We start from the raw sequence: 56590 nt of genomic DNA, 5'->3' as shown, positions 1-56590 counted from the left end.
ACGAGAGTTTTGCCTGAGTCAGAAACAAGGAACCTCTTCTGGGTTTGGTCCTTTTATCTGTAGTTTTGTTGGAAATATCACTCTCTGGCATAATCCCTCCCTGAGCTCGCTGGAAAGGACGCACATTCATGAAACAAGAAGGCAAAAAATAATCATAAAGGAAGTTTTATGATGTTTATTTTTGAGGCTTAGACACTTCATGCGAGGCTGACCCCGGCCCAATAAGACTCCTGTGTTTCAGGGTGGGAAGTATATTGTATTGCGATTGCATCTGCACAGACAGTCAAGCCAAGCGCGCTAGTCTGAGTGCCTAAACCACTCAGCAGTTGAGGGACGGGCATTGTGCAAGTCTATGAGAGAGCCAGGCAGCCCATGCCAGTGGGTGGAGCCTGCAGGGTGTTGGGTAGCAAAGGGTCCTGCTACAACATCCCAACAGGGTGAGCCAACTCCTGTTTGGGGAATAAATCCAGGCAGGAGAAATTCCCTCTACTACAGGATTTCCTGGGTGACTTCTTATGGCCTGTGCTATGTAGAAGGTCAGAGCAGACATGGACAGTGCCCCCTTCTGCCTTAAAATCAATGTGTAATGATCATAATACCTAATTCTCCTATAGGGCTATTCATCAGCGGATCCCAAACCTTTCAATCACACACCAGAGAAAAAATGGTTCCCAGATAATTAGAGGAGGTAAAAATGAAAATATTTGCAATGACTATTGTTCCAATGGTCTCCAGCCCTCACTCTTTGGGATCATGAGTAAGTAGTTTTACAGTGACAGAGGTTCACTTCCGGATGCAGTTTGGATGAGGATGAGGAGATGACCCTGGGATTTCTTGGGAAGGATTTTCTCTAATTTTAGAACCAGCTGGAAAGATCCCAAAACTGAAGAAACGTGCAGGGAGGTGGATACGCTGTGTATGTCAGCAGGTCAGTCAGGTATCATCTCTCTCACATCTTGAGGCAATTGAGGTACAGATTTCCTGGTCTCCTCTTCCAGAATGAGTGATATCAATGTTTCCATGGACACAGAGCTGAAAGAACCGTTCCAGTCTATGTTTCTGGGTCTACAACCTCAGTAGGAGAGAAAGGCACCAACGTGGACATCTGAGAGAAAAAATCGTTAGATAGCCGTTAGATAACCCGTACTCACCCCTGAGCACTGAGTGTAAGATATGGCCATCATCAGAACACTTTTGATTTTTATTTAGGGGATTAGGATTTTGTAGGGACTGAAATGGGGATATTGTTGGTTTGAAGATTGGCTTCTTTTACGGGGAGAATGGTTGCCAATTTCCTGCTAGTATTTGAGTTCATGTTGGACTGTGCATGATGAATTATTATGGGAAGGGAGCCTAGGATTGGAACATCCTTCTGTCTTTTCTATGCCAAATGGAAATAAATAAAGAGGTCTGGCTGGTGGGTCTTGCCCACGTGCTTAGGGTCTAACTGATCGCCATATTGGGGGTCGGGAAGGAATTTTCCCTGAGGTCAGATTGGCAGAGACCCGCGGGGTGGGGAGGGTAGGGATTCACCTTCCTCTGCAGCATGGGTCATGGGTCACTTGCAGGTTTAAACTGGTATAAATGGCAGATTTTCAGTAACTTGAAGTCTTTAAATCATGATTTGAGGACGTCAGTCACTCAGACAGAGGTTAGGGGTCTACTGCAGGAGTGGGTGGGCCAGGTTTGGTGGCCTGCGATGTGCAGGAGGTCAGACTAGTTGATCATGATGGTCCCTTCTGGCCTTAAGATCTATGAGTCTAATTAATAAAAACTGGGTTTACCCCACACTTTCCCTCATGTTCTTTGTTAACATCAACTCCTTTTCGAGAGAGAGAGAGAAATTAGTGAAAACCACTGATTACTATAGGAGATCAGTTCACTTCAATATATTGTACAGAAACTACCAACACATTTAATCAAAAATCCCTGTAGATTTAATAGGGAAGGTATTTATCTGGTAGGGAAAATTTGCCGCCAGCTACCCACTGGTACCAGCATCACTGAGCTATTAGAATTGGGCAAGTAGTGGTCACTCCCCCACATTAAAGCTGCCTCGTCTGTCTGAACTGGACCCGCTGGGGTGTGCAGTCTGGCTCTTTTTGGAGAGTGCTCCCCTGTGCATTGAAGTGTTGTGAGGGGCCCTGGAAGGGTGTTGAGGGATGTGGGAGGAGCGCACAGGACAGTGAGAGGCTGGGATTCTAAGCAAAACTAGCCCATTATTCTCCTTCTTTGAGGAAAATGCTTCCAGCAAAGGATATTCGCAGCTCAGCCGTGAGGAGGGAGGTGTAGGTACTTACGAGATTAGCCTACAGATCTTGCATTCATGCCAGTAGGTGACACCATCTGTGCCGCAGACAAAGCTAACCACTTCTGGGCATAGTAACTCGCCATCGTACACAAACGGTTCTTGGTCGTACTGGGTGCAATCAAGCTGCAGAAGCAATCAAATAAAATGAGTGTAGCCTTTATTGTATGGAGTAATTGTCCTGCCCCTACGTTCCTCATCTGGACTCTTCTCTCTGTGATCAAGGAGAAGTCACTTGGGGCCTCCATCTGCAATCCTTTGCTGCAGTCCGAATGGGGAGGTGGTCAGCAGGCGTCTTTTCCCGTTCTCTGGGGCTGATGGGAAAGGACATTGCAGCAATAGTCAGGCATGGGAGACTCCCTTACAACTATTCCTTGCTGTGGTCAGCCTCATGTCTTCAAGACGTCCCCTCCAGATTCCTGACCATCAATTCAGGTCGCCTGAAGGAGAGAGCCAGTGCTGAGAGAAGCCATCCCCGGTGTTACGCGGAGGCCAGTGTGTGCTGGGAGCTGTGTCTGTGCTGTGCGAATTCTCACGCAGCGAGAGGTGGCTGCTCCGCAGTTATGTGGCTCGCTGTTAGAGCTGGTGGAAAATGGGCAGCGCTTTTGAAAAATACGTCCTTTTTTAGCATTCCTCTTTTGTATGGCGAGAGTGGAACACGGAAAGCAACGGTGTGGCTGCAGTTGCCTCTTAAGGTCTCTTGTCCAGTCCAGAGCATGTAAATGGCTGTTGGTCATCGTCCGTGATGTGTCCGGCAGTTAGCACTACGTCACGGGCGCAGTTCAGCAGTTCCCTCACTTTCCATCTGTGGAGTGAGTATGGACATCTTCCATGTCGGGTGTCAATGCGGTTTAGCGCTGCCCATATGCGCCATGGGGAGGAGAAGCCCAGGACTTGCACAGTTGGGTCATTGCATTGAAAAATGTCAACATTTTTCATCCTAGCTCTATTCCCTCCATGTGCCCTGCACTCCGCTCCCCAATCCCGCACCTGGGGCTCGGGTCTCAGCCTCCGGCCCCACGCCCCGGCCACAGGCCCTGTGCCCGAGGGCCACGCCTAGGGCCCCCCTCCCGGCCCCATGCCTGGGGCTCTGCTCCTGGGGCCATGGCCGCTGGCCCTGTGCCCGGGGCCCCGAGCCTGGCCCCACCCCCCGCTCCCAGGCCTCTGCTCCCACGGCACATGGGGTCCCGGCTGATGGTCCCTGCCCAGGGCTCCACTCCTGGCCCCACGCCCACCCCCAGCTGTGGCCACAGCCTCTGCGGGGGGTGGACATGGGAAAGGGGACTGGCTTTCAAGCCCCCCACTACTAATGTTCCAGCCCACTGCAAGTAGCACCAAGTAATCTGGGACACAGCAGTCGTCAGGACAGAGATCTCCCATACTGAGAGCTACTGAGTATTAGAACTGCATCCTGAAGCGCTCAGAGCTCAACATCATGACGTGGCCATTTCCGTCGGGTTAAGTAGAGATGTGAGGTAGATACAGGGAGAGCCATCCCAGCCACTTCTGAATACTAGGGTGTCTGCATTTTTGGTACCATTTTCATTCCAACCCCCCATTTTCAGAGGTGTATACATTTCTAAATAAAATACCTTTGGCAACAGACATGTTCATGGCCAGTCTCACAGCAGAAAGGAATTGTTTAATTTTGGAACGTTTCATAGAAACCTGTACTGCTAATCTGAGTTCTCAGAAGGTTAAAATAAGCATTTTTCAGACACTTTATTTGCTCTTGGAAAATTCAACCCTCCTCATTTTAAAATTTCACAGTTGCAAGAGACTCTCCCCCCTCTGATGAACATCTGATGAAGTGAGCTGTAGCTCACGAAAGCTCATGCTCAAATAAATTGGTTAGTCTCTAAGGTGCCACAAGTACTCCTTTTCTTTTTGCGAATACAGACTAACACGGCTGTTCCTCTGAAACCTCCCCCCTCAGAGAGGACATATACTTTTGGGATGTCTGGAAATAAAGGCAGGTTTGAAATAATGGCGATGATTGTATGGCAGTACGTCACGAGCCTGCAATAGTCCAATGCCAATATTCCCGATGGTGCATCTAGACAATATGATCCCAATGCACAGTCAGCAAGTGTTTTAAAAAGTGCTCCACGCCAGTCTACAAAATCATTGAATGAAATGTGCCCTGGACACACGCACTAGGCGGCAGGGCTACACTTGTCTTGGGAAACTTGACTAAGAACCTGTTAGTCTCTAAGCTGCCCCAAGTGCTCCTGTTCTTTTTAAGAACACAGAGCAGGTCAAAGCCCCGGCTGGGATGATTTAGTTGGGGATTGGTCCTGCTTTGAGCAGGGGGTTGGACTAGAGGACCTCCTGAGTTCCCTTCCAATCCTGATATTCTACGATTCTATGATTCAAAGCTCTTTTAATGCTGCCCAAGCACACGGTTGCACAATGTTTGTTCAGTGCACTTTAGCTGCCCCGCTGCTCTCTATATCTTTCACAATCTAACCACACATTATGCCATATCATGCAGCGATGTCTGGCGTTCACTAGTCTGACTGTCTGGAAACCATGGGCCAGAACCTCAGCCAGTATAATTAGCATGACTCAGTCTGAATCGCTGGGGTTTACTCTCTCTGTGCTGTATTACTGAGGTGGCTCTGTTTTTTGATATGCCTAACTCTTAACCATAAGGACTTTGGGCAATTTTCCTTTTGCTATTGATTTCACTGATTTTTCCAACACCTAGATCTTGGGAACAGTGTGGTTAGGAACCATTTATCCATAATAAAGCATCAGAATAAAGTGATAAGAAATGAACAGAAAGAACTGGACTAACCTGATTCCTGTTTTGGCTAGCAATATCTGGAACCAAAACAGAAGCAGAAATATAAAAGGATGCAGAAGGACTGAGATAATTACATATCATGTGCTAACTGGTTTGCAGAATAACTGAATGGAGTTTTCTAACCTGGGAAATATTAGGGAATGACAGACAAGCTACTGTTGTGATGAGTGTGGCATAAAACGCCCAGACAGACCGAACGTTTCCTGTACTAGTGGCCCTGGAGGGAGCTAGATTAGTGAATAGCAAGAGAACTTTTGATGATTTAGCATAGCAGATTTTTCTGGGTCCTACTGATCAGCAAACAAAATGCATTTCAAACAAGACGTTTCAAAATAGTGTTGGCACGTCTGAAATCTGAGGAGCCGCTCACCCTTCCCATGGGAGAAACCTCCAGAGAGCCAGACTCTGCTCTCATTGACAGCTGGGTAATGGCACAGACCACGGGACCGAAGAGCAGAATCCGGCCCCAGGAGTTTCCACTCACAGACTTTCATTGGAATTGCCCCATGCTTTGCCCTGCTCAGTGGAAATGACATGGGGCACCTGAGGTCTGTGCTGATCTTTGGAAACTTGCAGAGTCCCAGCACCTCTGTCCTGCTTCCCAGGCCCTTCAGCTCCCCTGCCAGCATGGCTTCTTCAAGTGTCCTCCTCCCAGGCTTGCTCATCTTCCTCGCCCTGAAACACCCCCCCCCCCCCCAGGGAGGTTTGGATCGTGGAGAGGACCCCTGAGCAGTGTAAGCTAACTGGGATGGCATTCCTTTACTCTGCTTACTCCTTGGGGGGGGGGGGGGGCAGGAGGAATTCTGTGCAGAGTGGCTGTCGGAACAGCCAGACCCACCGCTGCTCCACAATGCACCTGGGAGGCTACAGAGCCAGCACCATCCCCACTTCCTCCCATTGGGGTAGCCCGCTGTCCCCTCCAATCATGGAAAACTGCTTATGCTGCTGGAATTTCCTTTCAAACTACAAGTACCAGAGTCCCCCCTCCACTAGGTCAATTGGGACAACTCAGGGACGTTACAGTGCAGGGAGTCCTCTGTCCAGGGTCAGCAGTAATATCTCTTAGGAAGAAATCAGCTCCCATTAGACTGAGCCACTTCTCCAATTCTACTAACTTCCCAATCCTTATAAAGGGAGCAGGGCCCATTAAGATTGGTACATACTTGGTTCCGGGACTGTGCCTTGCACACTGCTGCCAGGATGTCAGTGATTGCTAATGAACAATATAATTGAATACCGTGGTGACACTGAGCCTTTCCTGTTATCAGTCGTGATTTCCAGTGTTCAGAGCGTCACACGGGACTTTCTACCAGCTACAGTGAAAGCGACTCGCCTGAGAAGCAGCAGAGAAGGGCCAGAGTGAGGAGGACAAAGACACCTGCGATTTTCATGGTGGAGGTGGCTGGTTAGCCCCGCGTTCAGTCTGTTAGAGCTGCGTGTGCCGTAACAATGCACGCCAACGGAGCTCACGCACACACATAGACACTGGCCACTGTGATTGTGAAAACACCCTCTGATGTTGTTTTTGGAGCCGGGGAGCAGCGGTGGCTGGGGGTGGGGCTGCCCCAAGCACTAAGGAATGCATCCTGCTCAGTGACGGACAAGGAAATGTTTATCTGAAAACTACTCTAGGCTCTAACTTCTATCTGCTAAGGACAGTGGGCTAGGTGTGCAAATTGTTCCCTGGGGCTCGTGAGGAAAGGGGGTGCAGGGCTTCATGGCCTGGCAGAGAGGAGGGATAGAATGAATATTTCTCTGGGCCCTGGTTTGAAAAGTTGACTAATGAGGAAGGAGGGTCTTGCAGTGAAAGTGCAGGACTGGGCCTCAGGAGATTTAGGATGTTCTATAAACAGAACTGACCAAGTTATGGGCACACAGCATACGCCCTACTTTTTTCCCGCGGGAGAGCAAGGGATGCTGCGCAGGGAGGAAGGACCATTCCCTCAGACTGGTATTCTGTCTGAGACACCCAGACACTGTTGAAAGTTACTAGATTGAAACCACAACTCAAAATCTGATGAGTTTTCCATTATTCTTCACTCTCCAGAGGGTTAAATGAGGCTGTGACAGGTTGGGTCACAGAGACCCCCTTGGGATTGCCACCTGATATGCTGAGACTACTACCTCTGAGCCTATTTTCCCTGCCAGCTTGGGACTCCAGAACCCTGCCTTGTTAAACCAGACACACTAGCCTGCTGTAGACACAGACCCAGGTTCGAACCCTGTCCCCCAAAGCTGCAGACTAAAGTGAAAACAGCTTAAGAAGTGCTCCTGTCTCCAGCACCCAGATACCCAGTTCCTGTCAGGGTGGTTAAGCACTGGAATAAATTGCCTAGACAGGTTGTGGAATCTCCATCATTGTTTAATTTTCTCTTTAAAATTTCCAATCACCTGTCAGGGATGGTCTAGATAATACTTAGTCCTGCCAGGAGTGCAGGGGACTGGACTAGATGACCTTTCAAGGTCCCTTCCACTCCTATGACTCTATGATTGTGCCCACAACTAATTATGGGTGTGGAACTGCACCTGCAGTTATTTGAACCCACAAAACTGTGGGTGCAAAAATAATAGCCCATTTAAGTCTGTGCTGAAATTAAGAACATAAGAATGGCCCTACTGAGTCAGACCAAGGGTCCATCTAGCACAGTATCCTGTCTTCCACCTTGATTATCATACACATTGTGAAGAGAGTGGTCACTTTGGATGGGCTATTACCAGCAGGAGAGTGAGTTTGTGTGTGGGGGGGGGCGGAGGGTGAGAAAACCTGGATTTTGTGCTGGAAATGGCCCAACTTGATGATCACTTTAGATAAGCTATTACCAGCAGGAGAGTGAGTTTGTGTGTGTATGGGGGTGGGGGGGTGAGAAAACCTGGATTTGTGCTGGAAATGGCCCACCTTGATTATCATGCACATTGTAGGGAGAGTGGTCACTTTGGATAAGCTATTACCAGCAGGAGAGTGAGTTTGTGTGTGTGGTTTTTGGGAGGGGGGTGAGGAAGTGAGAGAACCTGGATTTGTGCAGGAAATGGCCCACCTTGATTATCATACACATTGTGAAGAGAGTGGTCACTTTGGATGGGCTATTACCAGCAGGAGAGTGAGTTTGTGTGTGGTGGGGCGGAGGGTGAGAAAACCTGGATTTGTGCTGGAAATGGCCCAACTTGATGATCACTTTAGATAAGCTATTACCAGCAGGACAGTGGAGTGGGAGGAGGTATTGTTTCATGGTCTCTGTGTGTATATAATGTCTTCTGCAGTTTCCACAGTATGCATCCGATCAAGTGAGCTGTAGCTCACGAAAGCTCATGCTCAAATAAATTGGTTAGTCTCTAAGGTGCCACAAGTACTCCTTTTCTTTTTGTCTTCCAACAGTGACCTGTGCCAGGTGCCCCAGAGGGAATGAACAAAACAGGAAATAATCAAGTGATCCAGCCCCTGTCACTCATTCCCAGCTTCTGGCAAACAGAGACTAGGGACACCATCCCTGCCCATCCTGGCTAATAGCCATTGATGGACCTATCCTCCCTGAATTTATCTAGTTCTTTTTTGCACCCTTCTTATGGTCTTGGCCTTCACAACATCCTCTGGCAAGGAGTTCCACAGGTTAACTGTGCATTGTGTGAAAAAATACTTCCTTTTATTTGTTTTAAACCTGCTGCCTATTAATTTCATTTGGTGACCCCTCGTTCTTGTGTTATGAGAAATAGTAAACGACACTTCCTTATCTACTTTCTCTACACCAGTCATGATTTTATAGACCTCAAACATATCTCCCCTTAACCGTCTCTTTTCCAAGCTGAAAAGTCTCCGTCTTATTATTCTCTCCTCATATGGAAGCCGTTCCATATGCGGAATAATATTTGTTGCCCTTTTCTGAACCTTTTCCAATTTCAGTATATCTTTTTTGGGATGGGGCGACCACATCTGCACGCAGTATTCAAGATGTGGGCATACCATGGATTTATATAGAGGCAATATGATATTTTCTGACCTATTATTTATCCCTTTCTTAATTACCCCCAGCATTCTGTTCACTTTTTTGACTGCCGCTGCATCCGATGAAGTGAGCTGTAGCTCACGAAAGCTTATGCTCAAATAAATTGGTTAGTCTCTAAGATGCCACAAGTACTCCTTTTCTTTTTGGTTTCAGAGTAACAGCCGTGTTAGTCTGTCTTCGCAAAAAGAACAGGAGGACTTGTGGCACCTTAGAGACTAACAAATTTATTTCAGCATAAGCTTTCATGAGCTACAGCTCACTTCATTGGATGCATTCAGTGGAAAATACAGTGGGGAGATTTATATACATAGAGAGCATGAAACAATGGGTGTTACCATGCTGTAGCTCACGAAAGCTCATGCTCAAATAAATTGGTTAGTCTCTAAGGTGCCACAAGTACTCCTTTTCTTTTTGCGAATACAGACTAACACGGCTGTTCCTCTGAAAACTGTAACCAGAGTGATCACTTAAGGTGAGCTATTACCAGCAGGAGAGCAGGGGGGACCTTTTGTAGTGATAATCCAGGTGGGCCATTTCCAGCAGTTGACAAGAACGTCTGAGGAACATTGTGGGGTGGGAGGGGGCTCTGAGAGGACCTTCCTTCTTATCCCATGGCAGCTTACTTTGCATAAGAGCCTTTGCTGAGGGACCTTGTCAAAGGCTTTCTGGATGTCAAGTCTTGTCAGTGCCATCTTTCTGAGACAAAATAGCTCTTCACAGGGAGAGATGTTCCTCCGCTTTGAGAACACTGTAATGTTTCTGAAGAGACCCAGGGCCCAGCCCAAATCATCCAGAGGCAGAGAATGTCAGACCCAGGGCTGTGCAATACTGCAGGACTTATTCACCTGAGAAGCAGGAAAGTGCCAGAGTGAAAAGCACAAAGACACCTTGTTGCGTTCACAGTGGAGGTGGTGGTTTGGTCTGTGGTGAGTCTGGTAGTGCTCAGCTCGGGAGTTAATCTTTTTGTGTTTCTCCACAGGTGCAACTCACACACACACACACACACACATATATATATATACACACACATGCAGGTGTGCAGATCATCCAACCATATTATTGTATTGCTCTGTACCTTGGGTGAACACCCTACACCCCCACCTTCATCTTTATAAAATGATTGTGTGGTATCCAATGCAAAGTTTGTCATGTTGGATGTCTTCGGAAGGCTCATAATGCACTGAGCATGGTTGTTATAGGGAGGTTATAGTAATTGTTACAGGAATGTTATAGTAAGGTTATAGGTTATAATTTCATGTATATAGCTATGAGGCTGAACACAAAGAAGATGTCAGATGTCTGCATGAGCTCACTACAGTATTGTGATCCTGTTACCTTTGTAGCTTGAGGTTAAATTCCATGTAAAATCATGAGACAATGTATTTGATGTGGCTACATTTTCCGGCTATCCCGTATGACACTGATGGAAGGAAGTAGCTGCCTCTCTGGAAGTTACATCCTAGAGGGAGTAGAACGTCAAACAAACAATCCATTTCTAGCACAGATTCACACTTTCTGTTCTCTCTGGCATCGTCACTCAACAACCCGGAAAGAAACGTGGTATGTGACACGGTGATAAAACAGGACAAAGAAATGCTGGTGAGTTTTGTTTTATTGAACAAGAAACTCAGGAGAAATCAAGAGCCCCCAGGATGCCGGCTGTGCTGAGGATGGGTCTTTATGAAGGCTCTGCCAATGGGAAGTGAAGCAAAGGAGGGCTCTCTCTCAGGGCTCAGCACCTCTGAGGATTCAACATTCTCCAAAATGGCTCAAGGTGAGAGTCCCATTGCTTTCCCTGGAGGGGAAGAGAGAGAAAACTGGATCAGAGATGGAGCACGCAGGATGCTAATATAGGTCTCTTCATTCGAGTAGCGCTGGAAGTCTCTGATAGGGACTTAGCACAGCATGGCAGACCATTCAAAGTAATAGAATCTCAACAGCTATTTCCATCCATGCTTAGCATTCAAAGAAAAGTGAAAGATTTCGCTCCTTCATCAGGAACAAGAAGCGTTTGTGAAATATTTTTCATGACATACTGAAACTCTAGGCCAAACAGGTAAAACTCATTGCAGATCTGCAGTTCGTGACATCTGGAGATCCGCTTCTGTCAAAATCAACATGACCACATACATAAGGAAACAGGCAAATGTGAAGTATGGGAACTTTACTTATGCCTCTTACAGATAGATAGATTGATTAATCACTTTAATTATTTAGAAGAAGAGATTTAGTTCTGTACGTACGCAACTGCACTGCAGAATAGACATTTGTTGCCGTAGGTTTTGTCATCAGAGCCGCAATGGGGTATGTACTCCTGCGTGCAGCTGGAGCTGGGTGTAACGTAATCACTGCAGTCAACCTGCACGCAGAAGAGGAACAGCATGTTTGTAAAGCACGTAGCAACAAATGGGGCTTTGGGTGCTACAGCAATAATAATCTATTGCTGCACTAAAAAAATTCACTTTGCCATCTAAGAATCTGATAACTGACTTATCCACTCGCCTCTCCCTGCTGGGAGGAGTTACTATAAAAATAAAGCTTGTTCTCCCACTTTGACCTAAGCAACATCTGCTGACCACATGTACGAGGGTAACAGCAGGCGTTTAGAATGCCCTCTACACAGGGTGCCCTGCTTGTGATCAGAACATATGGGACTTTCCAACTTGCCCAGTGTATTGTCTTGGAAAATCCCAGTATCCAAAGAGGTCACTGTGTTGATATATACAGGGGTCCTGTGTCTCCCCTTCCCATGGTCCTAAATCAGGCTGCTCGGAGCTTAGCCTGATACTGTGAGAAGAGATGCTATGGGGAAGTTCACATTTCTGCAGCACTGGGGCATTGCTGCTGCTGAGCTCATATCCCATTCCTCTCCTCTCTCCCCTCCTTTCCCCTGATCTCAGTGCGGTTTATGGATAATGGCCATTTGGTGTAGCTAGCTGAAATTCATCCCTGGGAAGAAGACCCACACGAGGGCAATGTGGATAGTGCCTGAACCATCTCTCACTGAAGTCAAGGGGAGCCTTTCCAATGCCATCCACAGAAGTAGGATCTGGTCCTTCTTTTGCATCTGGTGTCACCTACCATTGCAGTTTCCTGTTTGCATTTCCCATGGTGTTTCTTGGTAACACTGGTTCCATGTTCCCTGGAAGAGGGAGAGACTGAAGTTAGGAGCTTAGGCTCATCCTGTTACACCATAGCTGCTGATAAAAATGACACAAACTCACATATACTGTCTGGAATTCAGAAACTATCTCAGTCAGATGCCTTATCACCTGTGACAAGGCAGGATAAGCATCTCTTAACAGTATATTCTTATCTGTTACTAGACATGTGATGTCTCCTTACAGTGTATCATTTGAATAACATGCCGGCCCATTCTTTCCTCTGCTCAATCACCACTCAGCCCCCCGTTGAACTCTGGGGGTGGTAGTCTGTCCCCTCCATGATAGCCCAACTGAGCACATGCAAGGGGCGGGGGAGGAAACTCAGAATAGACTGGAGAGGCAAAGAAGAGGACCAGGGGCTAAGAGATCGGCAGAAAGAGGTCTATGAAGAAGTTCTGGTTTTTATTAAGGCTGGTATCTGGAGCTCCGCCCACTGTGAGTAACTCAGAAGGAATGGTCTCTGCACAGTACTTACGAGTTATGGGCACACAGCCTGCATTCGTTGGGGTAAGTGATGCCATCTGTGCCACAGACCTCAGCCAGGAGGAGTGGGCAGGCTGTCAGAACTTTGCCATCCTCAGTAGTTCCTCGGGGGTACTTACTACAATCCACCTGTAACAGCAATGTCAAGCAATCACCGTGGTGCCCACGAGTCACCTCCCCACTCTGAGCCTCCAACTGTTGTAGCTTCTGCAGACAAGGGTTATACTTTAAACTTCTTCTTCCATTGAATGTGGTGTGAGTAGTTCTCTCCCCTTCTCTCATGCTGGAGAGTAAGGAATGCCCAGGTGGGAGAAAGGATCATTCACTCAGTCTAGGCCCTGTTGAACTTAAATAGGAATCAGAAGTGCAGCTTTAAACCAAAGCCTCAAAAGTCTAATAAGTTTTCATTTATGATCCATTTTCCAGGGGGTTAAATGAGGCTAAGAAATTGGTTCAGCCCATTAAAACAGGGAGAGAGAAATATGCTACCCGATCTTGTTTCATTCTGTAAAATATGAAAAACCCTCAGGCGAGAGCCTCAGCTAGTGTAAATTGATGGAGCTCTGTGCACTTCAGTGGGAGTCAGTTTAGCCCTTTGTTGTAATATTTTCATAGTTTCTCCGACAAGGTGCCTGCCTGTTGCTCTGTGTATCTCATACCATCTAAGCACAGATTGTACCAGGGAAAAAAAATGCCATCCATCTGACTGTATCGAAATGGCATATCTAAATCCCAGGGTTTTGCTCCTTCAAATATAAAGCACTGGGGTTGTTTTGTTTCTTGATGGCCAAACTATTGCTGTGTTTAGAGCTGGTCAGCCTATACAAAATAAATCAATCCAATCTTTTTTTTATTATTAGTGGTCATGTTCATCCAATGATTTCTGTATTTGTTCATTCCCCCTGCATGTAGGATGCCCTGACAATGATCAGAACACAGGGGCTTTTTCACCTGCCCAGTTTATTTTCTTGGAAATCCCAGTATCGAAGGAGAGGAATGCACTAATCTATACAGGGGACTTGTGTCTCCCCTTCCTGTAGTCCTAAAACTGGCCGCTCAGTGCTTCGCCTGGTACTGTGAGAAGACTGCTATGGGAATGGGATATCTGTTCATATTTCCAGAGCACAGGATCATCTCAAAGCCCATTCCTCTTGTATCCCTCTTTCTTTCTTCTGACAGTACGCTGATGTATATAGATAATGGCCATTTCATGTAGTTAGGGTGAATTCACCCCCTTGCAGAAGATCCCTACAAACTCTAGGCACCACTTGAATCCGTGAGTATTGTGTCTGAGCCATCTCTCGCTGAGGTTAGGAGGTGTCTTTCCACTGACATTACTGGGAGTCGGGTTTGGCCCTTGTTTTGCATCAGGTTACACTTACCGGCACAACTTCCTGTTTGCATTTCCCATCGTGCTTTTTGCTAACATTGGTCCCATGTTCTCTGGAAGAGAAGAGACTGGAATTAGGGAGCTCAGTGGGTAACTCTCCCTGCTACACTCAGGGCAGTGGTAGAATGAACCAAATGCCCATATACTGGGGGGGGGGGGGAACAGGTGGCATCTGATTGAATTAGTTTATCTCCTTCTACAAGGCAGTACCAGCAACACTGAGTCCAGTATAATCCTATTCTTTACCAGATATGTGACGTCTCTTTCTATTGTATCATTTGGAGTAACATTCTGGCCCTTTCTTTTCTTTGTTCAATCATCACTTAGCCCCCTGCTGCATTCGGGGGTAAGGGGGGGCGTCATTTGGCCGTTCCATGTTTCCCCAGTGAGCCAATGCAGGGTCAGGAGAGAAAACTCAAGGCAGATTAAATGGATAAAGAAGTAGGGTCAAGAGCTAAGAGACCTCCAGAAACAGGCTATGAAAGATATTTATAAAGGCTGTTTTCAGGAGCTTGGCTCTTTGTTAATCACTCAGAAGAAATGCTCTCTGTACAGTACTTACAGGTTATGGGCACACATCTCGCATTCATTGGCATAAGTGACCCCATCTGTGGCACACACTGGGTCCAGGATCCTGGGACAGACGAGCAGTACTTTGCCATCGTCAGTAGTAGCCCTGCGGTGTGAAGTGCACTCAGGCTGGGAAAGTAACACAGCAATAGAATTGTTGCATCCTTCGATCTATGAAATGGTGCCCCATGAGTCACCCCCCGTGTCTCCAGCCTTTCTGGTGTTTATCACAGGAGAGATTAGGGTTATGTTTAAAACTTATTGTTCCGCAGGAAAGAGGGCTACTCAGTGCTACTGTAGTTTTCTCTCATGCTGGAGGGGAAGGAATGCACAATTGGGAGGAAGGCTTCTTCACTCAGACCTGTATTCTGTGGGACACACCCATAGGTATTCCAAGTGGTGCATTTACTCAAAGCCTCAGAACTCAAAATCTAGTGAGATTTCAGTTATGATCCAGTGTCCAGAGAGAGAAATGATAAGAATTTGTTTCAGTTCATGCAGAACATCCAGAAAGAAATATGCTGATAGATTTGTTGTATTTGTATGATATAAGAAAACCTGGGGCAGATTCTCAGCTGCTGTAAATTGACCTAGCTCTGTTGATGGCAGTGATAGTTGATTTAGATAGTTGATTTACAACAGATGAGTATATGGCTCTTTGGTGGTAATTTTCATGCTTTCTCCGGTGTGGTGTCTGCACGTTACTCTATGTACCTCATATGGTCTAAGCACAGATAGTAACAAAAAAAGAGAAAAGACAGAAATTCCTTCATTCTGACTGTATGGAAATGGAGTGTCTGAATCCCAGGGTTTTACTCTTTCAATTATCTAGAACTGTGGTTGGTTTTGCTTCTTGATGGCCCAAACAATTCCCTCAGGTTTAGAGCTTGTCAAATAGGTAAAAAAATAATGATTTGTTCTGATTATTGCTCAAAAACAAGAGTGGATGTTTTGAATCCTCCTGCACTCAGACTGCCCTGCCTGGTGTCACAACACAGGGGTTTTTACTACCTGCCCAACTCATTAGCTCAGAAAATCCCAGTATCCACCAAGGTGAATATAAACCAGGGGTCTTGTGTGTCCTCTCCTCAGTCCCAAAGCCGGCTGTTAACGCGTCGCCTGACACTGGGAGAAGAGATTGTTGCGTGAATAGGGTTTGTTTCACAGTTCTGCAGCACTAGGGCCTTTATGCTCCTTATCTCAGATCCGGTTCACCTTCGGTCTCCCTTTTTATATTGCAGGATATGGATAATGGCCATTTGGCGTTGTTAGGGTGAAACTGATCCCTAGATACTAAGGCAGCACGTGGTCTATGCATCGCCTAAATCCATGCATATAGTATGTGACCCTTCCCTCACTGAAGTAAATAGGTTGGAGTCGCTCCATTGGTGTGAATAGAAGGAGGTTCGGCCACTTACTGTGCAACAGGTTTCACTTACTGCAGCTGTTTTCTCTTTGCACCTGCCGTCGTGCTTTTTGCCAACACTGGTCCGGTGTTCCCTGGAAGAGGGAAAGACTGGCGTGAGGGAGCTCAGTGAAGTACTCTTCCTGTCACCCCCCAGGCACTGGTAAAATGAACCAAACTCCCATAGATTGGATGGGATCCAGGAAGCGTCTGAGTTAGATTATCACCAGCTACAGGGCAGTAGCTACATCTCTGACTAGTGTAATGCTATTGGTTAGCAGATATGTGACGCCTCCTTACAGTGTATCATTTGGAATAATATTCTGGCCCATTCTTTCCTGAATGGCCAAGCACCAGTCATCCCACTACTGAATTCTGGGGGTTGTGCTCTGGCTCTTCCATGATAGCCCCACTGAGCACAGACAGGACAAGGGGAGGAAACTCAGAGTACCCTGGATGGGCAGAGAGGAGGGTCCCTGTATAAGGGAATTATAGAAACACGTCTATGGAGAAATGAGGATATTTATACAGGCCACAATCAGGAGCTCTGCCCATTGTTAATTACTCAGAAAGAATGGGTGATGTACAGTACTTACAAGTTATGGGCACAGAGCATACAATCATTGGGGTAAGTGATGCCATCTGTGCCACAGACCTCAGCCAGGATCCTTGGGCAGGATATCAGGACTGTGCCGCGGTGGTACTCACTACAATTAAGCTGTAAAAATAATACATCAATAGTACCAGTGTGGCCTTTGTTATAAGAAATAGTGCCCATGAGTAATCTCCCCACTCTGGGCCTCCAGGCCTCAGAGCATCTCCCACAATACAAACTAGGGTTAAATGTTAAATTTATTCTTCTATTGAAAACCGGGTGAGTGGGTTCTAGGTGTTTTCTCTCATGCTGGAGAGCAAGGATCATTCCCTCAGACTCATATTTTCTGGGAGGCACTCACGGTATATTGAACGTAACTAGGTATTAGAAGTGGATCCTTAAACCAATATCCCAATATTCAAAATCTAGGGAGTTGTCATTTATGATCCAGTCTCCAGAGGGTTAAATGGGGCTAAGAATTTGTGTCAATGCCAGCCAAACATGCAGAGACAAAAAGGTTTCGAGATCTTGCTGTTCCAATCTGCACCATATAGAAACCCTCAGGCCAGCTCCTCTGCGTGTGTAAATCGATTCACCCCAGCTGTCCCCTCTGTGTTATTTGTTCATGTTTTCTCCAACAAAGAGTCTGGCTGTTGCTCTGTGAACCACACACGGTCTAAGCACAGACTGTGTAGGGTAACAGAAAAAATGAAATTCCATCCCTCTGACTAGGAAATTGGAAGAGCTGAATCCCAGGGTTTTACTCTTTCAGATTGATGGCATGGGGGTCATTTAACTTCTTGATGGCCCTGACTAATCCCTTTGGTTTAGAGATGGACAAATACATAAAAGATACTTGAATCCAATGATTTGGAATGATTATTGCTGCTATTCATCAAATTATTTTTATGGTTATGGACAACAGCCGGGGTGTTTGGAATCCCGCTGCACACAGGGTGCCCTGCCTGGGAGCAGAAATCGGGGTGTTTTCCAACCTTCTCAGTGTACGATCTTGGAAAACCCTAGTATCCAAAGAGGTCAAAGCATTGATATATACAGAGGTCTTGTGTCTCCCCTTCCCATGGTCCTAAATCAGGCTGCTCAGTGCTTAGCCTGCTATTATGAGAAGAGACTTCTATGGGAACAGGTGTTAAGTGCACAATTCTGCAGCACTGGGATATTTCTGCTACTTGTCTCATATGTTGCTCCTCTTCTATCTCCTTTTGTTATGAGGTAATACTGTAGTATATGGAGAATGGCCATTTTGTGTATTTAGGATGAAATCCAGCCCTGTGTATAAGGCAAGACACACCCCATGAGTCCATTCATACAATGCCTGAACCAGCTCTCATTGAAGTCAACAGGATTCTGTCCATTGACATCAATGGGAGTAGGATCTGGCTGTAATTTTGCTTCAGGTTACACTTACCAGGCCGATTTCATGTTTGCATTCTCCATCATGCTTTTTGTTAATGTTTTCCCCGTGTTCTCTGGAAGAGGGAGAAACTGGAGTTAGGGAGCTCGGTGAGTAACTGTACCTGTTACACTCAAGAGCCGGTAAAATGGTGCAATCTCACATATATTGTATGGGATACAGGCAGTGTCTTACTGAGTTAATTTATCACCTTCTATGAGGCAGTATGAGTGTCAACAACTTGTATCTTCCCATAAGTTACCAGACATGTGACTTCTCCTTATAGTGTATGATACAGTCTTCACTAAAAGGGTTAATTGTGACCAGATGCTTCACAATCAATATGAACAAAAAGAGGGAAAGAACACAAGACAGAATAGGGACAGCCCAGAATATTTAGATAAGTTAGATGTATTCATGTTGGCAGGGCTGATGAAATTTAGTAAGGAACTAACTGAAGGAGTCTCTGAACCATTACTGATTACTGTCAAGAACTCATGGTGGAGGGCCAAGGTCCCAGAGGACTGAGAAGAGGAAACAGAGTGCCTATCTTTACAAATGGAAAGAAAGAGGACCTGGGGAATTATAGACCAGTTAGTCTAGCTTTGTAGCCTGCCTCTTTAATGATATCCTGGTGGGATATATGGTGGGAGTGGGGGTTAGTGGGAGTAGTGGGAAGCAGAGGAGAAAAGTCAGAGTACATTGGAGGGGCAAAGAATGGGGCCGGGGCTAAAAGGCCTACAGAAATAGGCCTATGAAGAAATGATGGTGTCTATAAAGGCTGTTCTCAGGAGCTCTGCCCAGGAAGTACTCCGAAGGAATGTTCTGTGTAAAGTACTCACAGGTTATGGGCACACAGCATACATTCATTCGGGTAAGTGACGCCATCTGTGCCACAGACCTCAGCCAGGATCCTTGGGCAGCCTATCAGAACTTTGCCATCCTCAGCTTTAATCCTGGGGTACTGACCACAGTCAAGCTGTAAAAGCAACACAGAAATCGCGCCGGTGCGGCTGCTGTTGTATGAAATAGTGCTTCAGAGCGATTCCCCCACCCGGGGCCTTCAGCCTCTGTCCCTTCAGCCACCAGATGCACAAGGGCCCTATTTTGAACATATTCTTCCCTTGGCAATGGGGGGAGTCGTTCTGCAGGAATTTACTCGTGTTCTCTCGTGCTGGAGGGGAAGGAAGTCGTGGATGGGAGGAAGAATCAGTTCCTCAGACTTGCAGGGCTGCGCAGAGGTTTTTGTAGGCCAGGGGCAAAATGTGAAACTGAGGCCCCCACCCTTCCAAAAAATGACCACAGGGGGGAAGATCATGGAGAGTGAGTCCACCCACGCTCACTCCGCAGGAGTGGCTCCAGTCCTGTGGCTCTGGGCCTGGCTCAGGGGTCTCAGCACTGCTTTGGTCTGGCCCAGCCATCACTCCAGCATGATAGAGGGGCAGCTGGGCCAAACCTGGGCAGCACCGTAAGACCTTGAGCCATGTGGCAAAGCCACACAGTTTGGGACCTTCTCAAATGGGGGACTCAAGGCAAAGTGCTCCTTTGGCCTCCCCCTTTCAGCAGTCCTGCAGATGTGTATTCTTTGTGAGGCATCCATGCCCTGTTGAAACTAACTAGGTATTGCAAAGGGAACATTAACCAATGCCTCAGAATCAAAATCTTTTCATTTCTGATCCAGTCTCCGGAGAGTTAAATGATGCTAAGAATTTGTTTCAGCCCATGCCCAACGTGTAGAAAGAAATATTCTTCCAGATCTTGTTGTTTTATTTTATAAATTATATAAAAAACCCCTCAGGCTAGATCCTCAGCAGCTCTAATTAGATGTATTTCTATTAACTGCAGTTGAATGGGTGCTGTGCCTAGGATCAGAACATGAGGTGGTTGCAACCTGCCCAGTGTATTATCAAGGAAAATCCCAGTATCCATGAGACGAATGCACTGAAATATACAGGGGTCTTGTGTGTTTCCTTCCCATAGTCCTGAAACTGGCCACTCAGCACTTAGCCTGATACTCTGAGAAGAGGCTGCTATGGGAAAGGAATTTATGTGGACGTTCCCAGAGAACAGGGGCATTTTTGCTCCTTGTCGCAAACCCTACTCCTTTTCTAGCCCTCTTTCTTTCTTCTGACACTGTAGCATAGAGTATAGATAATGGCCATTTCGTGTCATTGGACTGAAATTCAGTCCTTTGCAGAAGGCCAGTGCAAAGTCTATGCTCCATTTAGTCTAGGCATGTGGTGTCTGACCCATCTCTCACTGACATCAAGAGGAGTCTTTCTGTTGACATCAGTGGGATTAGAATTTGGCCCTTCTTGTGCATCAGGTTTCACTTACCGGCACAATTTCCTGTTTGCATTTCCCATCGTGCTTTTTGCTAACATTGGTCCCATGTTCTCTGGAAGAGAAGAGACTGGAATTAGGGAGCTCAGTGGGTAACTCTCCCTGCTACACTCAGGGCAGTGGTAGAATGAACCAATCTCCCATATACTGTGGGGGGGGGGGGAACAGGTGGCATCTGATTGAATTAGTTTATCTCCTTCTACAAGGCAGTACCAGCAACACTGAGTCCAGTATAATCCTATTCTTTACCAGATATGTGACGTCTCTTTCTATTGTATCATTTGGAGTAACATTCTGGCCCTTTCTTTTCTTTGTTCAATCATCACTTAGCCCCCTGCTGCATTCGGGGGGTAAGGGGGGGCGTCATTTGGCCGTTCCATGTTTCCCCAGTGAGCCAATGCAGGGTCAGGAGAGAAAACTCAAGGCAGATTAAATGGATAAAGAAGTAGGGTCAAGAGCTAAGAGACCTCCAGAAACAGGCTATGAAAGATATTTATAAAGGCTGTTTTCAGGAGCTTGGCAATTTCCTGTTCACATTTTCCATCATGTTTTTTTATAACGTTTTTCTGATGTTCGCTGGAAGAGGGAGAGATGGGAGTTAAGGAGATCAGTGAGTTACTCTCCCTGTAACCCTGAAGATGCTGGTAAAATTAACCAAACTCACACATACTGTGTGGGATACAGGAGGTGCCTGACTGAGTCAGCTGATCACATTTTAGCATCACTGATTAGCGTAATCCTATTGGTTATCAGACAAGTGATGTCTCCTTATGGTGTATCATCTGGAAAAACACTCTGGTCCATTCTTTCCTCTGTTCAGTCACCACTGAGCCCCCTGCTACAATTGGGGACGGTAGTCTGGCTCTTCTAGGATAGCTCAGCTAAGCACATATAGGGGCCTGGAGAGGAAAATCAGGGTGGACTATAGGGGCAAAGAGGAGGGCAAGGGGTTTAGTGACCTACAGAAATAGGCCTAAGAGGAAATGATGGTATTTTAAAGGCTGTTCTCAGTGGCTCTGCCTATTGTTAAATGCTCGGAAGGAATGTTGTCTGAGAGAAGTGACGCCATCTGTGCGGCAGACCTCAGCCAGGATCCTAGGGCAGCGCGTCAGGACTTTGCCATCCTCATCAACAGCCCTGGGGTGCTGACTGCGATCAAACTGTAACAGCAACACAGTGACAGTACCGGTGCAGCCTTTGTTACCCAAACAGTGCTTCTGGCCAGCCGCCCGCCCTGCGCTTCCAGCCTTGGTACGAGGGTTCTCGTGTACCCTTATGCTTCCCTTGGAAATGGGGAGAGGCAGGTCTGCCGGAGCTTTCTCTCGTGTTGGAGAGGCAGAAATGCACACGTGGGAGGAAGGATCAATCACTCACTCAGACTCCTGTTCTGTGTGAGGTTCCCAAGCCCTGTTAAGTCTAACATGGTACTAGGAGTGGATCCTTAAAACAAAGCCTCAATATCAAAATCTAGTAAGTTATTTATTATGGCTCACAGTTAAATGAGGCTCCAGATGGTTAAATGAGGCTGAGAATTTGTTGTGGCCCATGCAAAATGTTTAGAACCTGGCTTCCGGATCTCGTTGTTTCTTTCTGTGTGTAAAATATAAAAAACCTGACCCTCTAGTCTCAGCTGCTGTAATTACATAGGCCTCTACGATATCGATAGAGGTCAATTTACACTGGCTGAAGATATGCCCCCCTCAGTTATTGTTGCATAGTTTCTCCAGGGTTGCGCCTTCTGTATCCCACCCAGGCTAGGCACGGAGTATATCAGGGAAACTGAAGATGGAATTTGATTAGGCTGGCTGGGTAGAAATGAAGCATCTGGATCCCAGGGCTTTACCTTCTCCAGCATATGGCCCTGGGGTAGTTTTGTTTCTTGATGCCCAAACTATTCGCATTGGTTTAGAGCTAGTCAAATACGCAAAAAAATAAAGTCACCAAATAACATGTCTGCTTATGGCTCATATTCATGAAATTATTTCTGAGTTTGGGGAGACAAGTAAGGGTATTTTGAATGCCCTGCCTGTGATCAGAAAATGGGGTGTTTTCCAGCCTTCCCAATGTATGATCTTGGAAAATCCCAGGATCCAAAGAAGTCAATGTACTGATATATACAGGAGTCTTGTGTCTCCTCTTCCTATAGCCCTAAATCAGGCTGCTTGGTGCTTCTCCTGTTACTGTGAGAAGAGACAGCTATGGGAACAGGAATTGTGTGCACAATTCTGCAGCACTGGGATATTTCTGCTTCTTGTCTCAGGCCCTATTCCTCTTCTCTTGCCCTTTCTTATGACGTTAGAGTGTAATAGATGGAAAATGGCCATTTTGTTTATTTAGGTTGAAGATCACCCCTATGAAAAAGGACAGTACATGGTCTAGGTACCACTTAGGGCCATCTATTTAGCGCCCAAACCATCTCTCACTGACTGAGGGCAAAAGGAGTCTTTCTGTTGACATTACTGGGAGCAGGATCTAGCCTCTACTGTACATCAGATTACACTTACCGGCACAATTTTCTGTTGACATTTTCCATCATACTTTTTGCTAACATTGGTCCCATGCTCTTTGGAAGAGGGAGATTGGGGTTAAGGAGCTCAGTAAGTAACTCTCCACATTACAGTCAAGGTGCTGGTAAAACAAACCGGATTCACACGTACTGTGTGGGATACAGGAGGGGTCTATTGGAGTTAATTTATCACCTTCCATGGGGCAGTATCAGCATCACTGGCTAGCATAGTTCTAGAGACAAGGCGGGGGGGGGGAATATCTTTTATTGGAACAACGTCTGTTGGTGAGAGAGGCAAGCTTTCGCGCGACACTGAGCTGCTCTTCAGGTCTGCAGAAGAAGAAGCTCTCTGTGTAAGCTCAAAAGCTCGTCTCTCTCACCAGCGAAGTTGGTCCAGTAGACAATATGACCTCACGCACCTTGTCTCTCTAATGTCCTGGGACCGACACGGTTACAACAACACCACACCGTATCATTCTTTTAGTTACCAGACATGTGACATCTCCTTATAGTGTATCATTTAGCAGAATACCATGGCCCATTCTTTCCTCTGCTCCGTCAGCACACAGCTCCCTTGGGATGCTGTAGTCTGGCTCTTCCATGATCCCTCAGCTAAGCACATATAGGGGAAAGGAGAGGAAACTCAGGGTACTCTAACAGGGCAAAAAAAATAGGGACAGGGCCTAAGAGACTTACAGGAACAGGCCTGAAGAAATGATGGTATTTCCAAAGGCTGTCATCAGATGCTCTGTTCATTGTTAGGTTTCAGAGTAGCAGCCATGTTAGTCTGTATCCGCAAAAAGAAAAGGAGGACTTGTGGCATCTTAGAGACTAACAAATTTATTTGAGCATAAGCTTTCGTGAGCCACAGCTCACTTCATCGGATGCATTCAGTGGAAAATCTCCCCGCTATATTTTCCATTGAATGCATCCGATGAAGAGAGCTGTAGCTCACAAAAGCTTATGCTCAAATAAATTTGTTAGTCTCTAAGATGCCACAAGTCCTCCTGTTCTTTTTGTTCATTGTTAGTTACTTGGAAGGAATGTTCTCTGTACAGTACTTACGAATTGTGTGCGCACAGTGCACATTCGCTGGGGTAAGTGACGCCATCCGTGCCACAGACTTCAGCCAGGATAAATGGGCAGGCTGTCAATACTTTGCCATCCTCAGCAGTACCCCGGGGGTACTTACTACAGTCTACCTGTAATAGCAATGTCAAGCAATAGAAGTGGTGCAGCCATTTAAATATGAAATAGTGCCCATGAGTAATCTCCCCACTCTGTGCCTCCAGCCTTTTTAGCTTCTGCCATAAGGCAAAGTAGGGCTATATTTTAACCTTATTCTTCCATCCATGAGTCTGTTCTGCAGTAGCTTTCTCTCATGCTGGAGGAAGGAATGCACAGCTGGACAAAGAGTCATTCACTCAGACCTGTATTCTGTGGGAAGCAACCATGCCCTACTGAAACTAAGGAGTTATTACAAATGGAGCCTTAAACTGAAGCTGCAAAATCTAATGAATTTTTGAAACATGCTTTCCAGAGGGTTAAATGAGGCTAGAAATTTGTTTCAGCATGCAACATGTGCAGAGAGAGATGCTACCAAATCTTATTGTTCCAATGTGTGCAATATCAAAAATCAAACAAACCCTTAGGCCGGATTCCCTGCAGGTGTAAATTGATGTGGCTGTACTAACATCAAGAGACATCAATTTACTAAAGATCTAGTCCCTCCTTGTGATTTTTTTCATAGTTTCTCCAATGCTGTGGCTACATGTTGTTTTAAGTACCTCACAAGGTCTAAGCAGAGGTTGTATTAGGTAAAATAATAAATATAATAATGAAATTCCATCAGTCTGACTGTTTGGAAACAGAATACCTGAATCTCAAGGTTTTACTCTTCCAGATATAAAACACTGGGGTAACTATGCAGCTTGACGAACCACCCAACTATTCTCACTGTCACAGAGCTGGTCAAATATATATCGCACTTCCACTAAATTATATGTCTATTGTTTATATTCATCACATTGTTTATTTAATGTATCATTCAGTTCTAGAATTATCTGGGTTTAAATATTTGAAATAATTATATTTGAATTATTTCAAATATTTGTTGAAATTATCTGATAAAAAGACAATAATCCCCCAATAATGTCTTTGGTGACCATTATACAAACAGCCGCAGGTTGCAGTGTTTTTCATTCACTCGGCCACAGTGTGGTCACCAACCATTTATCTTAGGTCAGAGATCTGGAGAAAGTGACAGAGAATAAATAGAAAGATCTGCCACTCACCTCACTGCCCAGGGCAACAGCTGAAAGAAAATCACAGAGAGAATCATAAAACAAAGCCAGCTAATTGACAGGAACAGGTTTTAAGTGTGCGAATCTCTTTTATGGAATAATTCCATGCGGTTTCTAACCGAGTGACTGTCAGTGAACAGATGCTTAAACTAAACAAACCATGTGTGAAATTTGGTACCATGCTGGTAATTGAGGATAAGGTGTCTTATTTTTAATGTAACACGGTGTTTTGTTGGGGTTTTCTTTTCTTTTTTACAGGCTGTGTTTCGTGATCCAAATGGAGATCTACAGGATGTCACTGAAAATATACTTCAGTATAAATAGTTGATGTCTTAACAGCTGATTGTGCCCTTGTATCAGGCCCTAATACATTTAATGTCCTTCACTGTGCCCACAACTTAATTACGGGTGTGAAACTGAACCTGCAGTTACTTCTACCCACAAAACTGAGGGTGCAGAAATAAGACTGTATGGATATTAGGCCCTGGAGATCAAGTCTTTTCAGTGCCATCTTTTGAAGAGAAAAAGCTCTTCTAAGAATGAGACTATGTTCCACTTTGAAGACACCTTAATATTTTTGAAGCTGGCTAGGACTCTCAGTACAGCAAGAATTACTCACCTGAAAAGCACCATGTTGCTAGAGAAAGAAGCACAAAAACCCCCTTCATTTTCCTGGTGGAGAGGAGGTGGTGGTTTAATGTGTGTCGAATCTGTTAGTGCTCAGCTGAGGTGATGCTCTCTTAGTGCTCCCCACCGATGATGATCATGTACCATGTGTATGTTTATATCTACATGTATATACACTCGTGCAAGAGACCAGCCTATCCAACTTGATTACGAAACAGCCCAATTCTGTCACTGGCACAGTAGGCCTGCCAATATTTACTGAGGTCTTGACTTCGAGCTAATGATTCACTTTTACTAGCTAATTGATTTTGGCTGGTCCTTTGATTAGTCGCTTGAGACAGGTTTTCCTGTATCAGGAAAAAAAAAGAAAAGAAAATAGAAAGTTAGAGGTGTCAGTGAGTAGCCTTGAACATTAAGAGAAAGCTGCAATTATTCCACAGAGAAGAATGAAGTCTTTGTTTGTGGTGCAAACTCTGGTTGTGGTGACCCGATGGGCTGGTGTCTGGGGGGAAAGCATGGGGAAGGGGGACTGGTTGTGGCTATTTGTTCTCACATCTTTTCTGAGATAAGACCCCAGCTCTGCATGTTAGACATCATCAAAGTCCAGACCCGAAGAAGAGCTCGAAAGCATGTCTCTCTCACCAGCATAAGTGGGTCCAGTAAGGTCCAGCATAAGTGGGTCCAGTGGGTCCCCCACCTTGTACTCAACTGCTCAGCTTTGGAGAACCAATGCGCAAACTGAGACTCTCATGGCACGTAGTGCAGATAGTCACAGAATTTAGGCTGGAAGGGACCACCGGATCGCTTGTTTGACTCCTGTACAGCACAGGCCACCCACAACACCCAGCCCCTACACCCTAAACCCAACAGCTGACATGAGCCCAAAGCGTTACGGCCAACAGGAGATTCGACTCTTATGTACCACAGGAAGAGAACAGGAGGGACTGAGGTGCCCCAGTGCCCGAGGCCCCCGCAATGGCCATGAAATGTTGAAGGGAGAAATAGCAGATAACCCTGGGAGTCATAACCCCTCGGAGGATGGTGAAACACTGGAATGGGTTACCTAGGGAGGTGGTGGAATCTCCTTCCTTAGAGGTTTTTAAGGCCTGGCTTGACAAAGCCCTGGCTGGGATGATTTAGTTGGGGACTGGTCCTACTTCGAGCAGGGGGTTGGACTAGATGACCTCCTGAGGTCCCTTCCAACCCTGATATTCTATAATTCTACTGTCATATGGTACTAGCCCTGAATAGGTAGATTTATTACAAATCTTTGCTACTGGACTAGCAATTTCATGTGCCAGTTCTTTCAGCATTCTGGGATGGACGTTATCTGGTTCCTGTGATTTGAGCGCATTAAGCTCTTTTCGTTTTCTTCCACCTCAGATGTGGTAATTTCCATTTCTAGACACTCCTTTCCATCAGCCGTCCTGCCTTCATGGACATTTTCCATATTATCATCCTCATTGAAAACCAAGGCAAAATATTCATTTCGGTTTTGGGCCAGACCCAGATTATCTTTGATCTCCTTTCCATCCACACTGCAGAGCAGCCCAACCTCATTCTTCATCACTCTCTTTTTATTTATAAAACTAAAAAAAACCCTTATTATTTATTTTAATTTCCCCGGCAAGGGCTAATTCAGCTTGACTTTTAGCACTTCTCACCTTATTCCTACATTTGCTAACCTCCATGATGTCTCTTTCTTAGCTGATCAACCCCTTTTTCCCATTCCCTACATGCTCTCTGCTTACTCCTTCTATAAATTTGTTAGTCTCTAAGGTGCCACAGGTACTCCTTTTCTTTTAACCTTTTTGGGGCAGTGATTCATCCAGCTGGGGCTGCAGTCTTTCCCTACATGTTTTTTCTCCCTTGCCTGGGTTGCAAATTTCAAATCGTTTTTGGATTGTTGATCTGCTAGAAGAAAGGGGCTCTTGAAAACTTTATTGATGTGGTCTATAGAAACCAACGAGAGACGCTGGGTTCAAGTGAAACTTAGCCAAAGGCTACAGAAATGTCCCCATCTCCATATCAGTCAGGAGAGATTATTTACAGATCAAGCCAGAGTTAAAATATAGCAAGTCAGCATATTCTGCCAAGATAGCTCGACTATAAATTGCAATGAAGTTGTATAAACAAAGGGAATATTTGTATTAGGAGGCAGCTATACAGGAAAGTCCCTCAGGCACCTGGTTGGTACAGATAACCCAGAACATGGCTCACCAGCCACAGACATAAGTTATCAAGGTCTTATTTCTTGATCCCTACCATGCCTAGAGGCCTGGCCCATGTAACACTCCCCGTGCTAAAGGAGCCTGAGAAATTGGAACAGACATGGTACTAAACTACCCCGAGTGACTTGAGTCACTCTCTAATAAACCTCACTGCGGCGGGCAGAAGGGGAGGGAATAGCCGTGTTCTCTGAGAAATCCCTTCAGCCCTAAACAGGTCAGTTGCACCCTAGAGCTTGTTGAGAAGAGGTAGCTCTTTTCTTCCAGTGGGTTGATGGACGGGCTCCCTCCTCCAGTTTCCCCTCAGGCCATCCCTCCACACAATGACTACCGCCTTGCTGAGAGCTTCAAGGTGTCACAGGGTAGCTGGCTCTTTCAGGGGAGCTGGGCTCAGCGACCTCCCAGCTGAGACTGAGCAGCTAGGGATCGGGAGTGATAAAATCCAGCAAGTGGCCTGGATGCGGGGGGGACGGCTACAGGAAGCAGGCTGGCTCCTTTGGCAGGCGAACTCCCAGGCAAGTGTCTGGAGCAGGCCTGGGAGAAGAGCTGCCAGGAGCAGCTGCTCTGCCAGGAAGGCCCCGGGTCAGCAGGTGAGTGGGGATCAGTGATCACTCAGTGCTTAAGGTGCATGCAATGGCTGCACTTCGTTCTCTGTCCACTTCCTGCTGATGGCGATAACACCACCATGAGCCACAGAGCCCCACCAAGATGCTGTGCGGGGAAGCTCAGCCCTTAAAGGCACAGCGCCACATACCACCACGGGCAAAGAGCCCAGTTTGTGGCTGACTCTTAGGCAAGTGACCTGTACAGAGGAAACCTTCAGGGAATGGTTGGCCCCTGCTGAACACCCTGGCTTATGGGGAAGGGACGATTGTTGTGCTGAATTTGTATTATTTGGAGGAAATAAAGCTGAAGCCCTGAGAAACAAGACCTGTACCACACTCTGGGCATGGTACCAATCGCTCCTGGGATTGGGAGACAGATGCATGAAGTATGCACCTAGCAATATGTGTTCGTCTCTCTTTCTCTCCAGGTAGCAGGGACTTGACTTCTTTTTTTCTTTTAATGTGCTGTGACTGGGGGAGGGTTGGTGGAAGTAGAAGTGGGTTATTCCCTTTGTTCTAAAGGCCAAAGGACTTGAGGGTCGGCATTTTTTATTGGGCACAATCAACACTGTACTGATTTCAAACGAAAATGGAATCCCTGCCTGAAGGAACTTGCAGCCTAGAGCAAGGGAGAAGGTTTGCCAGAGAAATAGTGAGTGGTGTTAATCATTCAGTATTTCTTGGGCTGTTATCGCTGCTGTGTGGGTGTTTTGTGTGCTCACATTTCGTCTATGGAAAATAGATGGCACAGTAAGTTACAAAAATAATGCAACTCATTCACCTTGGATAGATTGAGGTCATTTTACCTTTCAAGCAGCTGCATATGTTCTTTGCATGTCTCTCTACCTGCAATCCCCCAGGAACCACATGGAAAGAAGTCATGGCATCCCTTGAATTTATTTCATTGAGCAGAATTATCATAACTACACCCACCCCGTGCATGGTACTGGCATTACACGCTCTGCTCTCTAGAACCAAGGTGCAATCATTCTTCTCAATGAACTGCAAAGAGCCCAGTGAGCCACCGGAGATTGTTATCTCTTCCTTGGAGCTATAACTCAAGACAAGGAATTCTGCTGAATTTAATGAATTGTCAAAGCAAAGAGTCACCAAAGCAATTAAGGGCCTTTGGAGCACAAGATGAGAGGAGAATGTGTACCTACCTGAGGATCTACACAGCAACTTCTACAAAGGAAATTGCTAATGGAAAATGAGCACAAAGACTGGTTTTCCACATTCACTATGATAATGAGCAATTTCCTCTTGTATTGGCTCAAATACATAAATGAATCTGCTCCAGCCATACTTGCCTCCTTTTGTGTGTGCATCCCAGGTGAAAGAGCTAAGTGGGGTAGGTTTCAGAGTAGCAGCCGTGTTAGTCTGTATTCACAAAAAGAGCAGGAGGACTTGTGGCACCTTAGAGACTAACCAATTTATTTGAGCATAAGCTTTCGTGAGCTACAGCTCACTACATGCATCCGATGAAGTGAGCTGTAGCTCACGAAAGTTTATACTCAAATAAATTTGTTAGTCTCTAAGGTGCCACGAGTCCTCCTGTTCTTCTTTCTAAGTAGGGTAGATACATAGTCCTTCTGCTGGCCTCTGGGGTGGCTTTCACCATGCATGACCATGGGGGGCAATCAAGATAGTGAATTTTTTAAGTCAGAAGTGGGAGTCTTTGCTCCCTTCACAAGTAGCAGGATGCAGTGCTAGCCATTACTGTGCCAGGGACCATGGTGATAGTACAAAATTACAGTGCAGTAAATGACACGCACTTGATAATAATATTTTACTTGTGGTTTACCCCTCGCCCCCCACCCTCCCAATGGCCCAACCTAGACTCCACTGGCATTTAGGGCAGATGTGCTAGAAGAAAGGGGCTCCTGAAACTTGATTGCTAAGGTCTGTAAAAGGCAATGGAGCAACCTGAAGGAATTGGGGTCAGACAAAATTATGAAATTCAGTCAAGGTCTACAGCAACGTCACATGAACCTTATCTGAGGGGAGAGGTTATTTACCAAGGCCCTGTAAAAGTGGATCAAATGCTGTTCTGCCAGGTGTTTTGGAGATGAATTGCAATGAAGTTCTATAAACAAAGGGGGACACCGCTATCAGGGAAAGCACAATGGGTGCGCGCACCCGACAAAGCGTCCAGAGGGGCACACAGGGTGGAGTTCCCAAGGTGACTGCCTGCAGGCCTGGGGCCTTTAAGACACACCAAGTTAAATGAGCACAGGAGACTGAGTTGCTCTCTGACACAGTGTCATATCCTAACATAATCTGGAAGGCCATCTCCTAGAGGCCCATTATCCTAGAATCATAGTCTGTTTCCTGCCATATCCCTACCTGGGTAATTCTAAGACAGAACATCAACTAAGGGCAGACCTTAGCCTCTAGTGTGCAAATTTCCTGGATGCAACCCACACCCAGCAGGGTCCTGGGCCATGAATGGGGCTCACGGGTGCTACTGCAATACAAATAATTGTAATAACATGGCTCTGTTTTCAAAGAATTCATTTGGAGACCAGGGTCTAATCCTACATCCTCAGTTACGTCTCTGCAACCTCGTTGAAGTCTGATATTTCTAAGGGCAGACAGCCTCTAGTGTGTGCTGATTAAACAGACTTTGTGTCCTTCTGACAGCATGACTTTCACTGTGGCTTAGCTAAGGTTATAATCATTCACTATGTGACTTTAAAAAATCAGAGAGAAGGAAAACACCTACAGTGTCAGACCTCATTTCCCATCCCCGATCAATGCAGGATTTATCTCTATGGTCTGTGAGCCTGTACTTTGTCCAATTCAAGCTTCATTGACTCAAGCAATGGGTCTGTGACCTCCTCCCATTATTCCGTGCACCCAGATTTGGCCCAACAGACAGCCTGAGTGTCCACTGGCCAGGAGTTGGAGGGCTATTCATTTGCATTAAGCAGATGGAATGAATTTTGGCTACCTCATCTTTAAATATGGAGGGCGCAGGCTACTGAGACTATATGTCCCAGCATGAAGAGATCCAGCTGGAGCTGAGTGGCTTGAGAGCTTGGATCGAGATATAATATTGCATGCTGGGACTTGTAGTCTCTGTGGGCTGCGTCTCCATGTTAAAGGTGAGGGCAGCCCAGAGGATGAACCATTGAATTCTGTAAGCAGCACTTATTTTTCAAAAGTTATTCCCCCAGCCACAGAACTATGTCCTGGGATGAAACTTGGGTATGTGCCGTGCACTACTTTCCATCCCTACTCACGCTGTGTACGCGATCGGCGTTTGCAGCATTGGTGTAGCCAGGCCGGTCACAGGATATGAGAGGGACAAGGTACGGTATAAAAGAAATTACCTCCCCTAGCATATCTCTTACACAATGGAGGTCATTGCTTTGACTGTTGAAGATGTTTAGAGAACCCTTTGGGCATGTTGGGGCTACAGAAGGAATCCCAGTGGCTTGGGTTCTGTTAGACCCCCCGCATGCCATTGAAATGGGAGCTTGGCGTGTAGCTCCCTTGCGAATCATGGCCCATGGCCCACAGAGGGAGCACCCAGAATGCCCCACTGCACTAAACTGGGACGTTTGCTTTCACAATGACAAGAGCTTATGTGGCAGCAGGAGACGCACACAGGCCAGTGTCTCGAATGAGGAGAGTGCAGACCCACGCCCTGGCTTTGTGCTGTGACTCCTCTTGGACTTTGCTGTGACCGCCGCATCGTGCCGTTTGGGGCTCCATGCCCCAGGAACAATTTAGCATCAAGTTTTAATAGCGCTGAGGGCCTGATCCTGCTAGGGACTGAGCAATCCATGTGCAGTACAGAGCACCCTTCAGTTCGGCAAGGAATTATGATTATTTGTTGTACCATAGCCCCTAGCAGCCCATGACATATGCCAGGACCCCATTGTGCTAGGCACATTACACCCTACACAGCTGACACCCCCGGAAAACCATTCATTTAAACGTACCCCTGCTCTTTTATCCTGTTTTTCTCTCACACACCCATATGTATGAAAGCAGGACCAGCAGGAAAATGTCCAGTCGCTCTATAACCCAAAAGCCCAGGGAAATGCAGCTCACCGGACAATCACAGTAAGAAACAGCTTTCCCGATGCTCGCTGGCATGCACTGTGCACTCTCATGGGAGCACCAGCACAGCCAGAGTTTCCACCCGTCCTGCAGCTGGCCGCCTGCCCCGTGTGCTTACCTGCAACGTGAAAGCTAGAGCATGCGAAAGGGACAAACGATGGAACGGTCAAGTGGGGGAGGAAAGGGAAAGAATGTGAAAGAGAACAAGGAGGAGACACTGAGAGAAGAAGGAACAGGATGGAGAAAGGAAACCAGCGGAGGGTGAAATGATAGAGAACCTCTCTTCTGAAGGAGAGGAATTGTGTGTATTTATCTATGTTGCCAGTGATAAGAGAGAGAGGGCTGAGCTCTACTCGAGCTGATTGAGAAACGCCAATTCTTTTAAAAAATATATATTTCCTTCACATTTTTCTCAGGTTTTCGATGTAAAACCAAAGCGGAAACCCCCCCTTCTGCCAAAGCTTTTAGGTTTTAGTAAAAATGTTCAGTTCCAGATTTTTGGTCTTTGCTGAAAAACTGGAAAGTTACAATGAAACCAGTGTCTTTGAAACTGTTTCATTTTGCTCAAAGAGCCATTTTTCATTGGACCCAAAAAAAAAAAAAAATCCAGCCGGCTCTAATCCCTATTTTCTGGTCCTTTCCCTGGTCTTTATTCTGCAAGTTTCCCCTTCCTCTCAGCTTTTATTTCTGTCCTTTTCTGCTTTGAGGAGCTGGGACCCTTCACTCCCAAACCAATGCATGTGGGACTTTTCCAGCAGCCCTCTCACTGCAAAGAAAGCAGGGGGATTATGCAGTGGAAAAATGTCTTTAAATAATCTGAGCAGTTCAGTACATTCCAACCTGACCTAGAATTGACCTTAATTCAGATAACGAAACTCTCCAGTAGTTTCTTCTCTTAGGGCTAGGAACTGGATGCCTTGGTCTTGTACAGCTCTTGCAAATGGGGCACTAAGTGAGTCAATTCCCCAGCCTTGCAGCTGGAGACTTCAATGTGAATCCTGATTTCGGGCCAGTGTGATAGGATCTTGGTCTCGGGGGGTCCCTGGTGGAGATGTGGCCCCATCAGAAGGTCTGGAGGAATGAAATGCAATGTCAGTGTTGTCTTCAGTCAGGGCTGAGGCTAGAATAGCTGGGAGTCCCTCAGGACATGGGCAGAGTTGTAGCGGGAGGAGGGCCTAGGACTGGGGAGTTATTTATATGTATTATTCCCTGTCCTGGCTGCTCCAACAAGGTTGGAGCCAATTAAAAGTGTCTCACCTTCTATCTAAAAACTGGCCAGCGGCTGGAGTCCACCAACCCCACAGACCTCATCTCTTCCTGCTGTCCCATCTCCTCCCATCATTCTAGCACCAGGCCTCTCACTGTCCAGTCACCTTCCACCCATCTTAGCACTGCTGATACGGGAGCTCTTTTCCCCAACAGCTTCTGCCCTATGGAGCAGCCTGCTTGTATCTGTCCAAGTCTCTTCAAATGTCAGTTCAAGGCCTCCCCTCCCCTTCCCCTGCCCCTCTTCATTTCTCAATTATTGGTCTTAGGACGGAGTGCTTGAAGTCATTCCCCATGTGCCTTCACATCACTTCTGCCCTTTACACCTTGCACTGTCTGCTGTCCAGCAGTATCTGCCATTGTGAGAACGGTTGGGGTAGAGTTTGCCAGGACGATGCAAAAAGGAAGCTGTATTTTTCATATTCCAATCAGCTCTTAGATGATGAATCCCCAGTGAGACGGGCTCTGATTCAGCACGCATTGACCACAGCTAGAAATGTCAGATGGTTGCAATGCCCCTACCTAGCCTGGCTTCCCCAGAGGAGGAGATCCAAAGGCACCCTGGGCCAGCCTGCAACACTGCAGCGAAGCCAGCAGCTGTCCGCTTGCTAGTACTCTTCATGTTTCTGAATTCCATCCAAAATCAGGGCCTCTCAAACCCATGGCTGGACAAGAAAATAAGCTCCCCCAATGGCCAGAGGAGAGACTGCCGGGAGGAGTGGGGGAGCAGTCTGGATTGATTCTGACAAAAGAGTGCTACGGCAACAGTAAAAGAATCATCCTCATAAGATTAACACACACTGCATTTTATAGTGGCCAGTCACCTGCAGATCTCAAAGTGTTTTACAGTCACAAGCCAGGGAAGCCTCACAACAGCCCTGTGAGGTAGGGAAGTATTTTATTAATCTCCTTTTTGCAGATGTGGGAAACAGAGTCACGGAGGGGTAAAGTCACTTACCAAAGGCCATGCAACAACTCTGTGCAGAGCCCGGAGCCCCTGACTCCCAATCCCCTGCTGTAACCATTACACCATGCATCCTCCCTTTTGGCGTGGCATCATCACAGGTTACTTACAGTAACTGGGAGTCCCATGTGTCTATTTATTCTCACCTGGACTCTTCATGTGAACCACTAGAGTAACATCTAGGGGCAAAGTGAGGTCCAACTACCCATCCAGAGAGAGGTCTATCCACTAACCTAATCTGCTACTTCTATGGAGGGTGCAGATCAAGTGCTGATTAAACAAGTCCCTCAAAGGAGGCATGGTGGAGAAAAGTAACAGGTTTCTGCTGAATTCACTTTATTGAAGCAGCACAACGATATATCGTGATGTGAGGAGAGCGGAGAATGGGACTCCCTGGAGGGACCACAGAACCATAGGAGCTAGAGTTGGGAAAAGACTGACTGGGCCATGTAATGCCATCTCCCTACACCTGAGCCAGTGCAGGACTGTCCCCTAGAGAGTGCAGGAGAAGGACGAAGGCAGGCTTTGCTGCACTGAGGATTAGAGCAACTTTCTTGATGCTTAATATCAATTCTTCCATGACTTGTCCTGGAGAGAGAGGGAGACAGAGAGCTTAGTGTCATCGTCCTGGAGGGCAAAACCTCTCTAAAGAGCACTTGAAAAACCAAACAGTGCCCAACTCGCTGCACCCCACAGGCTCAGCCCTACATTGCGAGGGGCCAGGAGGGGCCAGGGAGCAACACACGCTCTGCAAAGAAGGCAGCCTGCACCTCCCTTCCCCAGGACAGCTCGGCCTGAGAAGGCTTGCACTGCTTCTGCAGGTGCTGGGATGGTTCGCCGGGCGGGTTTCTCCTGGGCACCGTCACAGGCCCAGCCGCAAGCCGCCCTGGTTACCTGTACTGGGGAGGGATTCCCTCCGTCCCCATTTAAATCCCATCACCACCCCCAAAGAAACAACATGGCAGGGCCCCTCTCTTTGGGTGCAGAGGGGTGGGTAAGGCTCCCTGCAGAGCCTATCAGCCAAACTCCAGAGACCATTCAGGATTTGGGCTGCAAATCCTTGTTCTGGTGTTGTGCTCTGACCATAATGAAAAGCAAAGGTCTGGGCTTTCTGCAGAATCCCTGGGTGAAATTCAGTGGTTTGTGTTTTGCAGGAGCCTAGGTCATTTTCAAGGTCCCTTCTGGCTTAAAAATGTACGAGCCTATGAATCTGGACATATCTATCTAGGTGCTTTTATGGCCTCTTGTCACAGCAGCAGGAGATGAGCATCTTTGTCTGTACCTTTGTCACACTTCTGCTTTGATACTTGCTGGTGGTCTGAACTCCTTTACTTCTTGGAAGAGAGAAAGAGAGCAAGAGGTGAGCCTCTCTGACCATCTGAGAGCCTGAGCATTGTTATGTTAGATAGGCATGTGGTCTTATTATTTATGCATTCATTTGTTGTGTGATAACAACGTGCACTCTGTGTTGTACATTCAAACAACATTGTGGGTCACAAAAACAGGGTCAAGAAACCTGGGAACCTGCCAGCTAGAGGAAGTACCCACAACCTCAGCCTGAAGCTAGCAACAATTGTTACTCACTCACACCTGGAGCCCCGACTCTTTTTTTCACTTCTTTTGTCTTCTCTTTCTTCCTACACTGTCTGTTTGTCTTTGGTTGGGAAAATTGACTTGACAAAGCTAATGTCTTTGTAAGAGAGCTGGGAATGTCTGGGTGCAGCCCTGCAAACATTTCCATCATGTAAGAAAAGGGTTAAGAAAGAAAAACTGGGTTTGCAAGTTTTTTTCTGATGTGTTGTATAAAATAAAGAGAGAACATGGAGCACCATGAGTGTGGTTTTTAAGCAGTGAATGCCTTACGACAAGAGAGAGAATCCTGGAGCTTTCAGTACTAGGAGTGAGATGCACTGTAACAATGTGTTAATCCACGTGGGATTACAGCACCATTGACTCCAAAGACAAACTACTCACTGGTTTGGCATCAGGCCCAAACTGAGAACCCAGAGATGCGCTCGTCTGGGACAAGGCAGAGCACAAAACCCATTCTCCTTCAGTGTATCTGGCTGTGCAACAATCTTCAGAAGAGATCAGGTGAATCCAGGGTCTGGCCATTTAGAAATGTTGCAAAGCCTTGCTCTCTCAGAAAGCCTTTCCTCCATAAGTGACTCTCGCAATCTGAACCCCCTTTTATTTCCAAATCCCAGCGGACCCCCTGGCCCTCAAAACACCCTACTTCAAGCAGAGTTTTGACATTGAAAAGGGAGATGTTCCAGAGATTCCTTGAAGTCCACTAGGGTCTTCGCCATCGTTATTGATTTTACATGGAAAGCACCCAGATATTATGGTGATGAGTGGTAGTATAAAACCCTAAAACAGTCTGAACCACAGCCTAAATTTAATCCAGATCTAAACCCCATCTCCTTGCTCTGTCTCTAATTCTTTCCTGTCTCTTTCCCCATAGTTTTAGGGCCATAGCAGCAGGTAGACACCACAGTTGCCAATTTTCACGTGGTAAATAAGCACCCTGACTTTCACAATAAGCCAAAAATCAAGCTAATCCCTTTTCAAAACAAGCCAATCCCAAAGAACCCCAATACTCTGTGACTAGATCCCCGCGGCGTGCAGTCTGGGACTGTGATGGGTCTGCTGTGCACCCCTGGCTCTCTTACCCCCCTTGCCCCTGTTTGCCAGGAGCCGATCAAAAAAAAACAAGCTAATTAAGCTACCAGCTACAAGCCAAAAACTAGCCAACAAGCAACTCACAAGCCAATTAAGCCAAAAACAAACCCAATTTCTGTGTTTTTTCTGCAGGTTTGGCATGTCTGGTAGACACGTGCCTTATTGTTATGTTACCAATGTGAATTATTTGCACAGCGGTAGTGCCTACAGGCCCTAGTCAAGCACTAGGTCGGTATCGTGCCAGGCGCTGTACAAACGCAGAACAAAACGATGGCACTTGATCCAGAGAACCTGCACTGTTCTTGCATCTGGTGTCACTTTAATTAATAAGTAAAAGAGATGGACAAACCTGAACGCATGCTCCTATATTCTTTATACCAATCTCAGATCTCGTTTTCCTGGGGAAATAAAAGTCAGAGGAAGAGATTAGACAAGATGACTGCTCACTTTCCTCTAGAGAGTCACATCGCTCCAGAAGTCACCACCACATTCACTAATTTCAGAGCAGCAGCCATGTTAGTCTGTATCCGCAAAAAGAAAAGGAGGACTTGTGGCACCTTAGAGACTAACCAATTTATTTGAGCATAAGCTTTCGTGAGCTACAGCTCACTACATGCATCCAATGAAGTGAGCTGTAGCTCACAAAAGCTTATGCTCAAATAAATTGGTTAGTCTCTAAGGTGCCACAAGTCCTCCTGTTCTTTTTACTAATTTCAGACAACAACGGATAGAATTTTTTACAATTTCCTTGGGACAATGTCTGATCTCTCCCCAACCTGAGTAGGATTCATTCTCTCTCTCTGTGTGTCTCTGTATTTCCATTGGGCCCTTCACCGTGGCTTCTGACACCTCCTCTGATACTGGAAGGTACCATTAGCAACTTTCCCCTACCTTTTAATAGCAATTGTTGAATCCCTATTTTCGCTTCAAAAGAAGGAAGGGTTCCTTACCCTGCAAGCTATGATCAATTGCAGTAGCTGTCATGCACTGCTGAGACCCTGACCCAAATCATTCTTATTTGTTGGCTCTCAATTAGGAAATAAGAGAGGCCATAAGAGGGTTTTCCAAGAAGTTGAGGTTCTATAAAAGTGCTAGTCATGTGTCAGAGCACAGCGAGTAGCACCAAGGTGAGCAAAGAGAACCAAGCGCTCACTCTGTCAACTTTTCCTGTGGTTGTAAGAGCTAATGGACTTTTCCCGTGGGTTCATTTTAACTCTCCTAGGTATCCACAAAAAGAAAAGGAGGACTTGTGGCACCTTAGAGACTAACAAATTTATTTGAGCCATAAGCTTTCGTGAGCTACAGCTCACTTCATCGGATGCATGCAGTGGAAAATACAGTGGGGAGATTTATATACACAGAGAACATGAAACAATGGGTGTGACCATACACACTGTAACCAGAGTGATCAGGAAAGGTGAGCTATTACCAGCAGGAGAGCGGGGGGTGATGGGGGGACTTTTGTAGAGATAATCAAGGTGGGCCATTTCCAGCAGTTGACAAGAACATCTGAGGAACAGTGGGGGTGTGGGGGAGGGGGGAATAAACAGGGGGAAATAGTTTTACTTTGTGTAATGACCCATCCACTCCCAGTCTCTATTCAAGCCTAAGTTAATTGTATCCAGTTTGCAAATGAATTCCAATTCAGCAGTCTCTCATTGGAGTCTGTTTTTGAAGTTTTTTTGTTGAAGAATTGCAACTTTTAGGTTTGTAATCGAGTGACCAAAGAGATTGAAGTGTTCTCCAACTGGTTTTTGAATGTTATAATTCTTGACGTCTGATTTGTGTCCATTTATTCTTTTACGTAGAGACTGTCCAGTTTGACCAATGTTCATGGCAGAGGGGCATTGCTGGCACATGATGGCATATATCACATTGGTAGATGTGCTGGTGAACAAGCCTCTGATAGTGTGGCTGATGTGATTGGGCCCTATGATGGTGTCCCCAGAATAGATATGTGGACACAGTTGGCAATGGGCTTTGTTGCAAGGATAGGTTCCTGGGTTAGTGGTTCTGTTGTGTGATGTAGCTCCTAGGTGTGTTTGTAACAAGACAAGGTCATAGGAGGCTGATCTGATTTTCAATACATGGGAGACTCCTCTATTTGGGGACATTTGTTTGCTGAGACAGGTCAGTTAAAATAAAACAAGCCCACCACAATGCACTAAGGGCTCTGCTCTCTTCCCTTCAGCTGCTCCTGGTCAATCTAATCTCACTTCTGGTCTCTCCTGCCCTTAAGACTCTAAGCATACAAATGAGAGGAGATTTTAAGACTTCCCTCTTTTCCGTATACAGGTGTTACACCCCTTGGCATAACTGCTCCTGATTCTGCTGAGTCCATAGCTCTTTGCTCCTGAGAAAAGCTCATCAGAACATTCCACTTTCAAGGAATTAAAAAGAAAGGGAAGCTAGTCGTGTGATTAAAACACAAGACTGGTCCCTGGATCCTCAAAGGTATTTAGGTGCCTAACTCCCATTAACATGTGGAGTCTATTCCCAGCTCAGCTGCAGTCCCCCTGTGTGACTGTGGCCAAGTTGCTGCTCTCTCTGTGCAAACAGAGGGATAATTGTGCTCCCATATTTCACAGGGGCATGTTGTGCAGTGTAATTCATTCACCTTTGGGGATCCTGGCACTGGAGAGGTGAGGGCAAAGGAGAGCCGGGGTATTTGTATCTTCAGTAAAGCTGGCACAGTTCCCTAGGAGAGGCGCGCTCAGACTAAGCAGCTGGGACAGTGCCTAGGTAGGGCCTGCAGCATGACCCACCCAAGCATTCAGAGAGTGCTATTCCCATTGGAAACTTCCCAAAATTTCTCATTTGGGGAACTGTTTCAATAGCTGCTCCGAGTCGGAGCAGAAACTAAAACATCAGCAGGTCCCATGGGATGAAAAATCCACTTTCCATAGGGTTCAAGGCCATAGAAGTGCCAAGGTCACCAGTGGGGAAAGCGCTCATGCCAACCTACTTCCACTCTGGGCAGCTGCCACTAGATGGCATCAATCCCACACCCTTACCTGGTGCATTACCTACAGAAATAGCGAAGGAAAACTGAGATCACTTGCACTGAATCGATCCACAAAACAAGTAAGGAAAATTAACTCTTCTCCTGCCACCATGCAGCTTGAGGGATTAGCTGACTCATTAGAGCTCCCTTTCTAGAGCAGCTTTGAAGAACATTTGATGAGTCACTTATTCAACAATTTTCACATGAATTACCCAAGGAATTGTTTTTTCATTATTTACCCAGCTGGCTTCCTCTCAACTCAAATGACTCTACTAAAGTTATAAGGGAGGTACGGGTCATCCAGCTGTCTAGGAGTCAGGGAGGCAGGATTCTATTCCTGGCTCTGCCACTGATCTCCTGTGTGACCTTGGGAAAGTCATGTAGCCACTTTGTTCCTCATTTTCCCAATCTGTGAAACGGGGAGAATATCACTTTGAGATCCACCTATGAGAAGAGAACTATATAAGAACTATCTATCTATATTATTATAAAAAGGCAGGGAGAGCAGCCTTGCCCTGAGGAGTAACTGTTTCAAAGAAAGTATTAGTGTACTTACAGGATTTGATCGCACAGCATACACTCGCTGCTGTGTGTCACACCATCTGTTCCACACACCATCTGGGACGTCTGGGTGCACAGTACTCTCCCTTTGGTTTGGGGGTACTGACTGCAGTTGGCCTGTTGATAGGACACAACAGAATCCTGGGGTGAGCGGTCACCCTGGGAGAACACCCCTGCCCTGCTGTCTTTGTAGGTTTGAGAATGGAAGGAGAGACAGCAGGTGTCAGGCTTGGGAGATGTCCGTGTAACTATTCAGCTTGCAGAAGAAAGTGTCTGGTTTTCTCTCCTGGGGGGCAAGACTGGACTTGTTTACACTTACTGGGGGATCAATGTGCAGTGATCGGTGCATCGGCGGTAGACCTGCTAAATCGACCACAGATCGCTCTCCCGTCGACTCCTGTACCCCACCGGATCGAGATGAATAAGGGGAGTCAACGGGAGAGCAACACCGCACAGGGCGGACCGCGTGGTAAGTAGATCTAAGCTACGTTGACTTGAGTTACGCTATTCACGTAACTCAAATCGCGTAGCTTAGATCGAATTTCCCCTGTAGTGTAGACAGGGCCTTAGACAGTATAGAAAGGTGGGGTCTGCAGTCAACTTCTAAACGTGACTCACAACTGGGCCCTTTGTGGATAAGATGAGTGAAGGGAATCCAGCTAGTCAAAGCCGCTCTGGGCCTGTTGGACGAAGAGTCAGCAGCCACGGGACAAGATCTGAGCTACCCAGGATGGGGCAGAGATGGAGATTGTGTGTGCGGTCTCAGCTCTGCAGGGATGGCTAGGCAGGAGAGCTGTGACTACTCCTTACCGTGCCCATGCTGCTTGTTTTATGTTACCTCTCCTTTCAGGGGCAGGGACTACCCTTCATCATCATGGCTGTACAGCACCTTGCACAGCGGGGCCCTGATCCCTGCTCGGGGCCGTGAAGCACCACACAACCCGAATACCACTATCTGCTGTCAGTGACAACGAGAAGCACTGAGCAGTCCCTGGCATTGTGTGTGAAATCCAGCCTCACCTTTGCTGGAGCAGCACTGGCGCATTCCCCCTCAGACCTTACTGTAACGCTGTTTCCAGTTCTCCTGCAGAAGGGACAAAGGGTATGGATGCAGTTACAGTGCCACCGCCCTCTCCCAGCGAGGGACAAGTCCCCTGGACGTTCACCGCACTGGGCTGGTGTTTCCAAGTCTACGAGGACTTTTAAAATCACAGTTTTCTGGGGCAGGAGGGGCCATGGACGCTTGTTGCATCTTAACTGACTGTCATCCTTTTAATCTTACCTCTTCCGCTTTGTGTTTGTTTCCTGGCAAGGCACCAAGGACCACGCAACGCTAGCCATGAGAGAAATAGGACTACTCCATTACACTTGTAAAAGGAGAATGGCAAGGTATTGGAAGCCGTTGCTCATACTCACATCATCTCCAAACACAAGAAGCATCTGTTGCTGTATGTTTTTCCGTCAGTGCCACAAATGGGTTCCCAGGAATTTCTGCAGAGAATTGCGTCACCCTTTATTCCATGCAGAATTCGCCTGCAGTCCGTCTAAAAAGAGGAGGAAATAATATCTGATGTTTCTTTGCATCCTTATCCAGTTAGACCTTTTTTTTTGCAATTTAACAGAACTTGAGACCTATCTCCTAGAAGGATTAAAATCACAGCATCTTCATTTACTAGGGTACAAAGTTGCATACAACAAACACACACTCCACAGCTCCTCTGATCTTTACTGAGACCACGTTTCAGTGTGTTAGGTCTCTCTCAGGGTCCGATTCACATAAGAAGATAACCTACTTCTGCTACCTGCTAACAGAGTTATTCCTTTATTAGAGTAGCAAAAGCCTGTACAATTAGCGCTGAATGTATCAAGTTTAATCTCTGCTGACATCCCTTGTCAGAGGATCGTTGCATATACATTTACTGTAGAAGAAACTGCTGGATGTTTTCAATACTGACCTCTTATAATGATTGGTGGCTGGGATCAGGACTTTGATGTCTGTCTCCTCTGGCAGACAACACCCACCAGATGGCAAAAAAGAAAAACTGATGGGAGCTTGTCAAATAACGCTAAAACCGATCGAAAAATAGGTATCGGGAGTTCACACTGTCGTTATTCATGGGGCCATATTGGCCATGGTGTGTGAGTATTCAAACCAGTGCTGGGTCGTTTGTAAAAACATCCAGGAATCCTAAAAGTTTCAGGGATTGCAGCCTGAATATTGACTGGTCAGGAATTCAGACCAGGAGACTGAGAGTCATTCTTATTTTGTTATTCTCCTATTTAAAAAATTTCAGACATCCATTCAGAGAGCAGGAACAAGAACAAGAGTTACATCCGGAAAAGAGGGGATTTTTAGCCTCTAAGCTTTTATCACCGTGTGTACCTCCAGATATTTTAAACCCTCTTCAACTTGCCAGTATTAATACGGTTGCTGGGAAAGGAATTGTCATTTTCTGATCTTATGGCTGACTATTCTGGGGAACATAAAGAACAAGGGATGTTGCTCTGAAGAACGTTATTACAAGACTTCCCAGTTTAGCATCATCTGCTAATTCCATTAATGTGCTGTTTGCTCCCGCTTCCATGCAGTGAATGAAGTTAAACCAGACAACCGTGACCTTTGCAGGTCCCTGCTAGACTCCTTCCTGTACTCAACACATTGTGACTATCATCTGCCTTATGTGACAGTGTTCATATCCAAGGCAATCTGATACCCTATTGAAGAAGATTCCTTGGAGTTGCATAACTCCCTCTAGTGGCTGGACCTCATAAGAGCATATTAGCCTACTACCGCTGCCCCCTAATGGAATTTGCTCCTTTTGCTCATGAGGCAGGGCCCATGCTTTTGGATCCGGAGTTCCTGGGTTCTAACCCTGCTGATGACCCATGAAAAACTAGGTGGTTGCTTTTACTCTCCAGACCAATTCCAGTTATTCAATAAAGTCCTGTTTTATCACAAACCACTCCAAGTCCTTCCCACTTCCATTCTGAAATTCTGACAGAAAATATAACCAAGCTGTTGCTGACATGGTTTGTTCATTATAACCCAGAGCTTGTCTTAGAACATAGGAGCATAGGAACTACCGCATTTGAACAGACTCCGGGTCCACGTACTCCAGGATTCTGTCTCAGATTCAAGATCTTCCTCTGAAGCAGCTGGGGCTAGCCACTGTCAAACAGCAGGCAGATAGGGGCAGTCTGTCCCCCACATTAGTCCTCATTCTAGCCCCTCATAGCTAGAGATTAGTTTAACCATGAAGTTTTACATCCCTTCCAAAAATTGTGTTCGCATTAGTGATAGGGGGACCAGATAGCAACTGTGAAAAAATGGGACAGGGGGTGGGGGGTAATAGGTGCCTATCTAAGAAAAAGTCCAAAAAAAGGGACTGTCCCTTTAAAAATGGGACATCTGGTCACCCTAATTAGTGATAATGCTGGATATTCTTGTAATCCATATAAAGGTCCAATCCCTTTGAATCTTGATAGACTCTTGGCCTCAATGAATTTCTGTGGCGATGACTTCCGCTGTCTAATTATGCATTGTGTGAAAAAAAGTGTTTCCTTTTTGAATTTGCCACCTTTTCATTTCAATGAACGTGTCTTTGTTCTTGTGTGGAGGACAGGGAAAACAGAAGCTCTAATCTACCTTCTCTAAACCATTCATTAGTTTAGAGACTTTTCTCATGTCCCCTGTTCTCCATCTCCTTTCTAAGGTAACAATCCCAATCTTTTCAATCTTTCTTCATGAGTCTTTCGCCAGGCCCCTCATCAGCCTCACAGGCCTGCTCTGAACCAGGACTGATAGCTCGTGGAGCCAGTGCTAGGTAGACACTTAGAGATTGCTCCTTGGTTCCTGGATTTTGCTAGAGAGTGAAGTTAGATTTACCGGAATGATAATGCCGTTGCCAACACCTTGGTTCTCTCTTTGGTTGATGCCAGACTGTGTTCCACAGGTTCCACCGTACTGAGCTGTGCCTTGCTGCGTCCTGGAAGGAAGGAAGAGGTAAAGCATGAGCTTCTTGTAGTGTAGCCCTGGCACATAAAGCCTCTAACAAGGGTGAACGCACACACGTCAGCTTCCTGCCTGTCCTCATTACATGAGATTTCTCAAATACACTTTCAGGATCCAATTTCCAGGCCACCTACCTGCTTGGCACTAAAGCAAAGCTTTCTGTGGAGCTGTTCCCATCCATTCCCATTGTCTTCTTCCCTCTGTCTGGCCTGTTTAAGTGGGAGAGGATGGGGCTCTTTGGTCCCTCATTGGAAAAGAAAGCCTAATATGGATTATCTCCATGAAGGTTACGTTGAAACATGAGAATGGCTGCCATCAGACAGATGCAACTCATGGGCGGGGGGGACATGCTGGGTCACATGCTCCCTTCCCCCAGATTTTCTGCTTGGCTTGAACTGAGCATGTTCAATAACACTGGAAGCCGGCTGCCCTCACTCTGCCCCTCCCTGCCCCCACTATCAGCAGGCACGGGTCACCTCTTCCATCAGGTGAATCTTTGATCCAAAGACAACCACAGACCGAGTGGAAGTCAGTGGGTGTGCGCAGTATTCTTTCAGGCTCAATGGAAGGAGCAATTAAACTCATTTACAGAGTAGAGATAGGTACAAACAATGAAGGGACTGCCCAAGGCACATGGCAGGTTGTCGGAAAGGTTTCCCTGATTACAAATACGGTGGCTAGCAGATTGGTTGCAGGCTTTATGTGCTGAAGGCAGAAAGCCAGGAGGAGGAAGAGGAGGGAATTGTGAACATGTCCCTGAGAAGAGAAGGCAGAAAGACAAAGCTTCTTGGGCACAAAGCCCCTTGAATTGGCAGATAGGGGATTTTGGAGCAAGAAAACAGCCTGCTATTGTATTCTCCTGTGGTCAGGGCAACAGGACAGTGGGGACAAGAAACAAAATTGCACCACGAGTAAACCTGACTCTTATCATCAATGCCTCCTCCTGATGGAAACAGCCCTGCAAGGCCTCGCGTATTGGCTAAATGCTAAGGCCAAAGGGGCGACGATCCTCTATTCCAGGGGTAGGCAACCTGCAGCATGTGTGCCAAAGGCGGCAGGCAAGCTGGTTTTCAGTGGCCACCGGTCCGGGGGGCTCTGAATTTTAACTTAATTTCAGATGAAGCTTCTTAAACATTTTAAAAACCTTATTTACTTTCCATACAACAATTGTTTAGTTCTATACTATAGACTTATAGAAAGAGACCTTCTAAAAACGTTAAAATATATGACTGGCACGCGAAACCTTACATTAGCGTGAATACACGAAGACTCGGCACACCCCTTCTGAGAGGTTGCCGACCCCTGCGCTATTCTCTGATGTCACTCACAGCTTAGCACGGCAATGAGCACACCTGTCTGAACGCCCGGCTCCCATCCTGCATTCCAGCCCAGGTAGGAAGGCAGGGACCCTGTGTTCTACATACTGCTGTCTGATGGGGCCATGGCAGAACAGCATGAGCCTGGCTCTCGGAAGAGAGACCACTGCAGGGGTTAGCTAGCATTAATGGAATTGAAGCCCAGTTCTGTCTGCCTTTCCCAATGAACAGTGGCAACACAGCTCCTTCACGTAGGGTGGGCATGGTGGGGGAGAGACAGTGCATTTAAAAGTTGCTACAATATTTGACAGAGGAGGACAGAGAGGTCAGATCTGGGGGGTCAGAAGCTGGAAGTATTTCTCTCCACTAAGGTGTAACGTAGCCTGATTTCAGGCTGTCAACGCAGATGGGGACTAGACTGGGACAGCAGCTCGAGCCATTGCTTTGGTCACTCAGAAGTAGCTGTGTGTTTCCATACTCACCCTCCATACCCGCAGTTTGGTCTGCTATCGCCCTGAGCAGCCTGGCTATTGGTAGAGCAGGGAGAGGTCCCACCAGACTGGCTGCAGCTGTTCTGTGAAAGGGACAGAAGCACATTTGATGCGGGGTTTCTTCTGGGCTCTTCTATAATCTTTGAGATCTTTCTGCCACTCCAACCACCCGCACATCAGCATTGAAACTCCTGGCTGTGACTAGGAGCAGCATATCTGATATTCTGTTCTGGTCAGGCTCCAATACTCACCAGAACCTGGGGCGTGACCAGAGGTAAGCCCTAGGGCCTGATTCACCCTTGCCTTGCTCGCTCCTTGTGTCATTGTTCCCACCAGTGCAGAATGTGTGTGGGGAGTGTGTGCGTGAGAAACACTCTCCAATCCGAATGCACCCACTTTGCACTGGTGTCGGTGTGCAGGTTACTCGTGAAATGGGCCTTCCATTCAGTGCTTCCCAGTGTGATCTGCTTCATCATCATTATCCGGGAGTGGTACCCAGAGCAGCTTGCACAGGGGGTTGGTTTAGAGCAGCGGTGAAGTTCCCTCTTTCTGTAAACTCCTTAAGCAGGGAACTCTGTGCACAGCCAGCCTCTCTGGGAACAACGATAACAATGCACAAAGCAAATATCACCCAGCCATAGCGCAGTCACGGTGCTGTAATAAGCAATACAACAAAAGCCAAATGTAACTAGACCAAACACACTGTTTGAAAGCCCAGAACAGGAAAAGGGATTGGGGCAGAGCAAACAGTGACTGCTCATGGCTCTCGGGAGCAGAGCAAACGGGCCTGCATTGTGGCAACAGGGAAAGTCCATAGGAAAGGACGGCTCCTAGCAGGAGAGTGTGGAATGAATAAAGACCAGGAGTGACAAAGCTGCTGTGAACTTGCTGAAGGTGAGAGCTTTATGGGAATGGGCTCAAAGATAAACACGCCGGCAGGGCAAGCGGAAAGAGGAGGATGCCAGATACATATCACGCAGAGGTAAGATCACTATAGAAAAGTCTTCCCATGGAAAAGCGTTGGCTACAATCAATGCAGGGGTACAAAAATCCATGGAAAAGCTCCAAAACCAATTGTAGGCCCCAAACATCAGAGCGCCAGGAAAATTCCTGTCCCCAGGGAACACAGGACCCTTAAAACAGTGGGACTATCATGGTCCTGTTCTGTAGTGAGGGAGCAGGCCATGGGGTGGGGGGGGAGGTAGATTCTACATGCTCTGGAGCAGTCCTGGGTGTCACCATGGAGGCAGGCCCACTGGATTTACCTCTCCCCAGAGCTACCGGCTACAATTCCTCCAGGAGGAAGAATGGAGGCCAGCACCGAGTCTTGTGCAACCTTCAGGCTGCACAAAACTTTTGTCATAATAGCGCAGCGGATGGCTCACCAGCCTGGCCTGAGAAGCCGTTTGTTTCTGTTTGCTGCATTCTAAAAACCAGTAACTGGCATATAAGGGCGGTGGGGAGGAAAACTGGCTGAATCCACAGACAACCCTAAATTATTACAAGGATATCTCACTGGAAAGAAAGAAATCCAAGCTGAAGGGCCATTTTCATGACCCAGAGTGTGTCAGCACAAGACTGCCTTGAACGAGGAGTTTCTCTCATCCTGAACACAGCAAAGCCTTGTTTGTTTCTAAGCTGGGTCCCCCTCTGCTCAAACCACAGAAACCACTTTCCTCAGTGTAGACAGGGCGTGGTGCCACACTCTTGTGTAGTCAGCAGGAGTTGTGCCATTGACTTCAATGGAGGCGGAATAAGGCTCAGAGTGAGTAACCGCCTTCTTTCATCTGATTAAAACTCTTTTCTCCTTCCTCTTCCCCTCCATCTCTGTGCAGCCTTTAACGGTGCAGGTCACTCCATCATCAGGAACCACCTCGGTACGCAGGCCTGTCTGATCCCCTCCCTCCCGGCTTTGCTCCGACGGTGCCTATCATGCCATTCACAAGATAGAAACTACAACTGGCATCAGGAAGCTACATGAATGTTGCTCTCCCAAATATTGTGAAGGGCTTTATGTCTTATGTCCTCGTGCTGAACTTCCAGCCTGGTGACAACTACAGTCCATGGCTACGACCTGGACTTTGGTCTCCTACCAAAGCAGCAAGAAAATAAATAATAAAATTAAATACCAGGCCACTAGGTATTGGAAAGAGAATCTGGGTTTCCTTCCACACAGTAGTGAAGTACATAAGGACTGTGCCACTGTCCAGAGATCATCAATATGTGTCGTTTATCTTAGTGTAAAGGTAAAACGCCCCTGGGCAGGTAGCAGTCTGCACAAAGCTGAGCCTTACCTGATACGTGCTCTTCCCATCAAGGCTGTTCAGAGTTGGTTGCTGCGTATTTCTACCAAACTGGATGCCTTTTTGAGCATCTTCTTTGCTGGAAGAAAGGGATAAGGAGAGAAAGTGAGCCCAGGACCAGCTGACTCCCACTTGCAGATGAATGATGTTTGTTCCAAAGCTCGACTTAAGCTTGAACAAAAATTCACTAGAAAAACAGGTCAGAAAACAGCAGAACAGAGTGAAATACCCAACCAAACAAGTCGATTGACAAACAGGAGCGGGGCGGAGGGAGGGAGATAAAATTTGAATGGAAACTAGATAGCCTGTATGTTGTGTACTGCCCACTTTGGGGGGTATTTCTAACCTTCATACATGACATAGGCTGCATGAACAACATGAGTGGATGATTGAATTTAATGACCCTACAAAAAACCACGGATTCCAACTATGACATTACAGGGCTATGGTTCATACCAAGTCAAAGGAGCTTTGAGACCGCTTGACCACACCAGAGCATACTGAGAATTTCCCAAATCTGCAACTTCCCTCACTCAGGAGGTTTGCCCACCCTCAGTGAGCACAGCGGGTGTGTGCTGGGGGGGGACACCTCTGTAGAGCTACAGGTAGAAACACTGCTTCGGGGCATAACAGAATTCAGATGGAGCCCCTAATACAATTTTGAACCCCCTCTCCATATTCCCTGTACACCCACCAAAATGTCCATGCTACCACACACCACCACCTCCTAGTTAAACCCACAAGTTCTTGATGACTCTGTCCTACTCTCTGAATTTCTCTTCCCCATTCCCGCTTCATGCTACATGCCGACCGAGATGGTGCCTTCATATCAGTGCTGCAATTGCAGACGCACTGAGGAAGCTGAGTGGGGACATCTGGACAGTACAAGAGATGAGTGGAAGACTTCGCAGGAGCTGCCAATAGCGGAGAGAACTTCCCCTCTAGCAGGGGTGGTGACTTTCGATCTTTACCCACATCTCCTGGCCTTTGCTTCAGCTCTGCTGTCCCATGCTGCTTCTCACCTGGCCCCGGGCCTTCACACCAAACAGAAGGAGGAAGAGGGGCAAGTGCTGGAGACTTACACAGTAGCACCTCATGTGGGACCACTTGGATTCAGGGATCTCAAACGCCCAACTTGGGTGGGACTCGATACCTGTGAATTGCTCTGACTTGGAACACATGGTTCCACCTTTTGCTGGAGTTACTTGGAGGAAAGTTTCTGTACTCACAACTTCTCTGCACACATGAGGCACTTGTTGCTGTGCTGCCGGCCAGAAGCGTCACGCACGGGGTCATTCTCTTTTGTGCAGGTGAGTTCTCCATTAGCGTTGACTTGTGATAGAAATTCACTGCAGTCATCCTGCAGAAGGGAGTAGCACATTTTATGCAAGGTGTCTCCTGTGTTCTACTGGCTGAGTTTTTGGAAACGTTGGCTTTCTCGTCAGGAAAGTATTGCAGCACAGCAAATGCAAGTATTCTAGCACTTTTCCCAACACTCTTAACATACAGAGGGAGCAGTGATAATAATTTAACCTACAAACAGCTCCAAAGCAGCCCTGGTTCTGCACAAATAATTAAAATGGATTAAGAGGCAGTTAAATCTAAAAGCACAATGCAACACACCAAACCAAACATGTAAAAGCCCAACAGCAGAAGTGGAAGGTAGCTTGGAGGAGGGTAGGTAAATCTGGTCACTGGTCCGAAACACTATTTTGTTGACATACCCAATAAATCCTAGTAGATTAGTGAGGCACGATTTTTCCTCTACAGAAGCCACGCTGGTTGGTCCCTGTCATATCACACTGATGTGTTGTATAATTCTATTTTTAATTATCATTTCAGCCATTGTAGTTGGTACTGAACTAAGGTTCACTGGTCTGTAATTCCCAGGATCTCCTCTACTGCCTTTTAAAACGATGTATAACATTTGCTACCCTCCAACCATCTGATATATTTTTAACAGTTCAGTCACTTCATTCTTAGGTGCCTTCACAACTCTTGGATGCCTTCCCGTTGCTCCTAGTGACTTGCTGCTCTTTATCAATTTGCTCTCACTCCAGGCATCTTCTGCAGAACAGTCTGCTCGAACACTTTCAGTCTAGGTTTTGCTCTCCTCTGGGTCTCCATATATAATTCTCAACACTCCAGAAGGGTTCCACTACAGAGTGTTCACCGCCTTCTAGGTACATATCTAGCCCCCTTTATCATAACCTCTGAGTGCCTCATGATTGTTAATGTATTTATCCCCCCAACACGGCTGTGAAGTAGGGAAGTGCCATTATCCCCATTTCACAGATGGGGAACTCAGGCACAGAGAGACTAAGTGACTTGCCCAAGATCACAAAGGAAGTCTGTGGCAGAGCAGGGATTTGACCCTGGGAATGCTGAGCCTCAGGCTAGCACCACTGAACCATCCTTCTTCTCTCTGGATCACACTTGACCAAGCTAGGGGGAGTTCAGATTAGATTTTTCATGGAACAGCTTTCCCCATCTCCCTTGTGGATTTTTAAAGTAGCCTGGATTCTCTAGGGTTAAAGGTTTTCACCATTTATTCAGAGAAAGAGTGAAGTGGGGAAGGTACCCATCTGATCTGACACCCTCTGACCCAAGCCATTCCACTTACGGACATAAAAAAAGCAAAGGGGGAAAGGGAAAAGTCCCTCGACTGAAAGAGACACAGCCACATGAGAAAAGGGCTGGCCGTGAAAGTCATGGAGATAAACGAGACACAATAAGGGCTCATTTGCTCCCGCACCCTGCCCTGGTCAGAGCTTCAACGCAGCGTTATTGCTATTCATTGTTTCTCAAGTGCCAACAGTGTGCCTGGAGCTTTACGAACGAGGCACGATCCCTGCACTAAGAGCTGATCAGAGGCAGGCTGTACCTTGCAGGCTGGCACGTATGGGAGAGGGACCATGAGCAGAGTTAGGTATCACTTTGAATTCTGGTTTGTCAAATGCTGCACATTACCTGGTATTCTGCCTGCATGGTAACAACAACAGACTTTGGCCTGATCCTGTGGGCAAATGGGCTGTTATGTCCCTTTACTCACAGATTAACTGAGCTTGGATTTCCCATTATAGTGGGTAAGGTAACCAACACAAGGCTACTGGGCCAGAGACATTAATCTAACCGCTTCTTTGGGTGCACAAAGAAATCCTTCATGCCTTGGTAGCAATCAGGATAACCTTTAGCCTCACCTTTCCTGTCGGGCCTCTGATCACATTTTCTCCTCCACCTGTGAGTCCATTATTTACTTGACTTGCCCTGAAAAAAGGGGAGGCAGAGAGAGACATGGATTTGCACAAACCTCAGCTGGAAAACCAAAATATCTAACGACTATGGACCTCATCCCGCAAACCTGTCCGAACCCATGCAATGCCAGGCGAGGGGACGGAACTCAGGCTCTAAGTTAGCTACACATGCACAAATTGCTTGGCCTCTCTCCATTTGCTGCCACTCACCATGCCTTCTCTTTTCCCCCCAGACATTTCTGCCACGCATGTCCATATCAAATTTCCCTTAAATGGCACATATGTAAAGCCAGAAGCTAAGAACATGCACTGATTTTTTTCTGGACATGTCCACTGTTATTTCCTGCCTTGTTGGCTTCAAAGGGTAACAGGACTGGGGGGAGGGAGAGCTCAGGGGTTTGAGCTATTGGCCTGCTAAACCCAGGGTTGTGAGTTCAATCCTTAAGGGGGCCATTTAGGGATCTGGGGCAAAAATTGGGGATTGGTCCTGCTTTGAGTAGGGGGTTGGACTGGATGACCTCCTGAGGTCCCTTCCAACCCTGAGATTCTATGATTCCTCGGGGGTAAATGAAGGTTTTGGGGAGTCAGAAACTAACCTCTCTGAACTGAGGGTCAGAGGTTGCAGTATATCCCTCAGCCAAGGGTTTATGCCATACAGATGGAATTAAGTCCCACAAGAGTAGGACTGAATCTGGAGGAGGAGAGGAGAGGAGACATGGAAAACAACCAGTCTAGCAGCATGAGCTGTTGCTTTAGCTACTCTGATGCAATTGTTTATTTCTCATACTCACATCAGATTTCTACACATGACGCATTTGTTGGTGTGTGTTTTGCCATCAGGGCCGCGGACGGGGTTGTTATCTCTATTGCAATAAAAAAGCCCACTGCGTAAGAGCGGCCAAAATTCCATGCACTCATCCTGTAAAAGCTAAAAGAGAGCATTCCATGGAGGGCTTCCTCCCTTACTGTGGTGGGTGGGAGTTTAAGAACTGTTATCAGAGCTTGATATTTTTCTGCACGGAGTGGTTGGAATTTCAGGACCTTTGCCCTTTAGAGGCAGTAACCCACTCCTGTTGTGTCTTAGCATCCCGTCCTCATTGCCCATTATCCTGTCTTTAGCTCTTTCCACAACTTATTTAATATGGAGAACCACACAGTGGAGTCCAAAGAACCGGGTTTACTAACTATAAGCAACATGCATAGCCTAACTACATACATACACTGCTGCTCCAGTGGGGCTGTGCTGGCTTCCGAAACATAGCGAGGGCCACTAGAAGGCTGGCTCACCAACTATTTAAAGGCATACTACCAATTCCTCGATGCTACAACTTTGGAGAGAAGAATGTGTGGTTATAACCAAATGACTCTCCCTCCTGCGTTGCAGTGGAATGAGCTAAAAGCAGCTAGTGGAGAGGAGGGAACGCAACCCTTAAAGGGGGCAGCTCAGTGCAGATGTGGTGATTCTAACTGAGCAGAGCAACCAGCTTGTGATACAGTTACAAGAGATGAACTTCAGCAAAGCATTAAATTCTCAGCAAGCCGAATATTACGCTGCCTACTAGAACATCAGCGAATGCGTTCGCCAGTGGACAGCTGGAAATATAGACTGGGCAGAATTAATGTTCCAACTCGTTATTGGTTTGGATTGTTCCTTGTGGAAGTGGGCTTTTACTGGGGATAAGCAAATGGGTCTGCATAAAATAAAAACTGAGCTGACTCAGCTCAAATATTGAATCAAATCATTTTTTTTTGGAGATTCAAAAAAGTGGGTTTAAATTGCATGGCTTTTAATTGTCACCAGCGTGGGATGCCAGTTGGATCAGAAACAAAAGTTGTAAAATACCATGAGAAAAGCATCTCTCACACTATCTCTCACCTGCATCTCATGAGCTCTCTGGGCCAAATATATCCAGATAAGCATCCCAAAGCCTGGCTGTGAGCTATACCCGTTATAAATTATGGAAGTTACGTCTCTGAGAGATTTGCAGTCTGAGTTCTACACCATTGGGGGTGGGGCAGGGGGAATATTCTGATCTTCTTTTAAAGCCTGCCAGCCCTTTTGTGTTATTTTTAGGTGCTAATTAGGTTAACAAGCTAATTTAGGAAACGTATCTAGCAGAAAGAGGTGCACTAACCTTATTTATATCTTTGCTGGCAATACCTGCGACAAAAACACAAACACAGACACCATATTATGAAGCCTGAGGAAAATTTAAGATAAAAGTATTCCCTTCATAAACTCAAATAATGGAAAAGATTGGATGAAGGCTAATCTAATGCACTAATGGGCCCAACAAATGTAACTTTTTAGCTAGTAATATATCAGATTTTTCATGGCATGTAGAATTTGCCATTCCAGACCCATACTTCTGTACATTCCTTGTTTTCTCTCTCTCCTTTGCTGTGTTATTTTTCATGTTCTTGAAACCAAAGACTTGAAGACATGTCAGTTACTGCTTATCTGTGCTAGACTCTAAATGCTTCGCTCCACCGCTTTGCCAGGGACGCCAACCTCTGTCAGATGTGGCTGTTTCTCCCACACCTCCACTTACACCTGGAACCCCTGAGCTAACCCATAAAGCCACACTACTTTTCCCTCTAAATTCATCCTCAAGGCCCACTTTGACTGCAAGCCTGAAAAAAATTAGTCAACTAATAATGGCTCAGCAGAGGGGCAATTAGAGAGAGCTGATATAAGTATCCCTCTGCCAAATCAGTACTAGCTGTGGATAGTTTTCTCTCTCTCCCTGGTGTCACAGTGAACCCACAAGGAACTCGCCCATACATCCTTTTCACAATGAAGGGGTACATGGTAGAAAAGTTTGCCCCAAAGCATCAGCCTTTTATTTAACATTCCAGCAGGTTCCTGGGAAAATACATTCAATGCTAACAGAGCTGGTGAAAAATTCCCATTTTCAGGAATTCACAAAACCAGTTTACATTTTTGGTTCTGGCCTTGACTTCCGTGTGCAAAAATTCAATTACCTTTTTTTTTTCTTTTTTGTAATCTGGACAACAAATTGTCCAGTCTCCACAAAGAAAGTATTTAGACAGCAAAATTACATTTTTACCCATCACAATGAGTGAAAGTGGATGCTCTCACACCGCTGGTGGAATTCCATCCTTTTCACTTACCAGAGAAAAGGCCAGTTACCCATGGCAATGTCATGCATAGTGCCAATTTCATAAATACTCATCAAAAAGCCAGTTTTGTTACAAATGCTAAGAACACAAAAATGATGGAGCTTTTCCCCTTAGAACAAGCCACTTCTCCAGCTGGATGACATTTAAATCTCTTTAAGGACCCAACCCATCTTTCGTCAAAGCTTCCTACGATTTGAAGTGTCACTTATAAGATCCTGGGCAGATTAGACAAAAAGTTACTCACCTGAGAAGCAGCAGAAAAATGCCAGAGCAAGGAACACAAAGGTATCTGCTGTCTTCATGGTAAGGGCAGTGGCTGTTGGCCTGTGTCTAGTTTATTACTGAATTTCTTGGTAAAACCCCAGTGAGAGAGCTTGGATCATATATATATAGGTGGCCAGATACTCCACCTTTATTGTGACATAACTTTCCCAAGAATCATCATTAGCTGTGAAACCAGTTTGCTGAGGGGAGTTTCAAATTCTAATGATTCCATCATCATCATTAATTTCCGTAGGGACAGAATAAGTTTGAGTCATGCCCTGGATCTTGTCAAAGTAAGAAATTTACAAATGGATCAGGTCAATTTCAAATACAACCAGAGGAGCCTCATCATGGGACACTCTGCAGGGTGGCTAGTGAAATCAAAGTGCTTATCTAGGTACCTCATGATTTTGCGCCCTATATTTACAGGCAATAGCTGCTAGGGGTTCTATTTTAATTAACTGGTTCCAGTGACGTCAACAGGAGCTCGGAGGGGAGGTTCTCAGAGCC

At 46.3% G+C, this 56590-nt stretch overlaps 2 protein-coding genes across 3 annotated transcripts; both read right to left on the bottom strand.

The window, feature by feature from the left end:
* Positions 1–10709: 10709 nt before the first annotated feature.
* Positions 10710–26252, bottom strand: LOC125641181 (ovoinhibitor-like). Of its 2 annotated transcripts, none has more exons than XM_075131223.1 (14): positions 25908–26252; positions 25280–25299; positions 24051–24187; positions 20474–20534; positions 18979–19115; positions 18152–18212; positions 16724–16845; positions 16141–16222; positions 14715–14851; positions 14145–14205; positions 12755–12891; positions 12197–12257; positions 11359–11474; positions 10710–10910 (listed from the first exon to the last, which is right to left on the bottom strand). In XM_075131223.1, exons 1-14 carry the CDS (start codon positions 25954–25956, stop codon positions 10865–10867), a joined length of 1227 nt encoding a protein of 408 aa, XP_074987324.1. In that variant the 5' UTR covers positions 25957–26252; the 3' UTR covers positions 10710–10864. The 2 variants fall into 2 exon arrangements, with proteins under 2 accessions (XP_074987324.1, XP_074987325.1); XM_075131224.1 differs by having other exon boundaries at positions 16162–16222; positions 25908–26250.
* Positions 26253–34912: 8660 nt separating this feature from the next.
* On the bottom strand, positions 34913–56118 carry LOC125641180 (serine protease inhibitor Kazal-type 5-like). The gene is made up of 14 exons (XM_075131945.1): positions 56061–56118; positions 54808–54833; positions 53464–53600; positions 52619–52685; positions 50648–50778; positions 49410–49497; positions 47107–47198; positions 45183–45282; positions 42713–42840; positions 42317–42380; positions 41292–41413; positions 38081–38129; positions 36332–36380; positions 34913–35637 (listed from the first exon to the last, which is right to left on the bottom strand). The coding sequence occupies exons 1-13, from the start codon at positions 56116–56118 to the stop codon at positions 36378–36380; spliced, it is 1065 nt and encodes a 354-aa protein (XP_074988046.1). The 3' UTR covers positions 34913–35637; positions 36332–36377.
* Positions 56119–56590: the final 472 nt, after the last annotated feature.

The sequence above is a fragment of the Caretta caretta genome, chromosome 8 (genome assembly GCF_965140235.1).
Source record: "Caretta caretta isolate rCarCar2 chromosome 8, rCarCar1.hap1, whole genome shotgun sequence".
Lineage (NCBI taxonomy): Eukaryota > Metazoa > Chordata > Testudines > Cheloniidae > Caretta > Caretta caretta.
Note: the sequence above shows the minus strand (reverse complement) of the source record. Positions and strands in the feature narration are given on the sequence as shown.

Coding starts and splice junctions, on each gene's coding strand:
- LOC125641180 (XM_075131945.1), bottom strand. CDS start 56,118: ATGAAGACAGCAGATACCTTTGTGTTCCTTGCTCTGGCATTTTTCTGC. Junction 49,498..50,647: donor CTCATGTGTGCAGAGAAGTT/GTGAGTACAGAA, acceptor CCTTTCTTCCAG/CAAAGAAGATGCTCAAAAAG. Junction 41,414..42,316: donor CCAGTGCTGCTCCAGCAAAG/GTGAGGCTGGAT, acceptor TCCTATCAACAG/GCCAACTGCAGTCAGTACCC.
- LOC125641181 (XM_075131223.1), bottom strand. CDS start 25,956: ATGAAGGGGGTTTTTGTGCTTCTTTCTCTAGCAACATGGTGCTTTTCA. Junction 25,300..25,907: donor AGCAACATGGTGCTTTTCAG/GTGAGTAATTCT, acceptor ATTTTCTTTCAG/CTGTTGCCCTGGGCAGTGAG. Junction 20,535..24,050: donor GCACTGTGCGCACACAATTC/GTAAGTACTGTA, acceptor CTTCTCTTCCAG/AGAACATGGGACCAATGTTA.